The 67,471-nt window shown below is 59.3% G+C and overlaps 3 protein-coding genes across 7 annotated transcripts; all 3 read right to left on the bottom strand.

The window, feature by feature from the left end:
* Positions 1 to 21,865: 21,865 nt before the first annotated feature.
* LOC107075607 (uncharacterized) lies at positions 21,866 to 28,141 on the bottom strand. The gene is made up of 9 exons (XM_069183084.1): positions 28,063 to 28,141; positions 27,318 to 27,769; positions 26,363 to 26,415; positions 25,546 to 25,687; positions 24,793 to 24,926; positions 23,670 to 23,838; positions 23,104 to 23,187; positions 22,885 to 22,995; positions 21,866 to 22,707 (listed from the first exon to the last, which is right to left on the bottom strand). The coding sequence occupies exons 1-9, from the start codon at positions 28,139 to 28,141 to the stop codon at positions 22,486 to 22,488; spliced, it is 1,446 nt and encodes a 481-aa protein (XP_069039185.1). The 3' UTR covers positions 21,866 to 22,485.
* A 108-nt stretch (positions 28,142 to 28,249) lies between these two features.
* Positions 28,250 to 35,345, bottom strand: chek1 (checkpoint kinase 1). Of its 3 annotated transcripts, none has more exons than XM_015337329.2 (13): positions 35,279 to 35,345; positions 34,822 to 34,911; positions 33,817 to 34,040; positions 33,578 to 33,642; positions 33,180 to 33,249; positions 32,800 to 32,988; positions 32,272 to 32,376; positions 31,978 to 32,073; positions 30,864 to 30,972; positions 30,379 to 30,556; positions 30,032 to 30,163; positions 29,490 to 29,591; positions 28,250 to 29,359 (listed from the first exon to the last, which is right to left on the bottom strand). In XM_015337329.2, exons 2-13 carry the CDS (start codon positions 34,884 to 34,886, stop codon positions 29,264 to 29,266), a joined length of 1,431 nt encoding a protein of 476 aa, XP_015192815.1. In that variant the 5' UTR covers positions 34,887 to 34,911; positions 35,279 to 35,345; the 3' UTR covers positions 28,250 to 29,263. The 3 variants fall into 3 exon arrangements, with proteins under 3 accessions (XP_015192815.1, XP_015192813.1, XP_015192816.1); XM_015337327.2 differs by having other exon boundaries at positions 35,033 to 35,342; XM_015337330.2 differs by lacking the exon at positions 28,250 to 29,359 and having other exon boundaries at positions 29,503 to 29,591; positions 29,969 to 30,163; positions 34,822 to 35,342.
* Positions 35,346 to 36,588: 1,243 nt separating this feature from the next.
* Positions 36,589 to 66,303, bottom strand: prdm10 (PR domain containing 10). Of its 3 annotated transcripts, none has more exons than XM_069182489.1 (24): positions 65,877 to 66,303; positions 63,927 to 64,014; positions 62,838 to 63,011; positions 62,569 to 62,730; positions 61,764 to 61,823; positions 61,318 to 61,422; positions 60,790 to 60,991; positions 60,418 to 60,659; positions 58,958 to 59,158; positions 57,624 to 57,696; positions 55,866 to 55,983; positions 55,207 to 55,327; positions 54,633 to 54,896; positions 53,840 to 54,187; positions 42,873 to 43,028; positions 42,566 to 42,745; positions 42,291 to 42,401; positions 41,969 to 42,169; positions 41,162 to 41,305; positions 40,536 to 40,691; positions 39,849 to 39,989; positions 39,107 to 39,290; positions 38,173 to 38,279; positions 36,589 to 37,531 (listed from the first exon to the last, which is right to left on the bottom strand). In XM_069182489.1, exons 3-24 carry the CDS (start codon positions 62,907 to 62,909, stop codon positions 37,334 to 37,336), a joined length of 3,546 nt encoding a protein of 1,181 aa, XP_069038590.1. In that variant the 5' UTR covers positions 62,910 to 63,011; positions 63,927 to 64,014; positions 65,877 to 66,303; the 3' UTR covers positions 36,589 to 37,333. The 3 variants fall into 3 exon arrangements, with proteins under 3 accessions (XP_069038590.1, XP_069038591.1, XP_069038592.1); XM_069182490.1 differs by having other exon boundaries at positions 65,969 to 66,303; XM_069182491.1 differs by lacking the exons at positions 63,927 to 64,014; positions 65,877 to 66,303 and adding an exon at positions 63,567 to 63,677.
* Positions 66,304 to 67,471: the final 1,168 nt, after the last annotated feature.

Here is a 67,471-nt window from a genome sequence, read left to right as displayed (position 1 = left end):
GGAGCCCCACCGCAGGCGCCGAGCTCACCCTCGTCACAGCGCTCCCAGTACCAGTTCATCCAGTCCAGGCTCATGGTGGTCCCGGACCCCAGGGGACACACACAGACACACTCTCACATCCAGAAGACATGTCTTTGGAGTGTGGGAGGACACCCGCGCAGACGTGCAGACTCCACACGGACTGGGCCCCAGCGGTGCTGACCGCTGCTCCTCTGTGCTGGAATCAGATTAACAGAAAACACCAGACACTCTGCTCCTCTACGGTATTTCAGGTCCCACAGAAAGATTTAAGGAATTAGGAGGCATCAAAGCGGGGAAGAAACGGAACAGAAGAGGCAAACGGGAAAGTTAATCCCACAGTAATGTCATAATCTGAGCCAGCAGTCCCTGCAATAACAGCACCAGTCGTTCCCAGAGCTGCCAGGCAAAGAGCAAGACGGAAAGCAGCTCCGCTCAGCAGACCCTCGGGGGCCCCACCCATTAAAAAAACATTTCTGGAGGGAGTGGGCAGCAGTAATTGTGTCTGCATGACCTTTGACCCCACACATCTGGCAGGCAGATCTTGGGGGGCACTGATGATCTGAGGACTATATACATCTGCCCTCCAGATGTGGGGATACCTGTGAGCACTTTGGATGGGGAGGGCAGGCAGAGAGGGAGGGGAGATCATGAGTGTGTCGTTTGGTCTCCAGAAGGGGGCAGAATGCCCTGTCAATCCCCCTCACTGGCCTGTCCATCACCTGAAGAACAGGCTGTCTAGCCAGTTTAAAGTCTGTTGCATCACGTTGATGTTATGAAATGAATTCTGGGGAATGAACTGGTGCTCTTCTGATTGCTTTCGGGTACGATTAAAAGAGTTCCCATTGCCGAAGAGTTACGTTCCTGTGTTTCCAGATCGGTGCCACAGATTTTCCATTGCTGGAGCTGATGGCATCGCTACAAAAGCAAGGGCTCATTTTCTTGTTTTGGAACATGAGACCTTGTTTGCTTTCTTGGGTTATTTTCATTTATGTTGTTCCTAAGGAATAAGTGAAACATGATTCAGGGTACAAGAGTTTCCCACTGTCCTTTTTAACAGAGAACATTGTTACTGGCTTACTGTACCAGGGCAGTCAGTTGAGAGCAGATCCTGAACTTCACTGTGAAAGTAAAACCTCATCTGCACATCGACCACAGTGCGTCCCCCAGGACTGGGGCCATGGCGCTCTGGCCCAGAGCCCACAGCCCTGTCTTCTCCACCCCCAGTCTATCTTAATGGAGACGGATAAGCCACAGCAGGAAGTCCAGGCAAGATCTCCGAATCCTCAAAGGCACTGAGACAGTCAAAGCACTTTGCGAAGGTGCTTTTAAAAGCAAGAATAGGAGGCGTTACACTTCTTTACACAAAGGGTGGCGGGAGTAGGAAACAAGCTGGCCAGCCATGTGGTGGATCCGATTCTCTGGCTTCCTTCAAGAAACAGCTGCATGAGATCCTGGACCCATGAGCCAGCAGGTGCTGAACACGCCTCATGCGTGGATCGGCCTTCTCTCGTTTCTAACCTTTCTCGTGTTCTCCCAGCGCGTTTTCACAGGGGACCATGTCGTACGTGTGGCGCTGTGGGATTGAGATGCTTTATAGAGAGCGATCCGTCATCTGGCATGAGGGCTGGAGTAGCTGGGAGGCAGGAGCTGGGCTTGATCCTGGCCCTGGAGCCCAGCTGATTCCCGCTGGGGACCTCGGAGCACTTCACTGGGAATTCGAAACTCCGTCAGGGCCGCGGAGGAAGAAGACTACACCGACGTTTCCACCTCTCCTTCTCACAGCTCACTTGGTTCTGACAAATCACTCTCTCCTTCGCCCCTCCTCACACAGCTGTTCTTAGTAAAAACTAAATTGAGGAAAAAAGGCCTCTCTCTCGTCTGGCAGTGGCCCAGCCAGCAGCCGCACAAGAAAATATTACATAAATATTGTTTGCTTTATAATGTGTTAAAATAAACTTTTTCCACATGGGAAACGCAGACGAGCTCTTAATGATAATAATCGTTTTAGCGGCTTAGCCTGCTGCCGTGTGGCGTGTTGTGCGGTTTATCACCAGCCTGCCTGGACACAAGGGAGACAAGAGGTGGCCCCCAGGAAATCTGGGAATAAAAAGATCAAGACTCCTGAAAACTGCAGCCCACACTGCCTCTCTCTCTCAGCTCTGACCACTGGCCCACACTGCCTCTCTCTCTCAGCTCTGACCACTTGCCCACACTGCCTCTCTCTCTCAGCTCTGACCACTGGCCCACACTCCCTCTCTCTCTCTCAGCTCTGACCACTGGCCCACACTGCCTCTCTCTCTCAGCTCTGACCACTGGCCCACACTGCCTCTCTCTCTCAGCTCTGACCACTGGCCCACACTGCCTCTCTCCCTCAGCTCTGACCACTGGCCCACACTGCCTCTCTCCCTCAGCTCTGACCACTGGCCCACACTGCCTCTCTCTCTCTCAGCTCTGACCACTGGCCCACACTGCCTCTCTCTCTCTCAGCTCTGACCACTGGCCCACACTGCCTCTCTCTCTCAGCTCTGACCACTGGCCCACACTGCCTCTCTCTCTCAGCTCTGACCACTGGCCCACACTGCCTCTCTCTCTCTCAGCTCTGACCACTTGCCCACACTGCCTCTCTCTCTCAGCTCTGACCACTAGTCCACAGCTCATTCCCTGTCCAATTAGGCGTGCTGCACAGCTTGGCGGGGGTCTGGAAGCAAGCTCTCTGTGCCTGTCGCCCTCAGTGCTGGTTAGTGCTGGCAGTAGGTGCTGAAGCAGCTCTGTGCAGAGATCCGCTCACAGCCTCTTCACGCTCCAGTTCCTTCTATGTCTCTTGTCCTCCCCTCCCTCTGGCCCAGGGACAGAGCGCTGGGAAAGGGGGAATTCTCCTCACGAAGGCGTGGAGTCGGGGGGAGAAAGGGGGCCATTGTAGGGGGCTGGCCCGCGGACAAGCAGGCCTTTCAGGCTCAGCCAGCCGTGCACAATGGCTAAACTAACATCATTGACATTCGGAGCTGCCCAGGGCTTCGGAGAGGGAGAGAGGGGAGGCCCAGGGAGCCTTCGGCCGTGTTCGCTATTGATCACGAATTCATGATGGGGCCGGCCTGCTGGTGACTGCCCCCGCGCGCCTTTGATCCCCAGCAGGCAGGGGGGGGTCAAGAGTCACCGCAGACGCCCTGCCCCCCCACTTCAGAGAGAGAAGGAGACTGTCAGTCAGTCGCCAACCCCTGCCCTGTCCTGCCCCGTCTCGCCCCCAGCACCAGGGGGCGCCACGCCTCGGCAGCAGCGCTGTCCCTCTCGCCCCGATCGCAGGGACTGGCCGCCCACCCCCGCCCACAGCCTCCTCTCTCCCCCGGGCTCACGCCCCGGCTGACCGAGAATAACGCCTCACTCCGAGCAGCTTACAGCAGGGAAACAGGCAGAGAACACGCTACACAGCACGCAGAGAACACGCTACACAACACGCAGAAGACAGTGGATGGGGGCTGCAGTGACCGGGACGGCGTGCAATGCCTAGTGGAAGTGGTCCGGTCCGGAGGGCACGGCCCCGGAGCAGGGGAGGGCAGAGGGGCGAGAAGGGCAGGGAAGACCACACTGCTGAGCTGTCAGGCACCAGGGTGTCGTCCCAGCGCGACCCAGCAGCCGCAGCTGTGCACGAGCGGGAGTGTGCTTCAGAGCATGAACTACACACTGAGCTATCGCGCTGACCGCAGAGGAGCAGGCAGAGCTTGACTCCACACTGAAAGGTGTCTTCAGGTGTTACATTTCTTCCATAACAGTCTTCATCAGCATTGTCAGTGTCATTTGGACTGGAGAGGCCTCCACTTCTGGTCTTTTTTACACACATGGTTTTGCACAATCTTGTTCCTCTTGCGGATAGCAACATTCTCAACAGTAGACACAGAGAAGAACCCCTTTCATGCTGGGATCCCCTGCAACAGCCTTCCCAGAACGCCCTGCTCCCCGACAGCTGTGTGGCCTGTTGACACACAGACACGCAAAGCGATCATGACTCTTTTCAGACAGGAGCCACAGGCCGCCCCCTTGCCAACAAAGAGGGGCCTGTCCGCACCGCCTGGAAGATTCTATTTAATCACAACTGTAAGAAATATCATATTTATCTGGGCAGGGATCCATTTAACCTCCTCCATCCTGCTGAGAGACTGTGAGGCTGAGAGGCTCAGAAGCTGAGAGGCTGAGAGGCTGAGAGGCTGAGAGGCTGGGAGGCTGAGAGGCTCGGAGGCTGGGAGGCTGGGAGGCTGAGAGGCTGGGAGGCTGGGAGGCTGAGAGGCTGAGAGGCTGAGAGGCTCGGAGGCTGGGAGGCTGGGAGGCTGAGAGGCTGGGAGGCTGGGAGGCTGAGAGGCTCGGAGGCTGAGAGGCTGAGAGGCTCGGAGGCTGGGAGGCTGGGAGGCTCAGAGGGCTGTTCACAGTGCAGTCTGGAGCCTGGCACACTACACACTACACACTACACACTACACACTACACACTACACACCCTGGCTGTGCTGGTCGCAGCTGATGGGCTTGTTCTGCCCTGTGCTCCAGCGTACCCACACACCCCCACGCTGCCTTGTAACCACAAACAAAGTGCTCCTTTTTTTTCTGGAAACTTACTTTTTTTAGTTTTACTCAAATCCAAACACAATACCTTCTCTCCTGGTTCTCCAAAGCCACGCAGTGCTTGTTTCCCTCTCTCGTTTTAGTTTGTCAAAATCCTAGTTTCCAGCACAAAACCCTGGTCTTCCAGCTGCCCAGTCGCTGCAGTGCCCTTACTTTCCCCAAGCAAGGGCTTCAGCTGGCAGCAGCTGTGACCAATCATCTCCACACAGTGCTAATGACCTCTGATTGGGGAAAAGGCACAGGGTGTGGAGACAATGCTCTATCTAGGCCCATATCCTCCACGAGGTGTATGTCTACAGGGTACTGATTAATGTCTAGAGAAATCAAGAGCAGAAACTCTTTTTACCCTCTGAACATCTCACAACACTGTTGTTACAGAGAGCCAGGTGTAGAAGGAGGTTTGAACAATTATGCTGACAAGAAGCTAAACAGCTCAACTGTTTTTTGTAACGGGGCTATAAAACCTTATAGAATTACACCTTCACAAGGGACAAGCAAGGGAAAGGATCAGCTTTGTGGCAGTTTCAGTGGGCGCTGGTGTAGCTTCCTAGCACAGAGTCCAAAGGTGCCTCTCTCTCGGGGCTAGAGTACACACCTGCCTGCAATCATGCCTGAGAAAACTGCCCTCTGACCTTTGACCGCTGACCTCAACCTCCACAGCCCCGCCATTTTGACATGTTGGAGAGAGAGCATGACCGGCCAGAGCTCAATTATATAGCTCTGTTGGTAAGCATCACATAAAATAGGAAGGAAAGAGAGACAGGATCAGACAAGAGCCTGGTTGGACAGTTTGTTGTGTTCACAAAGCCTTTCCCCACCCTTTCCACAACAACACAACTGTCTCCTCATTGGCCTTGAAGGCGTCCACTGTGTTGACTTTCCTCTGCCTATGGGGGCTGGGAGTCCTGTGTCCCCACTGGCTTGCTGTAGTCATCAGCCCAGGATGCTGGGATACACCGAGAGGCATGAGCACGAGGAAATCACTGTTTATCGCGTTCTGTATGCTTTTAAAGTGGCATGCCTCCCCTTGTGATCACCGCTGTGTCTCCAGTTGGCACTGCCCCCTCAGCCTGGAGAGCACCTCCAATCCAGCTCCGGAGGGGCGCAGGCCTGGGGTGGGAAATCAGGCTGGGCCAGTTCCTGGGCGGAGGAACAAAGAGGAGAAAGCTCACAAGCTCACAGTGCAACTCTCAAGTCAGATCCCGGATTTCCAACATCCCTGAGATAATACCGGAAGAGCTGACTCAAAGTGCTCAGGAAAAAAGGCACGGAGCCGTTCGGCACGCGAGAGTCCACAGAGGGGAGCCGGGAGCCGGGAGGCCGGACGGGTCAGTCCGCGGGGCAGATGTGGGGGTGCGCAGCTCAGCTGGAACAGTTCAGTGGGAATACTGAGAAACTCCAGAGGCCAAACAGCTGGGCTGCAGGTGGAGAGAGTCAGGGAGCCCAGGAGGAGCAGGGACAGACCCCAGCGGACACGCTGGGAAACAGGCAGGATGGACAGGGCCAGCACACACTGAGCCTGAGACAGGAGAGAGGGGACACTGCTGAGCCCGGCTCTGTCTGACAGACAGACAGGCTGGACAGAGGCACACTCAGGCCATGGTGCTGAGTACAGACTGCAGTGGAGAGCATAGGGACACTTCACTGCCAGCCTGCCAGAGACGGGACACACGCGGACCGGCCTGTACCCATACTCCCAGCCCAGGAGCATCTTGAAGTCAGTCAGCGCTTTCAAATCCTGCCTTACAACTGCCTTCTGTACTCCAACTTTCAATTCTGCGAAACTTTTTGTTTTAATGTGACTCTTGTTTGATCCTCTTAGCACACAGAGCCTTGAGAGGACGCGCTAGGAAAGGCACTAAAATAAAAATAAAGGTTAAGAAGCTGACGCCCTTGTGTGTGAGAGAGAGGCGGGCTGTAGAGGGGGTTTCGGGGGGGCGGTCTGCAGGTCAGTAACCCCTCCACTGCCAGCCCTTCCTCTCTCGGCTAGCCCCCAGAAACCGAGCAGGAGGACGGCGCTGCAGTGACCTCAGCTCTTGGCAGGAGCTCTAATTGAAACCAAACTTGTTTCCCTCCGTGAGCAAGCATGACAAGCGAGGCGAAAGGGACACTTCTTCGCTCTCCTGCCAGAACATTAAGTGAGTGCAGGTGCCTCTGGTATGTCCGGGACGGAGGGGGGAACCTTGTCTTTTAGTCTGGCTTTTCCACGGGAGAGGAGGGGAAAGGGGGGCGCCCAGACATTGTGCTGGAAACTCACATCCCGGCCATTCCAGTCTGAGGCTCCAACACAAAACAACTGAACAAACACTCCCTCAGCCCAGGTGACTCAGGCCCAGAAAGATACACCATCATCATCATCATCAGCCAAGAGGAGGCATGTAGCCGCAGACCAGGGCTCTTCATCTGTGAGCTACAGGAACGAGGACTAGCGCCAGTGTTCAGGTGAGTCCAGAGTGCCTCAGCGCCAGTGCTCAGGTGAGTCTGGAGTGCCTCAGCGCCAGTGCTCAGGGGAGACTGGAGTATCTCAGCGCCAGTGTTCAGGTGAATCCAGAGTGCCTCAGCGCCAGTGTTCAGGGGAGGCTGCAGTGTCAGCATCAGTGTTCAGGGGAGACTGGAGTGTCTCAGAGCCAGTGTTCAGGTGAATCCAGAGTGCCTCAGCGCCAGTGTTCAGGGGAGGCTGCAGTGTCAGCATCAGTGTTCAGGGGAGACTGGAGTATCTCAGCGCCAGTGCTCAGGGGAGTCCGGAGTGCCTCAGCGCCAGTGCTCAGGGGAGTCCGGAGTGCCTCAGCGCCAGTGCTCAGGGGAGTCCGGAGTGCCTCAGCGCCAGTGCTCAGGGTCAGAGGAGTGGGCAGGCTGGACAGGACTGGAGTCGCTGCAGGATGATGGGATGAGGACCCTCTCTGGCAGGACCGCTGGAGGAGTCCAGCTCGCCTGGGTCCGACTGACCCGATGGGCAGCCCCACAGAGCCTGCGACTGCTCTCGCCCTCCTGACAGCCCCGGCGCTGGCACAGGGCACAGGGCACAGCACCGCTGTCTGAAGACACTGACAGTGTCACTGAACGCAGTGCCACAGAAGGGGAGTGAGAGGTCAGTGTGTGCCGGAGCAGGGCTGCCAGCAGACACCACAGGAACGAGGCCAGCGCCGCTCCACTCCAGACGGGGGCTTCCCTGGAAGTCCCACTGGAGCCTCCTTCTTCACTGGGGGGTGCAGCAGCAGACGTCTAGAATCCCAAAGGTCCTGGTAAAGAGGGAAACTTCACATGATTTTTTTTACGTAACAAATTCAGCGCTTAGGACACCCTTTGATTTCTCCCCTCTAGTAATTCTGAAAAAAATTAAATGATCTGAGATTGACAGATGCTGTTTACAAAAGAATTACTCTTCGTTTTTTTGCTTTCTTTTAGCCAGAGGGATTAGCTGGTGCTCTAGGCCTGAGCTCACAAAGCTCCTTTTAAAAGCACCTAATCTGATCTCTGTCTTAACACAGCCCCGCTCCTGGCTCCTCTCGGACACACAGGGCCCTCTAAGCCCCCTCTTGTTATTTAGACAATAGCTAAACAAACAGTCATTAGCGATGGCACTCTTCCAGCGTCGCCATCTCCCAGGAGCCCTGGGTTCAGGAGAGAGGCTCTCGCCCAGAGCCAAGAGAACAACCCTCACCCCCACCCTGCGCCCCACGCCGAGATCACCAATTAGACACAGCCACTGCCACTCCCAGAACAACAGACAGGCAGAAGGGCACTGGCACATACTCTCTGGTGATGTAATACTGACACAGACACAGGGTGAGCACACTGCAGCAAGACACAGGGTGAGCACACTGCAGCAAGACACAGGGTGAGCACACTGCAGCAAGACACACTGAGCACACTGCAGCAAGACACAGGGTGAGCACACTGCAGCATGACACACTGAGCACACTGCAGCATGACACACTGAGCACACTGCAGCAAGACACACTGAGCACACTGCAGCAAGACACAGGGTGAGTACACTGTAGCATGACACACTGAGCACACTGCAGCATGACACACTGAGCACACTGCAGCATGACTCACTGACACCAAGACTCACTGAGCACACTGCAGCATGACACACTGACACCAAGACAAACTTACACCAAGACACACTGAGCACAGCTTTGCAGTCAGACTAAAAGTGTGGAGAATTATTGAAAGGCTTTGTACTGTGGGCTGAGAAACCACAGCAAGGTCAATTCATGGTGTGAGTGCAAAACACTGTAAAACTAAGATTTACCCTGATCTCTGTCACGAAAACTCTAGACTGAAACGAGACGTTTAAGCCCACAAATCTAACAGTAACAGCCTTGCGTCGTAAGAACTGGAGCTGCCCCGTTTTCCAGAACAGCCCGGTGATACGGCACAGCGTCTGCGTCAGGCCCTGCGTGAGTCCCAGGTACAGCTCCAGCAGGAGCTTCAGGGGCTGTGGTGCCGATCGCGGAGCCGGTTGGGAAGCCCAGGGTGCCGCCGGCTGCTCAGGGACTAGGAACACGCTGGAAGGCCTCACCTCGGCAGATCTGAGGACTGGAATCACCGCCGTGTCCGCACAACTGACCACAGCAGCTTTCCTTCTGCGGCCTGGCCTGGGCCAGTTCTCCAGGATTCACACCAGAGGGGTCAGCTGGTCAGCACCTAACGAGCCAGAGCTGCAGCGCATCTTCCCCAGCTGGGCTTTGAAAAGTGCTTTCGCTCCCCGCAGGTGGGAAGAAGAGGAGTAACAGGTCTCCTCCGCCTCTCCACTCAGCACAGTATCTGCTCAGGCCAGCGTGAGCTGTCCTGTAGCTCGGCCTTTATGTGAGAATCTCAGTTTAACAAGCAATCACAGTCTGGAACAGGATGCTCAGCTGAGTGATGTTAAATGTGCAAAAAGAAGCTGTAAGACAGAAATCCATGACCCCAGCACAGTCATTGGACAAGAGTTGGGGAATATCTGCGTCCATAATGAATCGCAGTCTGTTAATTGCTGCCTCAATTGGAAGAGCGAGGCTGTGGCGTGTCTGAAGTGGGTTAACAGTCCTGCTGCACTGCGACGTTGCCGACCGAAGGCCATCGCCTCCGCAGGGACGCTGCAGGCCCTCTGGCCGGCCCAGGCCCCCTGGTGGCAGGGTAATTAAAGAGCCCCAGCAGGGCGGAGCCGGGGCCGCGGAGGAATGCCGAGAGAATGGCTGGAGCGGCGGGTCTCCCTAATCCCATTTGTGGCGATCAAGGGCCGCGTCCGGAAGACAGACAGCGCTGGGGCCGCAGACAAAGACTCAGCCGGAGCAGGAGGGAGCGAGCCGGGCGGGGGGGCGGGGGGGTCCGGCTGTTTTCACTTCCACAAAGGACACCTGCACCTCCCGCGCACACCGGCAGCCTCAGGACAAGCGCTCGCCCCTCGGAGACTTTCTTTTACTAGACCCCACCTCTCTCCTCCTGTCCGTGCCTCCCTTTTCTTCAGGCTCCTTCTGAGTTTCAAGCTCCATTCTTCCTCTGCCCTGCTCGCTCTCTCTAATCGCCTGCAGGAGAGCTCAGACCCCTCTTGTCTTGGGACTGGTAGGGATTCTGGAGAGGCCTGGCCCAGTCCTGCCCCCTGCCTGACCGGCACCGCAATCCAATTAACCGGCTTGGCTTTCACAGCGCTGGCGTCTGGAGCACAGATCAGTCACACGCTCGAGACTGCTGTCCCCTCTGCGGCATCCCATCTGTACCTCCACTGCCAGAGCACTGCACCCTTCAGCCATGGCCTGCACCATTCTGCTGCGTACTGCAATGTGTTTATCTGAACTGATGGACAGAACGCTCCACTGAGCGGTACTGTAATAGAGAATATTCCAAAGTCCCATAAGACACCAGACTTACATTTACAGGAACGAGGGGAATCAATTTTTCAGCATTGCCCTGCATAATGCACACTGCGTGCTGTGATGGTCTACTGGAATGCAGAGCCTGCTGCTGGTCTCCAGAGAGCTGCCAGACTGGTGACAGTGTGGAAGACTCCATCGGCCATTCAGTCCATGCAGCGGACCAGAGACCAGCAGCCGTGCAAACTGCAGGGCTGCACACCTGCACCGGTGCGCCTGTGAGAACACAGAAACCCTGAGCTGACAGGCCGGGGCTCTGGCTGCAGGCACCCCCAGACTGTCAGGCACCTGAAATGAGCTGCACCAGCTCAGGGCCCTCTGTCTCCACCTCCATATTAAACCTGCTCCTGTCCTCCAGCCAGGGGATACATCTTAAAATAAGAACACAAGAGGAGGCTCATTTGGAATTACCTAATCGATCAGAGGATCTCTCCCAGCTGTTTCTTGAAAAAAAAAGCGGCATTAGCTTCAAGCACATGGCAGGGAAATGTGTGCCATGCTCCCACAACCCTTTGTGAAGAGAAACGTCTCATCAGTTTTAAATGCTCTTCCACATATTTCCCACTTGTCTCCAGCACTTTACTCATCACTTATTCCACAGAGGTGACATTGTGGGTGACTTAGAGGGTTTTGAATTTTTGGCCAGGTGCCCTCATAGTCTCGTGTGTTGTAGATTAGAAGGGTTCAGTTTGGAACAGAGAAGACTGTGAGGGGGGCTGGATTTTCCACTGGAGATGAGAGACTCGAGCTCCAGGAGGCAGGAGTGTAGGAGGGGTGTTAAACACTTCTCACAGCACATCGGCCCCTCATGCCCTCAACCTGCCCCGTCAGACAATCCAGGGCAGGGCACAGGACTCTGGGCTAAATGCCCCTGCCCCGCCGTGTGCAGGACTGGGCACTTGTGGAGACGCAGGAGCACCTGAGCTGCAGTGTCACAGACAAGCACCACTGCAGGCACAGACGACTCTGAGCTCAGCGCACTGTGGGCTGCTGACTCTCAAGTGGAGCAGGTCAGAGCTGAGAGAGAGAGGCAGTGTGGGCCAGTGGTCAGATCTGAGAGAGAGAGGCAGTGTGGGCCAGTGGTCAGAGCTGAGGGAGAGAGGCAGTGTGGGCCAGTGGTCAGAGCTGAGAGAGAGAGGCAGTGTGGGCCAGTGGTCAGAGCTGAGAGAGAGAGGCAGTGTGGGCCAGTGGTCAGAGCTGAGAGAGAGAGAGGCAGTGTGGGCCAGTGGTCAGAGCTGAGAGAGAGAGGCAGTGTGGGCCAGTGGTCAGAGCTGAGGGAGAGAGAGGCAGTGTGGGCCAGTGGTCAGAGCTGAGAGAGAGAGAGGCAGTGTGGGCCAGTGGTCAGAGCTGAGAGAGAGAGGCAGTGTGGGCCAGTGGTCAGATCTGAGAGAGAGAGGCAGTGTGGGCCAGTGGTCAGAGCTGAGGGAGAGAGGCAGTGTGGGCCAGTGGTCAGAGCTGAGAGAGAGAGAGGCAGTGTGGGCCAGTGGTCAGAGCTGAGAGAGAGAGAGGCAGTGTGGGCCAGTGGTCAGAGCTGAGAGAGAGAGGCAGTGTGGGCCAGTGGTCAGAGCTGAGAGAGAGAGGCAGTGTGGGCCAGTGGTCAGAGCTGAGAGAGAGAGGCAGTGTGGGCCAGTGGTCAGAGCTGAGAGAGAGAGGCAGTGTGGGCCAGTGGTCAGAGCTGAGAGAGAGAGGCAGTGTGGGCCAGTGGTCAGAGCTGAGAGAGAGAGGCAGTGTGGGCCAGTGGTCAGAGCTGAGAGAGACACACCCCCTGGTCAGTGCATCACTCTCTAGGCAGGGGTGTGCAGGAGTGTGCAGGAGTGAGGGATGTATAAAGGGGGATTCTGGCAGCCCTCTGTCTCACAGCCCCTCACTCCCAGGATTAATGCTCATAGTTTGGGAATGTCTCTCAGTCCAGGCCAGGACCACCCAGAGAGGGGCCGATCGCCTGGACAGAGCCGGGTGAGCTCGGTTTTCTCTCGGACCTGCACAGCAACGATCGAGTCCCCCGTGCCCTGCGCAGCACAGATCCTGCCTCTCCTGTCCAAGGTCGAGATGAAATCGCTATTCCTTTCATTTCTTGGCATGAAAACAACCTCCGGCCCAACAGCCCCGCTGTGCACACGAGTTTGTGTGAGGTCTTTGCATCAGGGGGAAGAGGGGAGCCCGCAGTCAAGGTAACAGGAAGACGGACCCTCGAGCACAAACCCCAGACGTCATCTTCAACAACAGGAATGCAGCAGGGACTCAAGCCCTGCATTACAGGACAGTCACAGGCATGGATAAGAATGAGACAACTTCAGAATGAAGACTACGGTGAAGATGAGAAAGAAGAAGGAAATCATGATTACAGTGCTCTGGGGACACTACAGGAGACACCACTGTCTGGCTGTACCAAAGAACAGGAGACACCGCTGTCTGGCTGTACCAAAGAACAGGAGACACCACTGTCTGGCTGTACCTAGGACCAGGAGACACCGCTGTCTGGCTGTACCAAAGAACAGGAGACACCGCTGTCTGGCTGTACCAAAGAACAGGAGACACCACTGTCTGGCTGTACCGAGGACCAGGAGACACCGCTGTCTGGCTGTACCAAAGAACAGGAGACACCACTGTCTGGCTGTACCGAGGACCAGGAGACACCACTGTCTGACTGTACAGAGGACCAGGAGACACAGCTGTCTGGCTGTACCGAGGACCAGGAGACACCACTGTCTGACTGTACCAAAGAACAGGAGACACCGCTGTCTGACTGTACCAAAGAACAGGAGACACCGCTGTCTGACTGTACCGAGGAACAGGAGACACCGCTGTCTGACTGTACCGAGGAACAGGAGACACCGCTGTCTGACTGTACCGAGGAACAGGAGACACCGCTGTCTGGCTGTACCGAGGAACAGGAGACACCACTGTCTGACTGTACCGAGGAACAGGAGACACAGCTGTCTGACTGTACCAAAGAACAGGAGACACCGCTGTCTGACTGTACCGAGGACCAGGAGACACCGCTGTCTGGCTGTACCGAGGACCAGGAGACACCGCTGTCTGGCTGTACCGAGGACCAGGAGACACCGCTGTCTGACTGTACCAAAGAACAGGAGACACCGCTGTCTGACTGTACCGAGGACCAGGAGACACCGCTGTCTGACTGTACCAAAGAACAGGAGACACCGCTGTCTGGCTGTACCGAGGAACAGGAGACACCGCTGTCTGACTGTACCGAGGACCAGGAGACACCGCTGTCTGACTGTACCGAGGAACAGGAGACACCGCTGTCTGACTGTACCGAGGAACAGGAGACACCGCTGTCTGACTGTACCGAGGAACAGGAGACACCGCTGTCTGACTGTACCGAGGAACAGGAGACACTGCTGTCTGGGTTCTCCACAGACCTTCAGTAATTTGTTGTTTTATGCTTCGTTTAGACTAAGGGTCTGGATGTATTTAATACATTGTTAAATGCCTTAATTACCTTGAAAGAATACACCATTTCCATCTCCTTAACGTGTAGAAAATTCAGCTGACACTGGCTCTTTACAAACACGAGCAGTGCTAAAAGGCAACAAAAACAAGGGAAAGTTTCCTTTGAAACATTTAATATAACAAGCGATGAACTTTTCACAGCAGCTTCACATGCTCCATGTGTAAATGAGAACAGTGCAGTAGCCAGCAATGACACGAAACCTGAGGCCTACAGCTGTGTTTGTGAGCCAGAGCTGGGAAGCGTGTTGCTCGAATTCATCCTAAAGCGAGATTCCCTTTATTTCCCTGAGTTTCCCAGATGGCTCCTGGAGGGAGAGGGAGGAGGGAACAGGCTTGGGAAAAGCCCTCCGAGATCAGAGTCAGACGGAGCTCAGCCACGGAGAGGCTCGGAGAGGAAAGCGCTCGGAGCTCCGCGGATCTGGCAGCTCCCCCTGCGCCTGGCATCTCTCTGGCTGTCAGGGCCACAGGGCGCAGGAGGAAAGATTTTGTGGTTGAGGGGGGATGCAGGGGGGAGGGGAGAGGGACAAAGTTACCTTCAGTTCCCAAACCTAATTAAAATAAAATCTCTGCTCACAGAAGCCAAACAAGTTAATTGTGGATTCCTGCTGTAATCATGGCTCTGGCAGAGAAGCTCCTCTCACATTGGCAGCTCTGTTTAACTCCCACCCGCGCGCAGCCTGCCGAGCGACTGGCACTGCGGCTGATGGCACACTGACCGCCGGGCGCGGTGACCGGCAGACAGACACACTGGCACACTGACGGGCGGCACGGACAGGTGTGCCCACGCCAGCTCACTCAGCCAGTGGCACGTTCACCCGACAGACCGAGGAACCGGGATCTCGGCGGAGCGGCACATTCACCTGCTCATTTGCGGCCCCCCGAACGGAGCCCAGGCGCTTTCCGAGCGGCACGCCCCCGCCGCGGAGCTCACAGACTGACAGGCTGGCGGGATCACAACACAAACAGGCGCTAACCGCTGCTCTCAATGGCCGTTTTTCTTCAAGTCCTGGCCGCCAAGGCAGCCATGACTCTCCAAACACGCCGGCCAACACAGTCTCCTTCTCTCTTCCCTCCAGGGTCCCTCTCGCCTGCCCCCCAGAACACACGCCCCCCGCGCTGGTCACTGAGCACACAGACAGCGTTTCCACAGCTGCTGCCAAGAATCAGACAGACGTGGGCCCAGGCCCCAGGAGAGCGGCCTGCCTGAGGTAAGAGTGAAGCCCTTCTCTCTGGGCCCAGCACTTACCCGCCTCAGCTCAGCCACTTGGCTGTGTTTATTTAATATTCAGTCAGCTGTGGGGAGTAGGGTTAGCCACAGCTTATAAAACTCAGTCAGCATGACCAACAACCCCCCCCCTCCACACACACACACACCCCAAATGTGAGCTGACACACACACGTGCGTCCCTGACTCTCTCTCCACTTCCCACAATCTGGGCCTCTGCTGTGCGTCTCCATGGCAACCACGGGAGTGGATTTCTGAGGCCTGCTCTGCGTTTCCAGACCGCGGGAGTCGCAGGCCCCACTCCCGCAGCTCCTCCTGCTGATCCACAGAGGCAAACAGAAGAGCACAGGAACCCGCGGTAGAGCTTAGCGAGGGTGACGCAACCCGGTCTCTTTCGCTGGGCTGTGGTGCAGTGAGGCCGTAAACAGAGCGAAAAACGCGATTCGTTCGCCGGTTTCCGCTTTGTTTCGGTTGATTGCCGAAGCTGCCTGTCTACCGGGCCATGTAACACATTCGTGCGAGCTCTTCGAAACGAATAACCAGGGGCTGACTTCACCTCCCGCGTCTCAGCAGCTGAGCAGACACACAGGTCTGTGTTTCTCTCGCCTTCCTGCCAGCTGCGAGTCGTTAGCTGCAATGCGACCTGCTCGCCTGTTCTCACACCCTGCTCAAAGAGCCACTGCAGTCTTTCCCTGTGTACAAATATCCACCCCTGTGTGATACAAGAGCCACACCCGGACTGTCCCACGTCCTCGGGCTGTCCTGTACCGACATGTGGCCTCTCGCTCAGGGCAGGAGCAGCACTGGCCCAGGGTTCACTGCTACTCTGCTGACACAGGAGACACACAGGCGTCGTATCGCAGGACCACGATTCAACAGAACCTTCCTTTGCCATGTGACACTCCCCAGTTACACATCAGATTCACAAAGCTGGTACTTCAGTGCTGAGGTTCTTGGGAGTTAAAAAGCTTGGTGCTACCTTTAGCCCAGAGCTGTCACCTGAAGCTCACGTTTGGACATCAGGGTATCCTTTCTCCTGCTTGGCACTGCCTAGTCAAGAGCCTTGCTTTGCTGAAGACACTGAGTTGAACTTTCTTGTGCTGGTCTGAGTCCTTGTAATTAGAGCTTCATTAATTGGAATGAGATCTTCAGTTTTCATAAAGATGAAGATAATCTTACTAAATGTGCAGTGCCTTGCAAAGGTATCCAGGGAATTCTAAAAGAGGAAATTCTGTTCCAGTTTTAGCTCCGGAGCAGGTTTTCTCCAGTACTTTGCTCTGTCTGTGTTCCCATCAGTCTTGACAAGTTTCCCAGCCCCTGCTGATGAGAAACAGCTCTGACACAGCACGGCCATCAGCATGTTTGTCCTGAGTGAAGGTCTCAGATGCTCAGCTCCAGCGCACGCCGCTGAGCTGACTTGCTCTCAGCTCAGTGTGTTGAACTCTGGATCAGAGTTTTGGGGATTTCGGGGGCTCTGAGCAGCAACGCCCCAACAGTGAGGCTGCCAGTTCCCTGAGCCAGGCGAGCTACGCCTAATCCACTCTGAATAGCCTCTCTCTCACACACTTATCATGCACATATTAGCAGCATGACTCAGGTGCTGTGTTGCAAGCCCCACTGGGTGTTTTTCAGTTCCACACCAACCGTCTTGGTGGAGTGGCAGTGATATTGTCACTTCCTGGACATTTTCTCCCATCTCAGCCATTGAACTCTGCAACGTTTCCATGAGGCCTGGGTCCAGACCTAGACGAGACCAGCCCAGCAGTAAGGATGTGGGACAGCTCTAGACCACTGTGTCTGCAGGTGTCCAGTTCAACTCACCTCCTAACGACCTCAATCATCGCATTTCTGGCGCAATGGGACCTTCAGGCCAAGAGCCTGCAGACACACTGGCCCTCACTGACTTCGGGGCTTTAAAATCAATAGAACTGAGGATACAGACGATGAAAAGGAGTGGTGAGAGTGAGCAATGAAACATGTTTTGTCTCCGTGTTGTCCTGGTCTGTCGTGTGCCTTGGGGGTGACACTTAGCTCCCTGGGACAGTGTCTGTATCCTGCCACCCTGTAGCACAAGAGAGTTCGAATCGTGGGGTGCTATCACAGCTGTGTTCGTATGTTCCTCCAGTTTCCTCCCACAGTCCAAAGACACGCTGGCTTCTGGAAAAGCTCTCCCTGGTGTGCCTGTGTCCGCCTGTCCAGGTTGTAGCCTGCCAGGATAGGCTCCGGCTCCACCGCGCCCCTGAATCGGAAGAGGTGGAGGAAATGGATGGAGGGAATATTACTCATCTTTTCCATTTTAACAAACACAAAGTCTCCGTGGCCGTGCGTAATGGGCGAGCGAGGCGAGGTTATTAAACCTCCCAGAAGGCCCGGCGCATTCCGCCCCACCGAGCCATCCTCCCAGCATGCTCCAGGCCCATCCCGGACTGGCTGACTCCATAGCAACCTCTGGGTCAGGGGTCAAAGGAAAGGTCCCTTTTATCTACTAATGAGGTCGCTACCTGGAGTTCTGCCCCCCCCACACTCAGGCAGACTGGGGGAGAGGGGGAGCTGTCATCAGGGTAAGAGGAACTGACAGCCGTTCACTCTCTGCTGGGCTACAATGGACCACTGAGCTAGCGTTTTCACTGCTTTATAGCTCAGTAAACTAAATTCATCGCATGATGCTTTGAATACTTTGTGCAGTGATTCAGCACTGGATTTCCGGATGCTACATGAAGACAATGATCTATCACCATTCCTTAAATTTTCAAGGGACGCTCTGTGTATGTTTTGTTAATTTGAAATTATTTTATTGTCCGTCTGGGACTGAGGGCGAATGAACACAGGAAACACACTCTCCCTCGACAGTGAGGGACGCGACATTAAGATTGTACAGGGCACTGGCAGGCGCTCGCTCCGAGATATTCTCCTGTTGCACAAGATGTACTGCAGCTTTGGGAATCAGCCCTAAGAAGAGCAATGAGACACACTCCCGGGCTCGAAGATGTGACAGAACTAGATCTCTTGAGCTCCTGAGGCACGCCGAGTCCAGCTGCCGTTGCGAGTTTGGTACTGACAGAGCCCAGAGCTCTCCGCTCTCCGCCCCAGACGTGCTTGTGTGCCAGTCCATAGCCTTAACAATTAGGAGCAAGATTTCAAACTTCACTCTCAACTGCACTTGGAGCCAGTGCAGGAAAGCCGAGACTGGAGTGATGTTAGCCAGTTAGAAGATGTGTTAAAGAGTGAAAAAGAAGAATAAACTTATTAAGTCAGTAACACTTCAGTAACACCTAACATGTTCTTATCATGGACTTGCCTGATCCTCAGCTCCATCAATAACCAGCAGCAACTTTCACATTTCTAACAGCATATTGTCTGAAGTGACCACTGCCGTAACAGACCCCTGTTACGCCGCTGACCCCGAGCCTGACCATGACGTGATACCGCTGGCACACCTGTGTGGCGAAAGAGTGCCCAGATTCACACGAGCGCTGACACACCCCCGGCTGGCGGCAGGGGCACTTGTACACACGCACGCACGCACGCACGCACGCACGCACGCACACACACACCCCTCTCCCCACGGCGCCAGGCAGGGGCGCCCCCAGCACACAGACGGGGTCACGATGCGAGGGTCTGAGCCAGGAGGCCAGCCGAGGGGGAGATGGTCTTTCTCAGCACAGTGCGCGAACTGACCGGCAGGAAGACGTTTCAAGCTGGACTGCAGCTGCTTCAGCCACGAGCAGGTACGAGGGGAGCACCGTCCGAGCACAGCGGCAGGAGAGAGGGGCAGATCGAGCAGCAGGCTCCCACCACACACAAACAGGGAGCGCGGCCTTTCCCAACCATCAGAACCAAAGGCAAGGCCCACCCCAGGACACCCACGGCGGAGCCCTGCGAGTCGGAGGAGGTGGGCTGGACCGGGGAGGGGGGAGGACTTCGACTCGAGAGTGAAGCTGAGCAGACAGGTCATTCACCAGAGCTCCTCCCCTGCATGTCTGTCCAAACAGGGCACGAGACCAGGATCCAGCCCGATTCACGCGATTGGCCCTTACAGAGGAGCCCAGAACACCAAGCCTAACAAGGAGCAGACACAAACACTGCAGCAGCGCAGCCATGTGCGCGACGCAGGGCCTGAGGCAGACGTTCACGTCCCGAGGAAAGTGAGGGTTTTTAAAGCCCGGCCCTGCTCAGGGCGATGTCCTGGCCCAGCCCTGTGGCATGGGGTCCCTGCTCCCACTCTCAAAGGGCATGATGGGCCAGTCCCAGCGGCCCCGGCGACGAGGCTCGTCCACATCACCAACCTTGTCACTCCCACTGGGGTTTTTAAGATACCCTCCTAGTTTAGTTTCTGGAAAAACCCAGTGCTTTCAGTTACTGACAGAACAAGTCTGCCTCCATCTGAGCTCCGAAACCCAAACTAGTGAAGCAGGCAGGCCCTGTGGGGAGACGGACAGAGAGGAAGTTTATCGGGGAGGAGAGAGAGAAGGGCAGGCCGAGCGACGTTTCATACTGTCGGCAGATGCCAATGCCTTAAAGCGGGAGGCACGTCTTTATACTAAGAGTTGTGGGAGAATGGAACAGGTAACCCAGCCACATTGTCTAAGCAGATGCCCTGGCAACCAGTGGCTGGATGAGAGCCTCACGTCTGAGGAGAGCTGCAGGCGACCGGCAGCTGACACAAGGACCTGGGACAGAGGGTCCCCCTGGGCAGCACCTGGACACTAGCTGGAGCATATTTTTGTAAGAGGTGCATCTCCTGGCACTACAGAGCTCATGAACGGGGTGCAGTTGAGCTCTTCACCCGGTGAGGAGTTGGTAAGCCATATGTAGGCCCACAGCTCCCCCTGGTGGCGCAGGTGCAGAACTGCAGCAGTCCTGTGGCTGAGAGGGAGGGGTGGGCCAGCGCGGCTCTCCCTCTGCCCTGGGCCCAGCCGACCGCAGCTGAGCAGCCTGGAGCGACACCAGACAGCACCTGGCACAGCACCACAAGGACCTGAGCTGTCCTGCTGCCCGTGTTTCCCTGTTCCTGAGGGGGGGACAGAAGGACACGTCGTGGGGCTCCGCAGTCTTCCTCCTCCTGCGACTCTGAGCGCACCGAGACCTGACTGGTCAGGAATCCAGGCCGAGCCGGCTAGCCAGTCAGAGGAGACACAGGAGGAAAAAGAGAAACACTGGTCCAGCAGAGACTCTGACACACAGTCACTGTCCAGCAGCACTGTGTCCAGCAGAGACTCCGAGACTCTGACACACAGTCACTGTCCAGCAGCACTGTGTCCAGCAGAGACTCCGAGACTTTGACACAGTCACTGTCCAGCAGCACTGTGTCCAGCAGAGACTGACACACAGTCACTGTCCAGCAGCACTGTGTCCAGCAGAGACTCCGAGACTCTGACACAGTCACTGTCCAGCAGCACTGTGTCCAGCAGAGACTGACACACAGTCACTGTCCAGCAGCACTGTGTCCAGCAGGGACTCTGACACACAGTCACTGTCCAGCAGCACTGTGTCCAGCAGAGACTCTGACACACAGTCACTGTCCAGCAGCACTGTGTCCAGCAGGGACTCTGACACACAGTCACTGTCCAGCAGCACTGTGTCCCCACTGTGCCTGTGATGTAACAGGCCCCTTCAGAGACGCACACCTGCCTGGTGTCTGAGCTCTGGAAAGGCTGACTTGAAAGTTCAAGCAAAGGGCTCTGTTTCAGAGGATTGTGTTGCACTGTGGTTTGCAGCAGTAACTTGGGAACAGGGAGAAACACCCCTCTGGTTTAGCTTCTGCTGAGAGGGCAGGTCTGTCCTGAGCAGGGTCCATCCCTGTGGAAGAATGGCTTCACCTTTCCTTAGGAAGGTGCTGCAATCTGTCACCGTTGAGTGGCTGTTCTGTAAAAGCCCAGGCCCAGGTACTAATGCGCATTGGAAATATCTTATACAGTCCCTGTGTTTCGTCCATTACTTCTGTAAATAAACAGATGTTTGTGTCTTCTTACTAGGAAACAGGGCTGTGGCAGGAACGAAGGAGCTACATGGTTGGACACAAGTGGAATTAAGTAAAATACAAAACAGGAGGCACTTTTTACACAAAAAGTGGTGGGAGTGTGGAACAATGTTTCTGTTTGTAATATTTCTTTTTTATTAGCCCTATACAATTTCTTGCATTAGGAATTCGTCTTTTTTCGCATACCCCAGCTTTTCTCCATGGAGACACAGACACACAGACAGGGAGAGAAGCTGGGGGTCAGAGCGCAGGGTCAGCCATCGTACGGCGCCCCTGGAGCAGTTGGGGTTAAGGGCCTTGCTCAGGGGCCCAACGGAGTAGGATTCCTCTGTCGGCTGCGGGATATGAACCGGCAACCTTCCAGCCACAGGCGCAGATCCTGAGCCACAGAGCCACCGCTCCGCCCCATTTAAACTGCCCAGCCATCCTGAAACTCTGGCTTCTTTCAAGAAACAGCTGGATGAGATCCTGGGTTCAATGAGCTACAGACTACCGCAAGGCCCAGATGGACGACACCAGTTTGTAACCTTAAGTTCCTAAGATACTCCTCGATTTACAGGGGTGTTTTATTATCAAAATGAGAGAGCTCTCAATACAATAAATTAATACAATAAATACTAGGTTTATTTACTAATGGACAGGCTTTTTTTTTGACAATACTGCCACATAAAATTCTAATCTCACATGCTGCAAATTCATTTCACAGTCAAATTTTATTGGCATGCGGGACACACTGACATGTTGTAGCTAATACTGACACATGAACTGACATACCGAGAAACCAGCGCAACTGTGATACACCCCTAGCTCCACTCACAGCACATTATGAGTACATTTAGCGCAGGGCCAGTATACTCAGCTCAGGGCCAGTACACACAGCGCAGGGTTAGTACACACAGCGCAGGGCCAGTACACTATGCTCAGGGTTAGTACAGACAGCGCTCTGCCAGTAGACACAGCAGAGGGTTAGTACACACAATGCAGGGCCAGTACACTCAGCTCAAGGTTAGTACACACAGCTCAGGGTTAGTACACACAGCACAGGGCCAGTACACACAGCGCAGGGTTAGTACACTCAGCTCAGGGTTAGTACACACAGCTCAGGGCCAGTACACTCAGCTCAGGGTTAGTACACACAGCTCAGGGTTAGTACACACAGCTCAGGGCCAGTACACTCAGCTCAGGGTTAGTACACACAGCTCAGGGTTAGTACACACAGCGCAGGGTTAGTACACACAGCGCAGGGTTAGTACACACAGCACACTTTCACAAGCTTTTGTTCTGCAATCCAGTGGCTCGTTCGTGATATCCAGCTCAGGATGAGGAGACGGAGCGTCTCTTTCCGCACAGGGTGGACTGGAAGAACTGGGAGGCCCTCTCTCGCTGGGACAGAGGGGGCTGGGGCCGGGGAGGGGGCGGCTCAGCCCTGACGGAGACCGCCACCCCGCAGCCCCACTTGCACAGGAACTCCAGGTGCGTGTGGAAGTGGGAGGCCAGCCGCACCAGGGACAGGAAGTCAGCCGAGGCCTCCTCAAACTGCAGGGGCAGGAGACAGAAGGGGAGACGCCCGTCAGCCGGGCTGACGCAGCACCTGTCCCGGGAGGCAGAACCTCAGAGAGACGGGCCTCCCAGGGAATATTCAGGACAGCTCTCTGGCTTTGTAACCCTATCACATGGCGCAGTGGCGGGTGTGCTGCTCCGAGAGCTCAGTACCTGCTTGGTGTTGGCCCCGCGCAGGCGCTCTGTCCAGACAGCCCCACACTCCAGGCCCTGGCTCTGCAGGCCCACCGAGGCCCTGAACTTCGCCGAGGAGGAGTCCAGCTTCTGCCAAGACCAGCACAACACAGAATCAGTTACCAACGATGAGGACACACTTGAAGAGGCACTCACAGGGTCACAGGCGTCCCAGTGTGGGCCTGCTGCATGGCTCACCTGCAGCAGCCTCGTGGCTGTGGAGTGCAGGGTGTGGCAGAGCTCCAGCTTGTTCCTGTACTGCCCCAGCTCTGAGGAGAAACTCTGGCAAACACACACAGCTCAGGGTTAGTACACACAGCGCAGGGCCAGTACACACAGCTCAGGGCTAATACACACAGCGCAGAGATAACACACACAGATCAGCACCAGTGCACCCAGCTTAGGACTAATACACACAGCGCAGGGCCAGTGCACACAGCTCAGGGCAGGTACAAACAGCACAGGACTAATACACACAGCTCAGGGTTAGTACACACGGTGCAGGGCCAGCAGACACAGCAGGGGGTTAGTACACACAGCTCAGGGCAGGTACAAACAGCACAGGGCCTGTATAAGACTGCATGAGGTTCATACACACATTACAGGATTAGCACACACAATATGTAGTTGGCAAAGATTCTACAGGGTTAACGAGCAGCACAGTAGTACAGGGTTAGTACACTTTAGAAAGGATTAGATCACAGAGTTAAAACAGGAACACTGTACACAGAGCACACATCAGTCTGCGTGAGAGCGTGCCGCACCTCCAGCTGCTTCAGAATGGACACCATGGCCTCCCTCCCTCGGCTCTCTGCAGTCCGGCAGTGCAGCCGGTCCAGCTGGGCACAGCCCCTCCGCTCCCACTGCAGGACGTCCTGCACAGAGTCCGAGAACTTCGACTGGGCCTGGAGCAGCTTCCTCAACAGCTCCAGCCTGAGAGTGGGCACAGAGGCAGATGGAGAGAAAGCCCTCAGACTCCAGGCCCTCAGCACTAAGACAGTGAGACACAGCAGCAAGCCCAGCTCAAACTCCTCATCCTGAGAGCCGGCTGTTTCCCCTCAATCAAGGACTGATCACGCCCGTCTGTAAGAATGGAGACAGACTCGACCCCAACAGGTACCGGGGCTTCAGTGTGAACAGTAACCTGGGGAAGGAACTCTGGCGTATCTTGAATATCTGATAACCGGCCCTCCTTACTGAGCACAATGTCCTGCATTAGAGTCAGACTGGCTTCCTACCAAACTGCCACACATTCCAAAACATTTACACCTCGGCTCTGATGGCCCATCTGGACCCAGAACAGCACAGCCTGGCACTGCTGGAGCAGGACTGTCAGACTTGGGCACTGCCAGCCCATCTGGACCCAGAACAGCAGAGCCTGGCACTGCTGGAGCAGGACTGTCACACCTGGGCACTGCCACCCCATCTGGACCCAGAACAGCAGAGCCTGGCACTGCTGGAGCAGGACTGTCACACCTGGGCACTGCCAGCCCATCTGGACCAGAACAGCAGAGCCTGGCACTGCTGGAGCAGGACTGTTGGACAAGAACTATACTAAATGGGACAAACACCCCGTTGAAGACTGGTGTACAGAGTTTGTAAAAACATACTTCAAAGTTCAGAGAAAAACACCAAACCGTACGTTCAGAGTGGAACTGTGCCTGTACCCAGTACAGAAAACGCTGTATAATTAAAATACACAGAGGAGAGCACTACAACATTGGCTTCACATAAAAAGCAGTGACCGGAACTCCAACCCCCCACAAGGCCCTGCTGAGCTGGAGCCGAATCTGATCTCCTGGCTTCTTCAGGAAAGACCAGGGCGAGCTCCTCCGATCACTGAGCTAGCACCTGCGAACCCCTCTGCTGTGCTCCTGGACTGGGTACCTTCTCTTCAGGTACAAGGAGAGGCGCTGGAGCCTGTCGGTCAGCTTCTGAGGGTCGGAGAGACCAGCCGCCGGCGGGCGGGAGGCCACAGAGCTCAGGACCCCGCCAGCGCTGAGGAGTGACCTGCGCACTGCCTGCACAGAGAGCGAGAGAGGAAGGAGACAGCAATGGGCAAGGCTACTGTTGTGCTGGCACACAGAGCCTGTTTGTGTTTCCGATGCTGCTGTGCTTATGTTTCGGCTACTGCGTTCCGACACTTAGATGACTTGGCGGGTTTTTCTGTCAGTTCTACGAGATGCACAATAAAGAGCAGACGTGTGCGAGATCTCTCTGCCTCAGGCCCCGGTTCCCCGCAGCATAAGAGCTACACAGCAGCTGCCACTTCACTGTTCAGCAGGAGCGACGAAACCCTTTCAGCACAAAGACTTTGAACGAGAACCGAGCAGTGTGTGAAACAGAGTATCCAGTGCGGGTCTCTCTGACACTCTCCTGAGAGTTCTCCGATCCCAGGAGGACTCTGAACCTTGAATGACAGGATTGTCAGCATGATATCCACCCATTTTCTAACTGCTCTATGTAGGACAGGATCAAGGGGGAGCTGGAGCCTATCCCAGCAAGCAACAGGCACAGGGCAGGGGACACCCTGGACAGGACACCACACCTGGACAAGCTTCCCAGAAGCTGATTAAAACCTGTCCTAAACCGTGAGGCAGACCCTGCTGAGCCAGGTGCAGCCTGCGCTGGCCTCCTCACCTCCAGCCTGTGAGTGAGGCCCTGCACGTGGGGCAGGCTGGTCTCCTCCAGGGGCTCCGAGCCCAGGCAGAGCTGCAGGGCGTCGATCAGCGCCTGGGCAGCGGTCAGCGCCGCACAGCCGTCCCGCGCGCCGGCCGAGCTGCTGGACACAGGAAGTGGCACAGAGGACAGGAAACCATGAGGCGCAGCACCAGGCCGGCGCAGACACTCCCCCAGAGGTGGACAGTGGACTCTGAGCACCCAGTGAAGCCAGGCTGGACGAGGTCCTCTGGACAACAAGGGACGCGGACCGAATGACCACAACAGGATAAACGCTCTTCAGAGGTTCAGAGAACGTGAATCAAGGCTCAGCTTTGCCCACTTTGGACGGTGGAGAAGGACTTTAGCCTCTGAATCGATAAGCATCCCGACGCGGAGCCAGAGGACACTGTGCTGCTGTCGGCGATGGTTCGGCTGGCTGTGCCAGAGGTGACACTGACCCACCACCCCCCGGGTTCCCTTACAGCCAGGGTGCAACCGGCCAGGCAGGGAGTTCATCTCGAGCCGCTGTGCTGCAGTGCCCCCTGGTGCCCTGCTGGGCGTCTGCACGTGTGCAGTCAGTGTCCTCCTGACTCTGTGGGCTCAGAGGAAGGAGATGGCATGACAGCGCACTGACGCGAGGGCTGTGGAGACTGCAGGATCACGTTAACGAGCTGTATAATAATGAGTTTATCAAAAACGTGCCAGTCTCAACCTGGAGATGAAACAGAAATAAGTGGAGTTCACCCAGCCTGTGGAGCTGTGCGACAGGCGCTGTGTCCAGTGAGGTGGCACTCACCAGGCCAGGACGCCCCGTGAGGACTCCGTCACCACTGCCTCCCAGGACAGCGCCTGCCAGCAAACAGAACACGGATAAGAGAGCACACTCCATCCGGGCCCAGCGCAGGCCTGCTCCCACCTGCCCCCCCGGGGACTGGGCCGGTCCACTTCCTCCTCTCCCCCCGGGGACTGGGCCGGTCCACTCCCACCTCCCCCCCCCCCGGGGACTGGGCCAGTCCACTCCCACCTCCCCCCCCCCCCCCCGGGGACTGGGCCGGTCCACTCCCACCTCCCCCCCCCCCCCCGGGGACTGGGCCGGTCCACTCCCACCTCCCCCCCCCCCCCGGGGACTGGGCCGGTCCACTCCCACCTCCCCCCCCCCCGGGGACTGGGCCGGTCCACTTCCTCCTCTCCCCCCCGGGGACTGGGCCGGTCCACTTCCTCCTCCCCCCCCCCCGGGGACTGGGCCGGTCCACTCCCACCTCCCCCCCCCCCCCCGGGGACTGGGCCGGTCCACTCCCACCTCCCCCCCCCGGGACTGGGCCGGTCCACTCCCACCTACCCCCACAGCGAGACTGGGCCGGTCCACTTCCTCCTCCCCCCCCCCCCCGGGGACTGGGCCGGTCCACCTCCTCCTCCTCCCCCCCCCCCGGGACTGGGCCAGTCCATTCCCACCTCCCCCCCCCCCCCCGGGACTGGGCCAGTCCACTTCCTCCTCCCCCCCCAGCGAGACTGGGCCAGAGAGCCTCCCTGGTCTCAGTCCTGCCTGCTGTCATTTTCCCCACACAGCAGCGCTGCAGGTCAGAATGTTGTCCTGAACACGTTACAGGGCTCTGGACTTCACTACCAACCCCAGGCAGGGAACTAAGGACATTAGTTCAATTAAGCAATTAACCAGATGAGTATCTAAGCACTGGGAGGGTACTGGGGGACCCGTCCTGTCCTCCACGATCCCCACACCACTCCAGACCCACCTTCCTCAGCAGTCTGGCCTGGCGCAGTTTCCACAGCAGCGCCAGGAGACAGGGGCTCAGCAGCGCCGCCCACAGGCCTGGCAGCGGTGCCTCAGGCCTGTCCCCAGGGAGCAGGAGCACACGCGAGCTCAGCGGCGCCCCCTGCAGGGCCCGAGCCCACGCCGCGGCTGCCAGCGCCAGGCAGCACGAGGCTCCCAGCAGCCCCCACCGAAGGCCGCGCGCGCTGGGAGGCAGAGAGACGACAGGAACAGCGTGAGGAGGAGCAGAGACGAGAAAGACACACAGGAGGACGTGGAGGAGCGGGAGATGCAGCTCATTACTAGGGCCCTTCCCCGCCGTACTCACCCCAGCCCCCCGCCCCGCCGCGCGGCCCCCACGACCCGGCTCCCGGCCGTGCTCATGTCTCTCCCAGGACAGGTAATGGAGGCGCCGGGGAAGCCGGGTCTGCCTTCCTCTTCAGAGCTGCAGGAATGCGGTCGGACCAGCGGGATGAGCAGCCCTGCCTTCCCGAGGCAGCGCTGGAATGCCGTGGAGGCCACGGAGCCCGTGGTGTCATTCTCGGGACAGCTGAACAGCGCCGCCCCCGCGGCGGGTCCAGGGGCTGCCGGGCAGTGAGGTGCTGCCCCAGGGCAACCAACCCCTTGGGCATTTTTGCCATTCAAGATTGTTCCTGCTGATCCTGCTCTGTACTTGAACTCCCTCTTTGTAGCCAGACATGTCAAAGCAGAAAAGCCACCCTTCTTACCTCTCACTGCTGCGCCCTGCCTGCCAGTCAAGACAGCTGTCTGCTCCAGGCCTCCCTCTACAGAGCTGGGTGTGTTCATGGCAACCCCCCGACACGGACACACACGGACACACACGGACACACACGGACACACACGGACACACACGGACACACACGAGCTCCAAGCACAAACCATGTCCAAGTCCAGTTTAACTCTTCAAGTTTTATTTTCACACAAATACAATCTACCACCTGTTAAAAGGAACAACATTCAGCAAACTGAATCTGGGACTAGTACAAGACTGTGAGAGTCCCTAGTGCTGTGAGCTCAAAGAGTGGAACGCAGCCGGAGACACGTTCCTGGAGACGAGGGGGATCACGCGGCCTATGGCAGCTCAGGGAGAGGAGCCGCCCTGCAGCATGCTGGGAAAGGCAGCTGTGCTGAGAGCCGTCATGGCGGAACTTTCCTGCGGACAATGATGGAGGACCAGAGGGCCCCCCAGACCGCGTGCATCGGGCTGCTCAGATACGGCGCCCCCCGGCACGCGCTTCCCACAGTGCCGCTGCTCCGCGGCTGGGACACCACACCCGACCCCGTCGGCCAGCAGGCACACGGGCAGGCTAAACCAGCCCGGCTGACGTGGAGCGCCAACAAGCAGAGGGCATCCGCACGCGCCCCAGCCCGCCGACCCGCGGTAGCGCACGCTGTCAGAGGCAGGCCTGCCGAAACCACGGCCCTGAGTGGCTCTGCCCCCCAGGAGCCCCGTCCCCGCGCCATACCGCGGCCAGCGGCCCAGCGGGCGAGACTAAACAGCCAACAAACTCCGGCACTGTCCTTCTCCTCCGACGAGACGCACTAATAAAACCTCACAGCTGGCCCTCGAGCACACCGCGCACGATACGTCCCCCTGGCCTGGACCCCAAACTTGACGTTACCCCTCCTGCACTGACACTGCCCTCCCCTCGACCCCGAGCAAGGATCGGCCAAGGCTGGAACGGCTCCTCCGCACTCCTGCAGAGCTCTTAGTTACTTACTGTTCTTTTCTTACATTTAATTGATCAAAAGTTCTTCTGAAGCTGGAGACTTCGAGCACTCAGCTTCAGAAGTCAGGAGCAAGGAGCTGTAAAACGATGATGACTGCTGTTAAAGGAAACGGGCGAGTCCGGGGGGGGCAGGGCGAGTCGGGGGGTGCCGGTCGCGGACGTGTCCCCCTCCGCCTCCTCACGCGACAGGGAGCAGCACCTTCTGGCTGCTGACGATGTCACTGAGCTGCCGCTTGATGTTCAGGAAGTGGCGCTTGAACTCCAGGCCGTCGCCCTGAACATGGGGAGAGGGAAACGTAGTGCCGCATTTGTGAGACTGTCAGAACCGAGGAGCGAAGAGATCCTCAACCCGCGAGCAGTCAACAGAGGCCCCTTTGAGCCACACGGCCCGGGTCCGAGCTCACCTTGGACAGCCTGAAGTCCATCAGGATCTTCTCTTCCATTTCCAGCAGATGCACCTTGAAGATCAGCTTGTTGTTACGGCGATCCATTGTGGAGACGGTTACCTAGGAGACAGAGTGATGCGACACGGGACGCAAGGTCATGTGACCATGCTTCAACACTCATGACATGTTTAGATAACACCAGCCTTAACCAGCCCTGACAGCATCCAGGCAAGGATAAATGGTGTTGACACTTTGTGTTTGCCAATCACAGTGATAAGTGATGACATTATACTGAAGATCATTTGTAGCACCAGCATCAGAATCACATACACCATTTCTACCAGTGTGTTATTTACCTGAAGGTGTGACTGCATTAAAAAACAGTCTTTTAGGAAAAATCATCACTATTTTAAGATTAAGATGTACAGCAAAATTCTGATTTCATATTTTTATCAAATGAATGCACTGTGCAGCTAGAGTCCCTCCCCCCTCGGTACCTGATTGGTGCAGGTCTGTTTCCTGAATGCACCGTGCAGCTACAGCCCCGCCCCCCTCGGTACCTGATTGGTGCAGGTCTGTTTCCAGGTGTAGCCCATGCGCAGGCAGACCTTGCGCAGTGTAGCGCAGGATTGTTCTGCCTCCAGCGTGGTGAAGAAGCGCGTCATCCTCTTGACCAGCCGCTGCCAGGGGGTCTGACAGAGAGAGACATCATGCCTACAGTGTGCTGTGACCCGGGTGTCCCCTGCGCGAGCGCCCGTCCCCTGGGCGGCGTGTGCTGTGACCCGGGTGTCCCCTGCGAGAGCGCCCGTCCCCGCGCGGCGTGTGGTGTGACCCGGGTGTCCCCTGCGAGAGCGCCCGTCCCCTGGGCGGCGTGTGCTGTGACCCGGGTGTCCCCTGAAGACCTCACCTGGCTGGACCCTGGCGTTCCCAGCAGCTGGCTGCCCAGCAGCATGTGCTCCGGGCAGGCCGGCTGGGAGAAGCTGATCTGCTGCACCATGGCCTGCATGCTCCCGGGACTGGACTCCCAGGACGACGCGCCTGTGACCGGCTCGGGCTGGGAGCTCGAAAACTGCACCCTGTCCTCACTGAGGAGGACACCGGAGGGACAGGGAAGGAAAGGAGAGAGAAACGTCTCCTGAATGAAGTGTCCGGAAAAGCGCTATACTAGTGAAAGGGATTATTATTATGCTGTAAAAACAAATAAGTAGCTTTTTCTTGGCCACAGTCACAATGATTGCAAAGCAAGGGCTTCTGATAAGTGAGAATTAGAGACCATCTTCACATGCTGTATGTGGGGAAACACACAGCTCAGCTGCAGTGGCCCATCAGGACCCGGGGGGGAGAATGGCCCTCCCCACCACGCGCCGCGCCTCGCCACGCCACCACACTGACCTGCCGGCCCGGCCCACCGGGACCCTCTCGGAGTCCGAGCGCAACAGCTTGTGCCCCAGGCCCGGGGAGTCGCCCTGCCCCCCGGAGGAGAGAGGAGGCCGCTGCGCCCCTGAAAAAAACAACAGCGCGTCACCGCCCCGTCGCGGTCGGAGCACAGCCGGTCCGGAGCAGCAGAGCCACAGCAGAGGACGGGAACACAACCGGATCGCTTGGAGAGAGCGGGTCAGCGTGCCCCTCCTGGCTCCTGGGAGCAGAGGTCAGCAGCTCTATCTCTGGCCGCCCACTGGAGCCCAGCAGTGAGAGCCTGGCCAGTACCTGGAGGGGAGGAGTCCGTGGGGCCAGCAGGGGGCGCTCACCCTGGGGTCTGTGTGGGTCCTAATGCCCCAGTACAGTGACGGATGAGATGTAAAATCGAGGTCCTGACTCTCTGTGGTCATTAACAATCCCGGGGTGTTTCTCAAGAAGATTTGTATGTGTTTCTTTGCTATAAAATACTATACTATAAAATGCTATAAAATGTCAACAGCCTTGAGTTAAATTTTTCTTCTCCTAAAAGTGTCTGCTCTGCTACTTTGGACATTAATATGTTGATATATCTTGCTAGCACCTATATCACCCTGCAGCTCCCGGCTGGCAGCCCCACTGGAGCTCAGCAGTGTGAGCCTGGTCAGTACCTGGAGGGGAGACTCCTGGGAGAGCTGAGGCTGCTGCTGGGAGAGGTGTCAGTGGGGCCAGTAGGGGGCGCTCACCCTGGGGTCTGTGTGGGTCCTAATGCCCCTGTATAGTCATGGGGACACTACACTGTAAAAGGCCTCCTAATAACCCCCGTCTCTGAACTGGCCTCATCACTCTGCTCTCCTCCCCGCTGAGAGCTGGTGTGTGGGGAGCGGACTGGAGCATCATCCAGGTGGGGGTACACACTGGTGGGGGTGGAGGGGATCCCCCCGACCTGTAAAGAGCTCTGAGTGGAGGGTCCAGAGAAGCGCTATAGCAGTGTAGGGAGTTACAATTAACACCATTACTAGCACTGGGCAACTTCTCCCCACAAAGTGCCTCATAAAAACTTTCAAAGGAGGTTGTTTTCTTGAAGTCACCCTCTCGATCGGAACCGCACCTGACTTGCAGCCCCTGGTGAACCAGTGGTCCTTCTTGATGTCCGGGATGGCGATGCGGCTGGCAGGGTCGTGCAGCAGGATCCGGGTCAGCAGGCCTGCGGTCAAGCAGAGACAGGGGGCACACCCCCCAGGATTGAGGGCCGGGGTTCACTGGAGGCTCCACCCCGTAACGCAACTGCGCAGTAGTCCGAGGACTTTGACAGAAAAGTATTAAGACACAATAAACTTTGAGAACGATGAAACTCCTCCACCACCTCGACAGCTCTCAGGGCGGGCAGACAGAAGAGCCTTACTGAGCGGGGCCGCGTCCATCTTCTTCCAGGGCGAGAGGAAGGTCTTCCCCTGCAGCCAGTCGGAGTACTCCTGGCAGGTCTCGCTGGGCTGGTCCCACGGGAGCTCTGCGGCGGCACAGCGACGGGGCGCGTCAGACTGAGAGGGCAGCACTGCAGTGCCACCGGGGGAGACGAGCCTCCGCCGTCCCACTGACCCCCCGGGACACACACACACCGGACCCCCCCTGGGACACACATAGTCACCCCTGACACACACTGACCCCCCCTGGACACACACACCGGACCCCCCCTGGGACACACATAGTCACCCCTGACACACACTGACCCCCCCGGGACACACATAGTCACCCCTGACACACACTGACCCCTGACTCCACTGTCCCACTGACCCCCCCAGGACACACACACTGGACCCCCAGGACACACACACACACACACACTGGACCCCCCCCGGGACACACACACACTGGACCCCCCGACTCCACTGTCCCCCTGACGGCAGCACCTGACACAGGCCCGCGCTCTCACCCCCGGCCAGCATGGCGGTCAGGACGATGCCGCAGGCCCAGACGTCCCCGGGCTGCGCGTGGAAGTCCGCCCGCGAGAGCAGCTCGGGAGCCACGTAGGGCAGCGTCCCGCACAGCCGGGACAGAAGCCGCTCCCGCCCGCGGTGCCGGAACATGGTGGCCAGGCCGAGGTCGGAGATCTTCAGCTGGTCTGGGGCCAAGAGGACGGAGGAAACCATCTCAGTGTCACCAAAACGCCCCGCGTCCACTCACAGCCTTCAAATCAGGCTGTACACTGCCCAGCAGGAGCCACACCAGAGGCTGGACGCCTCTCGGGGACAGGCCGGGGACAGGGGGGGATTAGGGGGTCGGTACACTGTCAGGACCCAGCCCAGCTCTCACCTCTGTCGTCCAGCAGCAGGTTCTCCGGCTTGATGTCCCGGTGAGTGATTCCTATTCCATGGAGGTACTCCTGTGGAGCGCACACACACACACACACACAGTTATCCCAGCGCACTGGAGTCCACGAGCCACAGTGACGCCTCCCTCTCCGCCCCGCGGCCCCCGAGACGCACCTCCCTCTTCAACCTGCGGCCCCCGAGACACTCAAGCACGGCCCCCATCGCTGCAAGGACTGCTGGGATCGCTGTGATCGCTCAGCACGCCTCTCACGCTGGCTCGGCACACAAGAGCCGCTGACCCCCCCACCCAAACGAAGGCAAAAGGAAGAAGGGGGACCCCCGGACCAGACAGCCCAGCCGGGGACACCCCACCAGCGCGGCGCTGAAGGACAGACTCACCACGCCGGCAACCAGCTGCTGGAAGAACCTGTGCGCATCTCTCTCCGGCATCCCCACGTCCGGCTCTGAGGGAGGGAGGGAGAGGAGGGTGAGGAGAGTGAGGAGGGAGAGGAGAGTGAGGAGAGTGAGGAGGGAGAGGAGAGTGAGGAGAGTGAGGAGAGTGAGGAGAGTGAGGAGAGTGAGGAGGGAGAGGAGGGAGAGGAGGGTGAGGAGGGTGAGGAGCAGGAGGGGCGCCTCACCGATGCGGTCGAAGAGCTCGCCGCCGCTGCAGTACTCCAGGAAGATGTAGTGCGTGTCCCCCTCACGCCGGTGGCCGTAGAAGCGCACGATGTTGCGGTGGCTGAGCATCTTGTGGATGCAGATCTCCTTCTTGACGTTGTCCGCACAGTCGGCCGCCCGCGAGGTGTCCACCACCTTCACCGCCACCGCCTCCTCCGTCTGCCTGTTCACCAGCAGACGCACCCTGGCGGCCAGAGAGCACACGGGTGACCAGTCGCCCCGCTGAGCCCGAGACGAGCCCCCCTCCCCCCGCCAGCTGCTCCTGCAGCCCAGGCCAGTCGGAGATCAGGAGAAGCACGCACAACACACACTGGACAGCACACACTGGACAGCACTGCCTCCGGCACGCACGCACAACACACACTGGACAGCACACACTGGACAGCACTGCCTCCGGCACGCACGCACAACACACACTGGACAGCACTGCCTCCGGCACGCACGCACAACACACACTGGACAGCACAGCCTCCGGCACGCACGCACAACACACACTGGACAGCACAGCCTCCGGCACGCACGCACAACACACACTGGACAGCACTGCCTCCGGCACGCACGCACAACACACACTGGACAGCACTGCCTCCGGCACGCACACACAACACACACTGGACAGCACTGCCTCCCGCACGCACACACAACACACACTGGACAACAGTGCTTCACCCAGCCACAGAAACTGGGCACAGGCAGACCCGACCATGCAGAGAACACAGGCTCACTGACCACAGGCTGGACACAGGCAGACCTGGCTGTACAGAGAACACAGGCTCACTGACCACAGGCTGGACACAGAAACATTTCAAATCCCAATGTGGGCTGAAAACAAGTCCCCCAGTCCTGCAGTGTCAGTGAGTCCGCAGGTCCGACAGCCTGCAGGACCATCGATGGACACCGGCCTGAGGCGTTCACAGTTACTGCTGGCACATCAGGCCCCCGGCGAGCCAGGGCGCGGTACTTACTCTCCATAAGCCCCCTCTCCCAGCGTCTGCACCACGTCCCAGTCCTGCACGAAGGGCACGGCCATGTCCAGGGCTCAGGGACACACACACCTGCTCGCCCGGCCAGACGAGAGCAGAGACAGTCAGAGCACCTACAGGCGCCAGCGGTATCACACACAGCTGCACCCCTGACACACCGGCCACTGCGGCTCCGGCAAGACAGCACCCTCACCAGAACCGACACCCGCCCCGGGCTCCGGTCCTCTCGGAACCAGAACCGACACAGGGACACCTGGAACACGCTGAAGAGCCCGTCCGGGCCGCGGCGCACAGCAGGGAGCTTTTAGAAACGCCTTTGACTCGGATCGAAAAGGCGCTGCGCTTCGCACCCAACTTCTCGACAGACTGCAGCAGTCCGCATCACGGCAGACCAAGGCGATCGTTGCCCGTATTTCGGATTTTTTTAAAATCAGTTTACCCCTCCGAAATAACTGCACGGCCGCGCTTTGGCGCGCTCCGGTCTCAAATCTCCTCCACGCTCCTTCCGCTCTGGGCTCACGCACTTCCTGTTGACGTCGGCAGCAGGGGAGATGGGCGACATGCGAATGACGTCAGCGGGACGACTCTAATCCGCCATCTTGCTGTTGGGTGACAGCGCAGCGTTTTCAAAAGCGAATGAAATAGCGCTTTGTTCACTAGTACACGTTTCCGAGATGTGTTTTTTCGGGGTCGTGACGTCAATCAGCCCCCCTATAATGTCGTAGGGAAACCGGGCCGGTCTCATTCGTTAGTGCTGCGTTTGTGCTGCTTCCATTCCCGAGATATAGCGCCTTGTTTTTCCTGTGATCAAGTGACCATGCACGGTGCCTTTGACCTCCAGTGACCCCGTCTGCGGACCATGGCAATATTGGAAACATGTTTTTTATTTTCACATAACAGAAGCGAACTTATATCTGCATTTTTTAATAAACTCATTAGCCGTGTGTTTGTATTTACAGGAGTCTTATGCGCAAATATGAAGCGATGAGCTCACAGTCCTTGTATCTTCGTGTTTCCGGCCAGTCTTGGTGTAGAATACAGCGTGAGGGCACACCTGCCCCCTGAAGACACAGGTGTGGGCGCCTGTGTTAGATCCTCAGGTGAAGTCGAGTCTTATGCAGTCTGCGATGTACTGACCCAGACATGTTTGCTTGTCCTGCTCCATGAAGGTTCCCACCCGCCCGTCGAACAGCACAAACGACGGTTTGTGTTGCTGTAATTAGCGTTTGTGCTGCTTTCGTTTCCGAGATATAGCGCCTTGATTTCGGGTAATCACGTGACCATCTACAAGGAAGTTTACAGGTACCAACAAACTCGGTGCTTGAACTCCTGATTGTGATGAAAACAATGGGGGCAATGGGGGCCAGGCAGGCAGGACTGTTTGACGGCTCTCTGAACGATGGCGCCGGCCGCAGCAGTGTCCCCGACCCTCTCTGGGGGATCTGTTGGGAAGTCCTCTCCAGCCACGGCCTGCCTCCGCTCACAGAGGACTCCCAGCTGAGGACTGGCAGGAACAGGACCGCAGCGGGTCCCGTCGGTTCCCACATGGCAAGCACCATGTCAGCCTGTAGACTTACTACATCGCGTCTGCGGGGAACTGAACACAAAGCTGAAATGCCTGTATCCCAGGCAACGAACCACCAGCAAGCAGCAGGAAGCTGAAGGCTGAAGGATGGTGCTGCACAGCAGGACAGCTGCTGTAGGGTCACCCGCTGTGCCCCAGGGCAGAGAACAGGCCAGACACCAGGGTTCAGTTAAAAAAGCCTTCTCTCTTTAATCATCCCCTCCCCCGATCACAACAGGACGACTATTACCAGAGCCACAATGGAATTCACTGTACACAAGTCCCGGGTTTGTCCCATAATAATACAACTTCTTTTTTTACATTATACAAGTCCCTTCAGGTTAGGAGGTCTTCAAGAAGAAAAAAAAAACAAACAAAATCATGTTATCCTCTTTTTGCGGCCTGCAGGGCGTCCCGTCTCCGAGATGAGAATCCATCGCTAGGCAACGGCGCCCAGCGCGACCACAGAGCCGAACGAGCCGCGCCGCGGGAAGACCACCATGGAGAAGAGGGTCGCTCCGTCTGCAAGCGAGAGCCCCCCGGTGGTCGCCGGCCGCAGGCGGGGCTCCGGGCAGCTCAAGGGCGCTCGCTCTCTGCGCCCCAGAGGCTCGGACAGGACACGCGCTCCTCCTCTCCATACCCTGCACGGGGAGCCCCTCAGAAACAGGGCAAAACGCACCCCCTCTGCTCCTGGGGGTGTCTGCAGGCGAGAGGCATCTCGGGGCGCAGGAGGAGGGAGGGGGGAGTCTACCGCAGCGACATCTTCACTCCGGCTCTCCGCAGCCCTCGGACACAGAAAACGTCCAACCTTGACCTTCTAAGAAAATAAAAGCTCTAATATATTACACCGAACCTCCAACAGAAAAAGCCGCACGGATGCGTTTTATCCCTGGAACCCAGCGTCCCGTTCTTCCTGCCCTGCGCCCTGGGTCAGGGCTTGGCGATGTGGACCTCGCTGGCGCCGCTGCCGTTGGTGGTGGTGGTGATGATGTACTGCGCCGCGGGCTGCTGGGCGGCGGCCTGCTGCTGCGGCTCCAGCTGGTCGGGGTGCACGGGGGCGCTGCTCTGGGGAACGGCCGCCTGCTTGGGGTCCAGCTCCGCCTGCCCCTCCGAAATCACGTAGTGCGTCTGCAGGAAGAGGGGTGGGGGGGTCAGACAGCCGTCTCAAGCAAAAGCCTGAGCCGCACAGTCCAGACACCTGGCGCCTGTGACCGGGACTCCCAGCGCCCTGCTGCCGGCGCCCCGGACCGAGGCCTGCTGCCGTACCCTGCTGTCGCCGAGAGCTGCACACACTGCAGAGGGAGTGCCTGCGATACAGGCGTCAGCGAGGAGCGGGAGGCGAGGCCCACAGCAGGAAGCTCAGGGCTGAAGGATGTTGCTGCACAGCAGGACAGCCCGTTTAGGGGTCACTCGCTGTGCCCCAGGCCAGACAGAAGGCTTTTTTTAACCAAGCCCCGGTTCTTTAGTCATCCCCTCCCCTGGAGATGGGGACAGGATGACAGGGCTCCTCCACTGGGTGCCAACCCTCCTTCAGGCGCTGCGGGGCTCTCCGCAGGCCAGCGTGTCGGAGAAGGGCAAGGAGGAGGCCTCCGATTTTAACAGCCGTCTCGGGGGGACACAACCCAAATACCTGACAAACCCTCCGGAGCCACCGACTTGTAAGAAACCTGCTGCACGTTCGAGTGACATCGCTGTGACAGGGACACCTTCCACAGAAGACCACCCCCCCCCCGACTCGCTCGGATGTCAACAGGCCGAAACCTCCTGACCTGGGACATGGTTTTGACCTGACCGCTGTTCACCGCGCTCACTGGGGCCCCGGTCTCGGCGATCACGTACTGGGCGTGGGGGAGAGTCATCATCTGGATCTCCGAGGCTGGACAGAAGAACGAGAGAGGAATGTAAAAAGCCTGGAACAGGGCTTTGAATGACACCGACCTTCTCTTCACCCCCTCGACCAACAGCACAATGTGTATCGAGTACGGTCAGCACCGGTCAAAGATGACAAGATGTACATCAGCACTGGGGAAAACCAACAGGGCGGCCCAAGATCTTTTCCGGTTTCTCAGTCCAGTTACATTCTTCAAATTACAGGGAAGGTTTGGGAGCGACACCGAGCCCGAGGACAATCCTGTTGGCTCGTCTTCACTGCGAGAAGATCTCTAGCTGGGGTACAGAGGGACTCATGCTAGAAAGTGTGCTTCAGCAGGTGGGGAGGACATCCCCAGCTACAAGTCACGATCTCGAAGATGCCATACAGCTTTCGAAAAAGACACAGACTGCCACTACACTTAGGAAACAGAGGCAGGGTATTTCAGCACTTTTTCATAAAACGGAGCCAGCTGTCCATTCTGGAACACAGAGATATTTTCTAATCCCAGGGGCCGATCAGTGAAAAAGGGCTCATTCGGGTCGTGAAAACTATGACCAGCGTGTTGCTCTCCCCATTCTCTCTCTACACGGTATTCCGGACTCTGGAGCACTGCCGCACACAAACACGGAGTGCATGGTATGAGCACATGACATGCGTGTGCTTATAGCAGGGTCTCCAGTCCTGGTCCTGCAGGGTTTCTGGGTCCCGACAGCAGCGGAGGGGATGGGAGTGATCACCCACAGGCAAATACCGGCAACCACACCCACCCTCCAGGGCCAGGGCTGGGGGCCTCTGTATGAAACACGAATATGTCCAGCCCAGTCACTCACAGTAGCCCCTGTAGTTCCAGTTGCTGGGCAGGTAGGCGTGCTGCACTGCCCCCTGCTGCTGAGACGAGGGTGTCTGCAGGGTGTGGCTCTGCGCCAGGGTTACCGGGGTGACGGTCTGTAACTGGGAGGGGCTCAGCTCCTGCGTCGCCTGCTGGGAGGAGGGGCTAAGTGGCTGCCCAGCTACCTGGGAATAAAAGGGAGAAGAGTCTTTAGACGAGCTGGCCAATCCTGAAGAGAACAGGACCTGGCTCCCTTGAACACCCTTAACCACAGCTTTTCTAATCATGCACACAAACATCTTTACATTTCTTTGTATCAAGGGTTTCTTGTCCCAATTTCTGCCCCAGTTGACACGGTACTCATCTGATAAAAGAGCAGCACAAACTGAAGATGCTTTAAAGCCATAAGTGAATCTTCAGCAAAGAAACTTCGATGACAACGGTTCCCAGCACATGACCTGCCCTGCTCTGGCTTCAGATTACAAAACGCTGCTCTCTCCACTTGCTGCGAGGCCACACTGGTCTCTCCCGGCTGGGTTCACTGCCGACGTTCGGCACCCAAGCCCCGGCACTCCCAGACCACACGAGCTGCATCGCGGACGAACGACATCGGAAAGACCAGCCAACCTCCCGCCCTGAAAAGACACAGAAGGGGCACACCCACGAGGCACCCCTCTCGCAAGAGGACCCGAATCCCAGCGGGAAGGTGCGAGTTTCCCCCTGGCCCCGCCCGGGCCGGTTACCTGCGCGGAGCCCTGCGCGGAGCCGGCCGGCTCGGCCAGCTGGATGTGCTGCACCTGGATGGAGTGCTGCGTGTAGCCGTGGGGCTCGTGCAGCTGGCTGACGTCCACCGTGGAATGCTGGGAGGTGTGCGGAGAGGACGCCTGGGGGGGGGAAGACAGGGTGCAAACCTTCAGAGGAAAACTACCAACAGGCTGCGCGGCATGTTAACTCCTTATACATCTATAGCGCTTCTCTGGACCTCCACTCAAAGCCCTTTACAGGTCATGGGGATCCCCTCCACCCCCACCAGTGTGCAGCCCCAGCTGGATGATGCTCCAGCCCTCTCCCAGCTCTCAGTGGGGAGGAGAGCAGAGCGATGAGGCCAGTTCAGAGACAGGGCTTATTAGGAGGCCATGATGGGTAAAGGCCAGGAGGAGATTTGACCAGGACACTGGGGTAACACCCCTACTCTTCTCGAGAAACACCCCGGGATTGTTAATGACCTCAGAGAGTCAGGACCTCGGTTTTATGTCTCATCTGAAGGACGGGGACACTATACTGCAAAAAGGTGCCATCACAACAATGGCCCATCAGGAGCGCCCCCTGCTGGCCCCACTGACACCTCTCCCAGCTGCAGCCTCAGCTCCGTGGGCTGGAGGGGCCCAGAACAGTGTCCCCCGCAGCGGGTCACGGCGAGCGCCCCTCACCGGCGCCACCTGCACGACCTGCAGCTGGATGTGCTGCGGCTGGGCCTGGGAAACGGGGATGTACTGGATCCGCTGGTAGTCCCCCTGGGGCGTCCGGTAGTCCGAGGTCAGGGTCTGGGAGAGCTCCGTCATCGCCTGCGTCAGCAGGTCTGTGGTCTGGGACGGAGACAGAGGCACAGTCAGAGGCGAGAGACGCAGAGCTGCAGCCCTCCACTCTTCCTCACTTCAGTTTCGTGCACGCGGTTCCCATCTGGGAGAGTACCGACACGGTCTGTCTGAAACGGACTGTAAGGAACCGGGAAATACTCGAGATCTTGAGTCGCGGACACTATTGAATACTGTACTGACGATATACAATACAGTCATTCACGCTACTTGGAAATCAAACGACTCTATATCTTCTTAGATATTGATCTCTGCTCTAAAATCGTCTGATAAGGTGCTCAGTCTTTTGGAAAACGAAAACGAGTTGTTTTTTAAAATTCTTTGAAGTAACTTACTCCAGCGGCTGATCATTTTAACTCCCTGAATTGACATTTCTTAATTAACATCCCTTTGTTTAGGAAGCGGATGAGCTGACAGCCAGCAGTGTGTGTGTGTGTGTGTGTGACCCCCCCCCTCCTCACCACCACAGCCTCTGTGGTGGAGCTGTCGCTGGTGATGACGGCCGGCGTGCTGCTGATGATGGCCGTGCCCAGAGGCGTCTGGATGGTGTTGGCCAGCTGTGCAAACTCGGGGTGCTTCTTCCGGATGTGCTGGACCATCTTGGTCTGCGGGAGAGGAGGACACGGAGAGAGACAGGCATGGTCAGAGGGAACGTCTCCAGCTCCAGCCATTCAGGACGCAGATTCCCAGGATGAGCTTCTCGGGTTGATGACATATTTCATGACGGCCCGCCGAGACTGCGTGGAGACCCGGGTGGACTGATCCCGACTCCTCCACACAGCGGAGCGCAATCAACTCAACCACCTCCCGCTGGCAAAGGGCACAAGGGTGCGAGCCGAGAGCAGGGCAGTGGCTGCGAGCTGCAGCCTTCAGCAAAGCACAGACAGGTCAGCTCGCAGGCCCAAGGGGCACATTCGGTACCTTAAAATCTGTGCTGCCTGCACACCCTGCGAGCCACGCCATCCGTGGGCAAGTACTTAAACCTGAAACAAGGCGCTCCTGCGCTCGAACGGGGGTGGGTGTGGAGAACAAGGCCTGGGTGGGCCGGCAGCGCCGCTCACGGTCAGGAGACGGGAACGAGGACTCGTGGTCTCGCCATGTCTGGGCGACAGGGCGCACTGCCGGACTGGCGGTGTAGCCATCTCGGCAGGACGCTGACCGTGTCAGCACTGGGACTGGAGCACGAGCCTCCTGGCCTCCCGACACCGTCCAGCCGGGAGCAGGGAGGCCGGAGGGGGATGCCTCCCGAGCCGGCTGCAGGCCCTCACCTTGCTGCTGTACTGCTTGGAGCAGTGTGGGCAGCAGACTGGCGCGGTGGCGATGGTGCCGGTCAGCTGCGTGTGGGTGCTGAGCATGGGGTCGGGCTCCCCGGGGCCGGCCGGCCGCAGCTTGCGGATGCTGGGGGGCAGCTCGGCGCCGGGGTGGTTCTTCAGGATGTGGGCCTTCCGCTTGCTGGCACTCTTGTACACCTGCCGGAGAGGCCACAGTCAGACGAGCAGGGAGAACTGCTTCCGGAGCCACTCCGGACTCCGGGATCTTCGGCGCAACACGGGCAGAGAGAGAGAGAGGGACAGAGCCGCGAGAGAGCACCTTGTCGCAGTACTGGCAGAAGTAGTCTCTGTTGGGCTTGATGATGGGCAGGGTGAGCTCGGGCACCTCGTCGATCCTCATGTCGGGGTGGCGCTTGGACAGGTGGTTCACCTGGAGGGGCGACACCAGGAGTTTCAGGGACCCTCTCGGACACATACCTCCCCTCCCCTCGTGACACAGCAGATGTGGGGTGTTGATGGATTTTAAACAACCTGCTTCTCCCCGACAGGCCCTCTTGCCCCCTCAGACACGCACACACGCCCGCGGGGCCTCACCAGCATGCCCCGGCGCCGGAAGCCCATCATGCAGAGCCGGCACTTGAACATGAAGCTCTCGAAGTCCGTGGACGGCACCTTCTGCTTCAGCGTCTTGGAGCGGTGGATGCGGTCGGCCTTCTTGGCCTCGCGCTCCGGGTTGTGCATGCGCTGCATGTGCTCCCGCAGCTTGTCCTTCCTCTGGGGGCACGGGAAACAGGAGGGGTCACGCTGCCAGCTGGCCCACTTCCTGTCCTCTTATCCACCCCAAGCCCCCCCCTCCTCATCTCTCCCCAGGCCTCCCTGCCCCCCCACTGCCGCTCCCCACCTTGAACTGCTTCCCGCAGGTGGAGCACAGGAAGTCCTTGCGGTCCGAGTGCCGGAGCATGTGCAGCCTCAGCTTGTCGGGCCGGCAGAAGGCCTTGTCGCACTCGGTGCACTGGTAGACCTTCTCCGAGTGGAAGCTGCGCACGTGCTTCTTCACCTGCAGGGGGCAAAGGCGAGACACGAGAGAGTCACCCAGGGCAGAGGCCGAGGCAGCCTGGGGCACCGTGCGCTGGCACAGGTCACAAGCAGCGCATCAGTCAAGCGCATCTGAGCCACACCAGTTTATCTGCGTGATCTGCTAGCAGAGCAGGTGTATACACAACACAACAGAGCAGTCTGTCCATCAGCAGAGCAGTCTGTCTGTCTGTCCACCAGCTGCAGTCTGTCTGTCTGTCTGTCTGTCCGTCAGCTGGGCGGTGTATCGGTGCAGCAGAGCAGTCTGTCTGTCTGTCAGCTGGGATTGCGTTTCGGTGCAGCAGACCAGTCTGTCTGTCTGTCTGTATGTCTGTCAGCTGGGCGGCGTATCGGTGCAGCAGAGCAGTCTGTCTGTCTGTCTGTCAGCTGGGATGGCGTTTCGGTGCAGCAGACCAGTCTGTCTGTCTGTCTGTCTGTATGTCTGTCAGCTGGGCGGCGTATCGGTGCAGCAGAGCAGTCTGTCTGTCTGGCCGTCAGCTGGGCGGCGTTTCGGTGCAGCAGACCAGTCTGTCTGTCTGTCCGTCAGCTGGGCAGCATATTGGTGCAGCAGAGCAGTCTGTCTGTCAGCTGGGATGGCGTTTCGGTGCAGCAGAGCAGTCTGTCTGTCTGTCAGTCTGTCTGTCAGCTGGGATGGCGTATCGGTGCAGCAGAGCAGTCTATCTGTCTGTCTGTCCGCCAGCTGGGCGGTGTATCGGTGCAGCAGAGCAGTCTGTCTGTCAGCAGAGCAGTCTGTCTGTCCGCCAGCTGGGCGGTGTATCGGTGCAGCAGAGCAGTCTGTCTGTCTGTCTGTCTGTCTGTCTGTCTGTCTGTCTGTCAGTCAGCTGGGCGGCATATTGGTGCAGCAGAGCAGTCTGTCTGTCTGTCTGTCAGTCTGTCAGTCAGTCAGCTGGGCGGCATATTGGTGCAGCAGAGCAGTCTGTCTGTCTGTCTGTCCGCCAGCTGGGCGGCGTATCGGTGCAGCAGAGCAGTCTGTCTGTCAGCAGAGCAGTCTGTCTGTCCATCTGTCAGCTGGGCGGCGTATCGGTGCAGCAGAGCAGTCTGTCTGTCTGTCTGTCCGTCAGCTGGGATGGCGTATCGGTGCAGCAGAGCAGTCTGTCTGTCTGTCCGCCAGCTGGGCGGCGTATCGGTGCAGCAGAGCAGTCTGTCTGTCAGCAGAGCAGTCTGTCTGTCTGTCTGTCCGTCAGCTGGGCGGCGTATCGGTGCAGCAGAGCAGTCTGTCTGTCTGTCCGTCAGCTGGGATGGCGTTTCGGTGCAGCAGAGCAGTCTGTCTGTCTGTCTGTCAGCTGGGATGGCGTTTCGGTGCAGCAGAGCAGTCTGTCTGTCTGTCAGCTGGGATGGCGTTTCGGTGCAGCAGAGCAGTCTGTCTGTCTGTCCGTCTGTCTGTATGTCTGTCAGCTGGGATGGCGTTTCGGTGCAGCAGACCAGTCTGTCCGTCTGTCCGTCTGTCTGTATGTCTGTCAGCTGGGATGGCGTTTCGGTGCAGCAGACCAGTCTGTCCGTCTGTCTGTCAGCTGGGATGGCGTTTCGGTGCAGCAGACCAGTCTGTCCATCTGTCTGTCAGCTGGGATGGCGTTTCGGTGCAGCAGACCAGTCTGTCTGTCTGTCTGGCCGTCAGCTGGGCGGCGTATCGGTGCAGCAGAGCAGTCTGTCTGTCTGTCTGTCCGTCAGCTGGGCAGCATATTGGTGCAGCAGAGCAGTCTGTCAGCAGAGCAGTCTGTCTGTCTGTCTGTCTGTCTGTCCGCCAGCTGGGCGGCGTATCGGTGCAGCAGAGCAGTCTGTCTGTCTGTCTGTCTGTCTGTCCGCCAGCTGGGCGGTGTATCGGTGCAGCAGAGCAGTCTGTCTGTCCGCCAGCTGGGCGGTGTATCGGTGCAGCAGAGCAGTCTGTCTGTCTGTCTGTCAGTCAGTCAGCTGGGCGGCATATTGGTGCAGCAGAGCAGTCCGTCTGTCTGTCTGTCCGCCAGCTGGGCGGCGTATCGGTGCAGCAGAGCAGTCTGTCTGTCAGCAGAGCAGTCTGTCTGTCCATCTGTCAGCTGGGCGGCGTATCGGTGCAGCAGAGCAGTCTGTCCGTCTGTCTGTCTGTCCGCCAGCTGGGCGGCGTATCGGTGCAGCAGAGCAGTCTGTCTGTCAGCAGAGCAGTCTGTCTGTCCATCTGTCAGCTGGGCGGCGTATCGGTGCAGCAGAGCAGTCTGTCTGTCTGTCTGTCTGTCCGTCCGTCAGCTGGGATGGCGTATCGGTGCAGCAGAGCAGTCTGTCTGTCCGTCCGTCAGCTGGGATGGCGTATCGGTGCAGCAGAGCAGTCTGTCTGTCTGTCCGCCAGCTGGGCGGCGTATCGGTGCAGCAGAGCAGTCTGTCTGTCAGCAGAGCAGTCTGTCTGTCTGTCTGTCCGTCAGCTGGGCGGCGTATCGGTGCAGCAGAGCAGTCTGTCTGTCTGTCAGCTGGGATGGCGTTTCGGTGCAGCAGACCAGTCTGTCTGTCTGTCAGCTGGGATGGCGTTTCGGTGCAGCAGACCAGTCTGTCTGTCTGTCTGTCTGTATGTCTGTCAGCTGGGCGGCGTATCGGTGCAGCAGAGCAGTCTGTCCGTCTGTCTGTCAGCTGGGATGGCGTTTCGGTGCAGCAGACCAGTCTGTCTGTCTGGCCGTCAGCTGGGCGGCGTATCGGTGCAGCAGAGCAGTCTGTCTGTCTGTCTGTCCGTCAGCTGGGCAGCATATTGGTGCAGCAGAGCAGTCTGTCTGTCCGCCAGCTGGGCGGCGTATCGGTGCAGCAGAGCAGTCTGTCTGTCTGTCTGTCTGTCAGCTGGGCAGCATATTGGTGCAGCAGAGCAGTCTGTCTGTCAGCTGGGCGGCATATCGGTGCAGCAGAGCAGTCTGTCTGTCTGTCAGCTGGGATGGCGTATCGGTGCAGCAGAGCAGTCTGTCTGTCTGTCTGTCTGTCAGCTGGGATGGCGTTTCGGTGCAGCAGAGCAGTCTGTCTGTCCATCAGCTGGGCGGCATATTGGTGCAGCAGAGCAGTCTGTCTGTCAGCAGAGCAGTCTGTCTGTCCGCCAGCTGGGCGGTGTATCGGTGCAGCAGAGCAGTCTGTCCGTCCGTCCGTCCGTCCGTCAGCTGGGATGGCGTATCGGTGCAGCAGAGCAGTCTGTCTGTCTGTCCGCCAGCTGGGCGGCGTATCGGTGCAGCAGAGCAGTCTGTCTGTCAGCAGAGCAGTCTGTCTGTCTGTCTGTCAGCTGGGATGGCGTTTCGGTGCAGCAGACCAGTCTGTCTGTCTGTCTGTCTGTCTGTCAGCTGGGCGGCATATTGGTGCAGCAGAGCAGTCTGTCCGTCTGTCCGCCAGCTGGGCGGCGTATCGGTGCAGCAGAGCAGTCTGTCCGTCTGTCCGCCAGCTGGGCGGCGTATCGGTGCAGCAGAGCAGTCTGTCCGTCTGTCCGCCAGCTGGGCGGCGTATCGGTGCAGCAGAGCAGTCTGTCCATCAGCAGAGCAGTCTGTCTGTCTGTCTGTCAGCTGGGCGGCATATTGGTGCAGCAGAGCAGTCTGTCTGTCAGCAGGGCAGTCTGTCTGTCTGTCTGTCAGCAGGGCAGTCTGTCTGTCTGTCTGTCAGCAGGGCAGTCTGTCTGTCTGTCTGTCAGCAGGGCAGTCTGTCTGTCTGTCTGTCTGTCAGCTGGGATGGCGTATCGGTGCAGCAGAGCAGTCTGTCTGTCTGTCTGTCTGTCTGTCAGCTGGGCGGCGTATCGGTGCAGCAGAGCAGTCCGTCTGTCTCTCCGCCAGCTGGGCGGCGTATCGATGCAGCAGAGCAGTCTGTCTGTCAGCAGAGCAGTCTGTCTGTCCGCCAGCTGGGCGGCATATTGGTGCAGCAGAGCAGTCTGTCCGTCTGTCTGTCTGTCAGCTGGGATGGCGTTTCGGTGCAGCAGACCAGTCTGTCTGTCTGTCCGTCTGTCAGCTGGGCGGCGTATCGGTGCAGCAGAGCAGTCTGTCTGTCAGCAGACCAGTCTGTCTGTCTGTCCGCCAGCTGGGCGGCGTATCGGTGCAGCAGAGCAGTCTGTCCATCAGCAGAGCAGTCTGTCTGTCTGTCTGTCTGTCAGCTGGGCGGCGTATCGGTGCAGCAGAGCAGTCTGTCCATCAGCAGACCAGTCTGTCTGTCTGTCCGTCTGTCAGCTGGGCGGCGTATCGGTGCAGCAGAGCAGTCTGTCTGTCAGCAGAGCAGTCTGTCTGTCTGTCCGTCTGTCAGCTGGGCGGCGTATGGTGCAGCAGAGCAGTCTGTCCATCAGCAGAGCAGTCTGTCTGTCTGTCTGTCTGTCAGCTGGGCGGCATATTGGTGCAGCAGAGCAGTCTGTCTGTCAGCAGAGCAGTCTGTCTGTCTGTCCGCCAGCTGGGCGGCGTATCGGTGCAGCAGAGCAGTCTGTCTGTCAGCAGAGCAGTCTGTCTGTCCGCCAGCTGGGCGGCGTATCGGTGCAGCAGAGCAGTCTGTCTGTCAGCAGAGCAGTCTGTCTGTCTGTCCGCCAGCTGGGCGGCGTATCGGTGCAGCAGAGCAGTCTGTCTGTCCGTCCGTCAGCTGGGATGGCGTTTCGGTGCAGCAGAGCAGTCTGTCTGTCTGTCTGTCCGTCCGTCAGCTGGGATGGCGTTTCGGTGCAGCAGAGCAGTCTGTCTGTCTGTCTGTCTGTCTGTCCGTCCGTCAGCTGGGATGGCGTATCGGTGCAGCAGAGCAGTCTGGCCGTCTGTCTGTCAGCAGAGCAGTGGACCCTAACCTTCTGCTTTTAATATTACAACCATTGCTGCTTGTACAGAAACTCTCAGAGAACTTCAAGCTAATCAAAAACTTGATGACAAGATGGGTCCTAAACATTTTAACAAAAAGGTATCAGGTAAGAAAGAGAAATGGGTTATCTGACATTCACTACACCTCCACCCTTATTGTGCATTTTGTACACTATTTAAAAGCACACGCTAAGATTCGTGAAAAAGTTCGTGGATGACACAGCTCTGGTCAGCTTCAGAGACGCTGAAAACCATCGTGGACCATCGTTTGACTCTATGGCAGGGGTGCCTAACCAGTCCGTCAGTTGATCGAGCGCAATAAATAAATTAAAAAATAAATGGGCTATTTGACTACTTACTTTTTTCGATAGCCCAAAAATTGATTCAGATCTGTGCATGTCATGTCAAACATTTTACTGCCCTCGTGTGTGTCTGACCCTTGGCGAATGGGTTGTAAATGTCTCTTCCCCGAGTGCTGGCCGACACTGGGGGAAAAGGCTACAGGAGCTCTGTAAATAACGAGTGTTGTGTGTGTGCTCTCAAGACCGGTCTCTAGGTCATTACCAAGCTGCAGGGACACAAGAGTGTCATCGACACGATCAGCAGTGCCAACACGTTCAAAAGAACTACAGGTGTTCTCCAGTAAGCTTCTCAGTGCCCATGCTCACATTAAGGTAGGATATTCTGTTTTCTAAAATGGGGAACATGACTTGTTCACTGTAATATGAGTCACTTGCTTTTATTTGCTGTCATTTTAGTGATGGCTATTGTTAATGTACTAATGTGACCACAGTCTGTTTTTCCTATATCAGAGCTTCAAATTCACACTGGTAGATCGCGCTGGACTGGCAAATGAAAAAGTAGATCTTACATTTAAAAAGGTTGGGCACCCCTGCTATACAGTGTGATCAGTTCTTTTTGCAAGTATTGGCCTTAAAAACAAAGGAGCTGGTCATTGATTTAAGAGAAAGTGCACCCCCCCCAGCCTACTGTAATTAAAGGTCAGAGAGTCAGAATGGTCAATGACGTCAAGTACTGGAGCTGCTCACAGACAGACAGACAGTTGGGACAAATGTTGCGAAACTAAGCTATTCCAAGGTAGATAGAACCATCCTAACACTTTTCTACAAGTTTTTTTATTGAAAGCGTATTAAAAACACCGTCTCACCTGCTGGTTTGGTAACATCAGTACCATTGATTGTAATAGGCTGGGAAAAGTTAGTCAAAATAAGAAGCAGATCCACTGGGGCAAATCAGATCGCTTTCAATATCCTCTTCACTGCTGAACCGCTGGTCCGTCCGTCTGTGGGGGCGTCAGTCCGTCGGGGCGTCCGCTGGTCCGTCAGTCTGTCGGGGCGTCCGCTGGTCCGTCAGTCTGTGGGGGCGTCAGTCCGTCGGGGCGTCCGCTGGTGCGTCAGTCTGTGGGGGCGTCCGCTGGTGCGTCAGTCTGTGGGGGCGTCAGTCTGTGGGGGCGTCAGTCTGTGGGGGCGTCAGTCCGTGGGGGCGTCAGTCCGTGGGGGCGTCAGTCCGTCGGGGCGTCCGCTGGTGCGTCAGTCCGTCGGGGCGTCACTCTGTCGGGGCGTCCGCTGGTGCGTCAGTCCGTCGGGGCGTCACTCTGTCGGGGCGTCCGCTGGTGCGTCAGTCCGTCGGGGCGTCACTCTGTCGGGGCGTCCGCTGGTGCGTCAGTCCGTCGGGGCGTCGGTCCGTCGGGGCGTCCGCTGGTGCGTCAGTCCGTCGGGGCGTCACTCTGTCGGGGCGTCCGCTGCTCCGTCAGTCCGTCGGGGCGTCCGCTGGTCCGTCAGTCTGTGGGGGCGTCAGTCCGTCGGGGCGTCCGCTGGTGCGTCAGTCTGTGGGGGCGTCCGCTGGTGCGTCAGTCCGTCGGGGCGTCGGTCCGTCGGGGCGTCCGCTGGTGCGTCAGTCCGTCGGGGCGTCACTCTGTCGGGGCGTCCGCTGGTGCGTCAGTCCGTCGGGGCGTCGGTCCGTCGGGGCGTCCGCTGGTGCGTCAGTCCGTCGGGGCGTCACTCTGTCGGGGCGTCCGCTGGTCCGTCAGTCTGTCGGGGTGTCAGTCTGTGGGGGCGTCCGCTGGTGCGTCAGTCTGTGGGGGCGTCCGCTGGGGCGTCAGTCTGTGGGGGCGTCCGCTGGGGCGTCAGTCTGTGGGGGCGTCAGTCTGTGGGGGCGCCCGTCTGTGGGGGCGCCCGTCTGTGGGGGCGCCCGTCTGTGGGGGCGTCCGCTGGTCCGTCAGTCTGTGGGGGCGCCCGTCTGTGGGGGCGCCCGTCTGTGGGGGCGTCCGCTGGTCCGTCAGTCTGTGGGGGCGCCAGTCTGTGGGGGCGCCAGTCTGTGGGGGCGCCAGTCTGTGGGGGCGTCCGCTGGTGCGTCAGTCTGTCGGGGCGTCAGTCTGTCGGGGCGTCCGCTGGTGCGTCAGTCTGTGGGGGCGTCAGTCTGTGGGGGCGTCAGTCTGTGGGGGCGTCCGCTGGTCCGTCAGTCTGTGGGGGCGTCAGTCTGTCGGGGCGTCAGTCTGTCGGGGCGTCCGCTGGTGCGTCAGTCTGTCGGGGCGTCAGTCCGTCGGGGCGTCCGCTGGTGCGTCAGTCTGTGGGGGCGTCACTCTGTCGGGGCGTCCGCTGGTCCGTCAGTCTGTGGGGGCGTCCGCTGGTCCGTCAGTCTGTGGGGGCGTCCGCTGGTCCGTCAGTCTGTGGGGGCGTCCGCTGGTCCGTCAGTCTGTGGGGGCGCCAGTCTGTCGGGGCGTCAGTCTGTCGGGGCGTCAGTCTGTCGGGGCGTCCGCTGGTCCGTCAGTCTGTGGGGGCGCCAGTCTGTGGGGGCGTCCGCTGGTCCGTCAGTCTGTGGGGGCGCCAGTCTGTCGGGGCGTCAGTCTGTCGGGGCGTCAGTCTGTCGGGGCGTCCGCTGGTGCGTCAGTCTGTGGGGGCGTCAGTCTGTGGGGGCGTCAGTCTGTGGGGGCGTCCGCTGGTCCGTCAGTCTGTGGGGGCGTCAGTCTGTGGGGGCGTCAGTCTGTGGGGGCGCCAGTCTGTGGGGGCGCCAGTCTGTGGGGGCGTCAGTCTGTCGGGGCATCCGCTGGTCCGTCAGTCTGTCGGGGCGCCAGTCTGTGGGGGCGTCCGCTGGTCCGTCAGTCTGTCGGGGCGTCCGCTGGTGCGTCAGTCTGTCGGGGCGTCAGTCTGTCGGGGCGTCAGTCTGTCGGGGCGTCAGTCTGTCGGGGCGTCCGCTGGGGCGTCAGTCTGTGGGGGCGTCAGTCTGTGGGGGCGTCCGCTGGGGCGTCAGTCTGTGGGGGCGTCCGCTGGGGCGTCAGTCTGTGGGGGCGTCCGCTGGTCCGTCAGTCTGTGGGGGCGCCAGTCTGTGGGGGCGCCAGTCTGTGGGGGCGTCCGCTGGTCCGTCAGTCTGTCGGGGCGCCAGTCTGTCGGGGCGCCAGTCTGTCGGGGCGTCCGCTGGTGCGTCAGTCTGTGGGGGCGTCAGTCTGTCGGGGCGTCAGTCTGTCGGGGCGTCAGTCTGTCGGGGCGTCCGCTGGTCCGTCACTCTGTGGGGGCGTCAGTCTGTCGGGGTGTCCGCTGGTCCGTCACTCTGTGGGGGCGTCACTCTGTGGGGGCGTCACTCTGTGGGGGCGTCCGCGGGGGCGTCAGTCTGTGGGGGCGTCAGTCCGCTGGTGCGTCAGTCTGTGTGGGCGTCAGTTTGTGGGGGCGTCCGCTGGTCCGTCAGTCTGTGGGGGCGTCAGTCTGTGGGGGCATCCGCTGGTCCGTCAGTCCGCGGGGGCGTCAGTCTGTGGGGGCGTCAGTCCGCTGGGGCGTCAGTCTGTGGGGGCGTCAGTCCGCTGGGGCGTCAGTCTGTGGGGGCGTCAGTCTGTGGGGGCGTCCGCTGGTCCGTCAGTCTGTGGGGGCGTCAGTCTGTGGGGGCATCCGCTGGTGCGTCACTCTGTCGGGGCGTCAGTCCGCTGGTGCGTCAGTCCGTGGGGGCGTCAGTCCGCGGGGGCGTCAGTCCGTGGGGGCGTCCGCTGGTCCGTCAGTCTGTCGGGGTGTCAGTCTGTGGGGGCGCCAGTCTGTGGGGGCGTCCGCTGGTCCGTCAGTCTGTGGGGGCGCCAGTCTGTCGGGGCGTCCGCTGGTGCGTCAGTCTGTGGGAGCTCCAGTCTGTGGGGGCGCCAGTCTGTGGGGGCGTCCGCTGGTCCGTCAGTCTGTGGGGGTGTCAGTCTGTGGGGGCGTCCGCTGGTGCGTCAGTCTGTCGGGGTGTCAGTCTGTGGGGGCGTCCGCTGGTGCGTCAGTCTGTGGGGGCGTCCGCTGGTGCGTCAGTCTGTGGGGGCGTCCGCTGGTCCGTCAGTCTGTGGGGGCGTCAGTCTGTCGGGGCGTCCGCTGGTCCGTCAGTCTGTGGGGGCGCCAGTCTGTGGGGGCGTCCGCTGGTCCGTCAGTCTGTGGGGGCGTCAGTCTGTTGGGGTGTCAGTCTGTCGGGGTGTCAGTCTGTCGGGGTGTCCGCTGGTGCGTCAGTCTGTCGGGGTGTCCGCTGGTGCGCCAGTCTGTGGGGGCGCCAGTCTGTGGGGACGCCAGTCTGTGGGGGCGCCCGCTGGTCCGTCAGTCTGTCGGGGTGTCAGTCTGTGGGGGCGCCAGTCTGTGGGGGCGTCCGCTGGTCCGTCAGTCTGTGGGGGCGCCAGTCTGTGGGGGCGTCCGCTGGTCCGTCAGTCTGTCGAGGTGTCAGTCTGTGGGGGCGCCAGTCTGTGGGGGCGTCCGCTGGGGCGTCAGTCTGTGGGGGCGCCAGTCTGTGGGGGCGTCCGCTGGTCCGTCAGTCTGTCGGGGTGTCAGTCTGTCGGGGCGTCCGCTGGTGCGTCAGTCTGTGGGGGCGTCCGCTGGTGCGTCAGTCTGTCGGGGCGTCAGTCTGTCGGGGCGTCCGCTGGGGCGTCAGTCTGTGGGGGCGCCAGTCTGTGGGGGCGTCCGCTGGTCCGTCAGTCTGTGGGGGCGTCAGTCTGTCGGGGTGTCAGTCTGTCGGGGTGTCAGTCTGTCGGGGTGTCCGCTGGTGCGTCAGTCTGTCGGGGTGTCCGCTGGTGCGTCAGTCTGTGGGGGCGTCCGCTGGTGCGCCAGTCTGTGGGGGCGCCAGTCTGTGGGGGCGCCAGTCTGTGGGGGCGCCAGTCTGTGGGGGCGCCAGTCTGTGGGGGCGCCAGTCTGTGGGGGCGCCCGCTGGTCCGTCAGTCTGTCGGGGTGTCAGTCTGTGGGGGCGCCAGTCTGTGGGGGCGTCCGCTGGTCCGTCAGTCTGTGGGGGCGCCAGTCTGTGGGGGCGTCCGCTGGTCCGTCAGTCTGTCGAGGTGTCAGTCTGTGGGGGCGCCAGTCTGTGGGGGCGTCCGCTGGGGCGTCAGTCTGTGGGGGCGCCAGTCTGTGGGGGCGTCCGCTGGTCCGTCAGTCTGTCGGGGTGTCAGTCTGTGGGGGCGTCCGCTGGTGCGTCAGTCTGTGGGGGCGTCCGCTGGTGCGTCAGTCTGTCGGGGCGTCAGTCTGTCGGGGCGTCCGCTGGGGCGTCAGTCTGTGGGGGCGTCCGCTGGTGCGTCAGTCTGTCGGGGCGTCAGTCTGTCGGGGCGTCCGCTGGGGCGTCAGTCTGTGGGGGCGTCCGCTGGTCCGTCAGTCTGTCGGGGCGTCCGCTGGTCCGTCAGTCTGTCGGGGCGTCAGTCTGTCGGGGCGTCCGCTGGTCCGTCAGTCTGTGGGGGCGTCCGCTGGTCCGTCAGTCTGTCGGGGCGCCAGTCCGTGGGGGCGCCTGTCCGTGGGGGCGTCTGTCCGTGGGGGCGTCTGTCCGTGGGGGCGTCTGTCCGTGGGGGCGTCAGCTGGTCCGTCAGTCTGTCGGGGCGTCGGTCCGTCGGGGCGTCAGCTGGTCCGTCTGTATTGCAGTCGGTCAGGGTCCCAGTCCCTCAGCGTGTCAGTCCCTCAGCGCGTCAGTCCCTCAGCGGGGGGGCTCTCAGCGGGGGGGCTCTCAGCGCGTCAGTCCCTCAGCGGGGGGCGGTCGGGGCGTCAGTGAGCAGCGCAGTGCGTCGCTCAGGCACACCTGCACACTCTCTCACCTGGATGAAGTCGCTGAAGCGCTTCTTGCAGGAGGGGCAGGTGAAGCAACCGTCGCTCAGGTGGACGCCCACGTGCTCCTTGAGCAGGTCCAGGCGGTCGAAGGACTCGGGGCAGAAGAGGCAGGAGTAGGTCTTCTGGTCGGAGTGCAGGCGCATGTGGCCCTCCAGGGCGGCGCTGCTGAGGAAGCCCTTGTTGCAGACGTGGCAGGTGAGCGGGCAGCTGCCGTCCCGCCCGTGGAAACGCAGGTGCTGGTCCAGCTTGTCCTTCTCCCGGAAGGCCTTCCCGCACTGAGAGCACTTGAAGGGCCGGAAGGTCTTCCGGATGAAGAGGTGCTGCAGAGCGGCGTTCTGCAGGAGAGAGAGAGAGGAGAATAAGACAACTCGAGATGCCAAATGATTTCATGGAGATCGCTCCTCTCACTGATTCCCTTTCAAGTTTTTTTTTTAAAATCATTTCTATGCCTTTAAAATTCGAGACTTAAAAGGCGGTAATCAGATGGAGCCTACCTGTAAATCCATCTTCAGGAGGCAGAGAGAGAGAAAGAGACAGACACAGGGGTCAAAGCAGCAAAGAGCACTGGGTGCCGGAGACACGGGCACACAACACAGACCCACACCACAGTAAGCCCTCGCTCAGGCAAGATCTGGTTTACATTGCTCTTCAATTTCACAGTTTCTCTCGGACGCATCCGGACAGAGAATCGTCTGCTCCCACAGCCAGAACAGCTGCTGGGGAAGGCCTGGCTCGGCGCTATGGGCCCTGTGCCTGCCTGGCCAGCAGGGGGCAGCGTACCCGTATCCTCTTAGCGCGGCGCATGTCTTCGGGGGTCAGGTGGGGGTCAGCGGGACTGCCCTGGTCCCCGTCGTCCTTCAGGGGCTCGGGGGGGTCGGCGCCGGGTGGCTCGGGGGTGGGCTCGTTGGGGACGGTCTGGGGCTCGGCCTGGGCGGAGGGCTCGGCGTCTGCTCCTGGGCCTCCGGGCTCCGCGGCCTTCAGCCCGTTCAGAGTCCCCTCGGACCCCTCCCCAAACTGCACCTTGCCGGGGAAGCCCAGCAGCTCCTGCAAGCAGAGAACACAAAGCCCTTCACCACCGAGACACAGGGGCTCCAGCAGGCTCAGCCAGGGTTCGAAACGAAGCTACAGGCAGTCTGGTGGTTTAATTGACTTAGAGCAGCTGTAGAAAACAAGCCGACGGTTTTGCTTCATCTCCTTTCCAAGATCTCCTGCATGTCTGACTTCTACAAAGTGGGTCCCAAATCTTAAGCTTCCCAGCTGCCCCTTTTCAGCAGCAGCCCAGGACGTTTCTGAGCAGCAGGGGCTGGAATTGGTCATTGTCAGAGGCGGGACCCCAGGCAGCGGGGGCGCTCACCTGCGCGCGGTCCTCGCTGCTCTCCGCGGGGGTGTCCAGGCGCATGAACTTGGGGGGCCGCCCCGGCCTCCGGCCCGGCCCGAAGCGCCTCCTGCCACGGCCCCGGTTGCGCCCCTTCGCCCTGGACAGGAGGGAGAAGGAGAGCGTTCGGTCAGAGAGCCGGCTGCGCGCGGGCGCTCGGGGTCTGTGCTGCGCAAGAGCGCGCACACACACACACACACCCCCCAGCGGGCCAGAGCGCGCGCACACACACACACACTCCCCCCCCAGCGGGCCAGAGCGGGCCAGGGCACACACACACACACTCCCCCCCCAGCGGGCCAGGGCACACACACACACACTCCCCCCCCAGCGGGCCAGGGCACACACACACACACACACACACACACACACACTCCCCCCCCAGCGGGCCAGAGCGGGCCAGGGCACACACACACACACTCCCCCCCCAGCGGGCCAGGGCACACACACACACACTCCCCCCCCAGCGGGCCAGGGCACACACACACACACTCCCCCCCCAGCGGGCCAGGGCACACACACACACACTCCCCCCCCAGCGGGCCAGAGCGGGCCAGGGCACACACACACACACTCCCCCCCCAGCGGGCCAGGGCACACACACACACACACCCCCCCAGCGGGCCTCTGGCGGTCACCTGCTGAGGAAGTCCAGCTTGTCGTCGTGCATGTTGAGATGCTGCTGCAGCTGCTCCGAGCTCATGAACCGCCGGTTGCACTCGTAGCAGGGCCAGTTCTTCTCCTGCTCCCGCAGCACTGCACACAAACACACAGGCCATCGGTTCGCCGAGGGCGCCGAGCGGACGACAACCACAACGGGTCTGATGCGGACGAGACCCCGCCCCCTCGCTGGGGGGCAGAGCTCTCGTCGCCGGTCCGCACCTCGAGAGAGGAGACCAGCCCCATCACAGAAACCGCGGAACGGCTGCCCCGCGCTGGCCGAGCATCAGAGAACCCTAAAGAGCCGTCTCCTTGAACCTGCTGAAGAGCTCGGAGCGGGAGCCGAGAGTCCAGGCCCCCAGGAGAGCCCAGCGGACAGGACCGCCGCTGCTCGGCCCCTATGGACACCGCTCGACCCGCTGGGCTGAGGAGCCGGCCTGAGCTACAGGCTCCGCGAGAGGCTTGCAGACCCGCCCACAGGGCCAGAGTCTCTCACAGCAAAGAGCAGAGAAAAAGGATTCACTGGGGAAAACAAACCAATACAGTCCCAAAAGTCACCGCTAAGTCAGGAGGAGTAAGACACGCATCCTGCGTCGAGTCTCCCAAGAACCCGAGGGCAATGCTCATCGAACACTTCACAGTGTCAAGACTCTCAGACTGAGTTTAAACATGTTTGAGATTGCGCTATTTTAAACTCCCAAGTCTTATTCCGACCACCTCTTTAAGTTAAAAAGGCCAGTGAAGGAACATCGAGTCCAGCTATTAACACCCTGAGAAATACCCAAACTGCTTACAAAACAGATTGTTAATCAGTAAGCCATCACCTACCACACAACGTGCAACAAAAGCACTATTTTGTAACTAATGTATTTAGGATTTTGCTGGTTTTTGATATATTTTAATTAAAATACAGTTAAGGCTTCCATAACTGACAAAACATTTCAGTAGCCTACTCTATTACAGTCCCACAACAGAATGGGCTGAGACGAGACGCCGGTGCTGCGTTGATATTTAACACGGCGATTCCAAGACCACCTCAAGTTAATGACACCAACACGGCAAGCCGAGAGCCGGTCAGGTCCGGGAAACGATCAGAACTATAAATCTGAACTGTGGATAGGAGTGGCCTCCTAGTTGATGCAAGAGGAACAGGCAAGCTATGATCAAGGGTTCGAGCCCAGCTGGTGTGTGACCAGGATTATCCAGAGACACACGGTGGGCTAATGGCAAGGGCTCTCTCAGCAACATGGCGCCCCCCTGTGGCCTCCCAGGTACCTGCAGGCTCACAGTCTCACAGTGCTGTCAGCAAGGGACACACCTGTGGGGGAGGGACACCTCTCCCCCAATCAGCACAGCTCCTCCGGTCCGGGGCTGTGGGGGAGGGACACCTCTCCCCCAATCAGCACAGCTCCTCCGGTCCGGGGCTGTGGGGGAGGGACACCTCTCCCCCAATCAGCACAGCTCCTCCGGTCCGGGGCTGTGGGGGAGGGACATACGAACTCCACGCAGACAGCACCCCGGGAATTGAACCCAGTGTCCAATCGCCACAAGGCAGCAGTGCTAATCACTGCACCCGACACCCTGTGCAAGACTGATACAGGGGGGGAAAAAAAAAACTGGCTACTCCATCTTAAACAGGTAGGTCAAAAAAAGCTGCCAAAGCTGAACTAAAAACTAAAAAACTAAAAAAACTGAAGACAGACGTTCAAACTGCTTGATAAAGAATGAAGATCCACCTTTCCTCTCCTCCTCCGTGACATCATGAATCTTCTGGTTCACGAACTCGGCGTACGAGGCAGCGTACCACACCTAGAGGCCGAGGGCAAGACAAGACAAACAGGGCTTCACAAGGCTGCCCAGCACTCGGGAAGACACTAGAAAGCACACCATCATAACTGGTTCACAAGCATCACACAACACAAGAGAACAGTACACCTGCACGCTACGTAGAGCAAAATAGAACTGCCCATCAACATCTACATTTGGTGGTGTACAGGACACACTAGCCTGACACGACATCTGTGAAAGGTTTGAAATGTCATCTGACACAGACAAGAGGCTCTTGTTTCCTCAAGCTGCGGCTCCAGAGCTTGACACCCTTGATAAACAGAGCTTCACCTCTGCTCTGCTTGCCTTGCCTGTCTCTGCAGGAGTGCGAGTCTGACACTGTGGCAGCCCCAGCTGAGGCTTGGTTAAAGCCCACAGTAACTGGACACACCTGCCGGCCTGCTTGACGAGACGCCTGTGGAATTCCACAGGCAGAGAGGGGATCGTCCGATTGGCCCCATGCTGAACTGGGACACTCCTCAGGTGCAGTGGGCGGGGCACTGCGTGCCGGTTGTGCGTCAGCTGGATCCGAATCCTAGACTCTCCAGACTGCTCTAACATCAACAGGCCCAGCTCCAGTCCGGGCTTGAGGGCTCGGAAAGAGACAGCGATGACCTGCGAGGATTTCCGTTGTGGATTGGGCTCATTAAAGAAAGATGGATCCACAGCAGTCTTTCTAGTGTGTACTGTGCTCCTGGGGTAGTCTGGATTCTCCGTGTCTCTTCCTTGCCAATATAATCTCAATCCTTTTGGGCCTAGCTCCTGGTGTGTCCCCCAAGGACCCCCGGCAGGGAAAGCGCCTGCGCTTTAGTAGGCCCCAGACATGCCTGTGGAGCTGGCGGTGGGAATCTGGGAGTACGGATGTGACACATTTGTGTGCATTATGTTTCTGTTATGCTGTGTTTAGTCTAGATTGCTAATGTATGCTTGATGCTGCTACACTGACAATGGTGTGTGGCCCAAACCTGTGGCAAGGGGCGCTGGGAAATGTTTAGGCAGCCAGTAGCAGTGACTCAGGGAGGAGAGCTCGAGGAATATTGAGCGAATTGCCCAACGGGCACGGCCTCAGATTACTGCTGTCTTTTTGTGGTTATTGCACATCTTCGATTTGTTTTGTTTTTGTTTCCTGTGGGTGTGGCTGTGGTCCCCGGCTGGGACGCACCCCTGCAAACGAATCCTCCCTGCCACAGCAAAACTCCCGCACGCACGCGCGGGACCGAGCCGCGCCACGCTGGGGACCCACCTTGAGCTCCTGCTTAGGCTCGATGTTCTTGATGGTGGTGTAGTAGATGTCTTTGCCATACTGGTAGGCCACCAGGTTCTGCTCCAGGTGGTTCTGGGCGGGACGGACAAACATCATCCAGTTGCAGCGCTCCTCGTCGGACAGGTCCAGCCACAGGTCCTCCCCAGCCTCGCCCTCCTTGCCGGCCTCCAGCCTGCAGACCTGCGGAGCAGACAGGCTCAGGGCCCTGCCGCGCGGCTCCCGCTCATCTTTGACGAAGCGTTTAAGGAGCCGGTTGTGGCCAAACTGTGCAGCGGAGCAGATCGAAGGACGAGCAGCCCTGGGTCTGACGGACTACGAGAGTCAGCGCAACGCGGGGCAGTGCGTTATTACGGCAGGCAGTCGCATGCACCTTCTGCCCAGCCTGTTTTACCCCTGGCGTTCTGTGGTCAATCACACCTGGAAATCGGGATGCCCAAGCTCCGTCTGAGAGGTACTGTGTGTCGTGAGGCGTGTGGCGCTGTTAGACAGGCTGAGCTCAGGCCACCCACAGCCTGCACCGAGAACCGTGCTCCGCAGGGGAGCAGGAAAGATTTATCTTCTCTCTGTGGGACTATGGACTGAAGGAGTGCTGCCGCCAGTGGCAGCTCACAGCATTAGCAAACAACAAAACCCCCTCCCAGACGTGGTGTTGAATGACCTCCAGCAACGTCCTCAATCTCTGTGGGCATCTCTGTACTTCAGTTCACTATTCTCTGTGTGGGACTGCATCTGCAAGCGTGTCTGTGCACCGGGAGAGAGAGCGTGCGAGCGTGTCTGTGCACCGGGAGAGAGAGCGTGCGAGCGTGTCTGTGCACCGGGAGAGAGAGCGTGCGAGCGTGTCTGTGCACCGGGAGAGAGAGCGTGCGAGCGTGTCTGTGCACCGGGAGAGAGAGCGTGCGAGCGTGTCTGTGCACCGGGAGAGAGAGCGTGCGAGCGTGTCTGTGCACCGGGAGAGAGAGCGTGCGAGCGTGTCTGTGCACCGGGAGAGAGAGCGTGCGAGCGTGTCTGTGCACCGGGGACGAGAGCGTGCGAGCGTGTCTGTGCACTGGGGGCGAGAGCGTGCGAGCGAGTCTGTGCACTGGGAGAGAGAGCGTGCGAGCGTGTCTGTGCACCGGGGACGAGAGCGTGCGAGTGTGTCTGTGCACTGGGGACGCGAGTGTGCGAGCGTGTCTGTGCACCGGGGACGAGAGCGTGTGAGCGAGTCTGTGCACTGGGGACGAGAGTGTGCGAGCGTGTCTGAGGGCGGGAGTGTGCGAGCGAGTCTGTGCACCGGGAGCGGGAGCGTGCGAGCGTGTCTGAGGGCGGGAGTGTGCGAGCGAGTCTGTGCACCGGGGGAGAGAGTGCGAGCGTGTCTGTGCACTGGGGGCGAGAGCGTGCGAGCGTGTCTGAGAGCGGGAGTGTGCGAGCGAGTCTGTGCGCGCGGCCTTGCTGCCTCTTGCCTTGAGGTGGATGTAGCTGTCGGCCAGCTCGCTCTGCCGCACCAGGGGCCCCTCCACCGGCCCGAACTGCGTGCGCTTGGGGATGCGGCGCTTGGAGTAGACGCCCCCCAGGTAGCGGTCGACGTACAGGACCAGGGGCAGGCTGGCCCGGGCCTTGGACAGGACGGGCCGGTTGGGGATGGGGTGCAGGGGGCCGTGCTTCAGACACACCGAGGGGTGGGCGTTGTTGCACTCTTCACACCCTGCAGGGCGCAGGAGAGAGAGAGGGAAGAGAGAGATCAGAGAGTGGGAGAGCTCTCCATCAGGCTCACATTCTCCTGTGTGCTCTGTACTGGTCACTGCTCTCTATCCTACTGCCCCCGACACACTCACAGAGGTCGTGCGGGGTGAAAGGTCGCGGGGGGCCAGGCTCCCAGTCGTCCAGGTCCGAGTCGTCCCCTTCCTCCTCGTCCTCTTCCTCCTCTCCCTCCGAGTCCAGGGCCGAGTCTGTGGCCCCCAGAGGCCCCAGGGGGCTTGAGGAGGAGCCCCCGACTCCGGCCATGGAGGGCAAGGCGTTGGACACGGACAGCGCACCCTGTGGGACAAACACAGAATAAACGCTCTGTCGAAAACACTTGTTACAAGGAAAGACACCTAGCAACACGCAGTACAATAGGCGTAATACAACACACACGTCCAGCGCAATTGGCCGTTCGCTGAAGTACAATCAGTGCAACACAGAAAAAAGCCGCGCAGTCCCAGAGGACGCTGACCGGACTCCGCCTCAGCCAGCAGCGGGGTGCCCCCAGGGGACAGGCCCCTGCTGTCCAGCCATCGCCTCAGCGTCTCGGAGGAGCGGGAGAAGATACTGTGAAAAGAAGACCCTTGTTGAAAGTAAAAAAGGCCCACAAACGCACTCACCTGAGGCACGGGCTCCAGGATGGCCTGGGGCGTCTCGGCCACGTTGCTGAGCACGTGCAGATTGGCTGCGTTCATGTTCTGGCCGCTGGGCAGCAGCACTGTCACCTGCAGGGGAACGAGGACCGAGGGGTGAGAGGAGGTCAGGACTCCCTGGCCTGGCCCCAGCTCTGACCCTCTGCTAACTCGGGCACGCAGCCAGTGTCCCACAAGCTCAGCCACAAACCCTGGTGCCCCCCCACGCTGTGCAGAACACACCAGGTCACCCACCTGCTGGCCCCTGACCCCTCCCGGCCTCACCTGCTGGCCCCTGACCCCTCCCGGCCTCACCTGCTGGCCCCTGACCCCTCACGGCCTCACCTGCTGCCCCCTGACCCCTCCCGGCCTCACCTGCTGCCCCCTGACCCCTCCCGGCCTCACCTGCTGCCCCTGACCCCTCCCAGCCTCACCTGCTGCGTAGTGCCATCCTGCTGTATGTAGGCCACCTGCGGCTGATCGGCGAACACGGTCTGCAGGCAGGAAGAGAGAGAGCTGGAGACACCAGGGAGAAACGGCACCTGTCTCTGGCCAACGTTACCTCTCCTTCCTGACTCAAACCAGTACTGCACCATCTCTAACAGTCAGGGTCACTCTCAGCTAAGATCCCTGCCCCGGCTCTGCTCCGAGTCTCCCCTGTCTCTCCTGTCTCTGCTCCGAATCTCACCTGTCCCTCCCCTGTCTCTGCTCAGAGTCTCCCCCGTCTCTCCTGTCTCTGCTCCGAGTCTCACCTGTCCCTCCCCTGTCTCTGCTCAGAGTCTCCCCCGTCTCTCCTGTCTCTGCTCCGAGTCTCACCTGTCCCTCCCCTGTCTCTGCTCAGTGTCTCCCCCATCTCTGCTCAGAGTCTCCCCTGTCCCTCCTGTCTCTGCTCCGAGCCTCCCATGTCTCTGCTCAGAGTCTCCCCTGTCTCTGCTCAGTGTCTCCCCCATCTCTGCTCAGAGTCTCCCCCATCTCTGCTCAGAGTCTCCCCTGTCCCTCCTGTCTCTGCTCCGAGCCTCCCATGTCTCTGCTCAGAGTCTCCCCTGTCCCTCCCCTGTCTCTGCTCCGAGTCTCCCCTGTCCCTCCCCTGTCTCTGCTCCGAGTCTCCCCTGTCCCTCCCCTGTCTCTGCTCAGAGTCTCCCCTGTCCCTCCCCTGTCTCTGCTCCGAGTCTCACCTGTCTCTCCTGTCTCTGCTCAGAGTCTCCCCTGTCCCTCCCCTGTTTCTGCTCCGAGTCTCACCTGTGTGCCGTCGGCGGGGTGTATGTAGACCAGCGTGTGCTCAGCCGGCTCCACAGAGGTGTAGGAGCTGCCGTCGGCGGTGTAGACCACCTGCTGCTGCGGCCGGTCCTGCTGCTCGCCGCTGTACACGATCTGAGCCACGGCCGCGCCCTCGAAGTGCACCTGCGCGGCACAGGGAGAGCGTCACGCGCACCGCCGGGCCGCGGGCGGAAACACGGCAGGGGGCGCTCCTGAGCCGGAGGACCGGCGGCGCCCGCGCGCACACGCACCTGAGTGCCGTTGCCAGGCTCGCCGTCGGGGGCCTGGCTCCACACGTGGGGGGGCTCCTGCTTGGTCTCCATGGCGACTCCCCCGCGGGCTGTCACAGCGGTACTGCTCCCTCTGCCGGCTCACACCGCCGCCGGGGGGTCATGGGAGGGTCCTGGGGGCGGGGGCGGGGCACCCTGACAACACAGGAGAGGGGGGCAGTCAGTGCGGGGGTGCGGGCTGGCCTGGACACCCCGACACCCCGCGTTTCATCACGCCTCCCTGGCTCTGGGAGCGCCGCGCTGCAGCCGGGTCAGGACTGGGGAGCCCTCCAGCCGATGTCGGCTGCGGGTCCGAGCCTCTTGCCAGTGCAGAAAGGAGCACCCCTGCAGGGGGTCTGCACTCTCCCACAGACACGTGGGCTTCAGTGGAGAAAATTAATAATAAAACATCATCATCATCATCATCATCCCTTACACTTCTGTAGCGCTTCTCTGGACCTCCACTCAGAGCTCTTTTCAGGTCATGGGGATCCCCTCCACCCCCACCAGTGTGTACCCCCACCTGGATGATGCTCCAGCCCTCTCCCCACACACCAGCTCTCAGTGGGGAGGAGAGCAGAGTGATGAGGCCAGTTCAGAGACGGGGGTTATTAGGAGGCCATGATGGGTAAAGACCAGGGGGACATTTGGCCAGGACGCTGGGGTAACACCCCTACTCTTCTCGAGAGACACCCCGGGATTGTTAATGACCTCAGAGAGTCAGGACCTCGATTTTACATCTCATCCGTCACTGTACTGGGGCATTAGGACCCACACAGACCCCAGGGTGAGCGCCCCCTGCTGGCCCCACTGACACCTCCCCTCCAGGTACTGGCCAGGCTCTCACTGCTGGGCTCCAGTGAGCGGCCAGCTGGGAGCTGCAGGGAGGTAGAGCTGCTGGCAGAAAGGGAAAAGGGACACAAACACGAACAAGCAGACGCTTGTGAGAAACTGTCCGAGAGGACGCCTCGGTTTCAGAGCGCTGCGAGAAAGGCTCCGTGCCTCCTCCTCCTCCTCCTCCTCCTCCCTGTCCCCAGTGGACAGAGGTCTGAATTACGCCGCCGGTCTCACCTGTCACATGAGCGAGCCGCGCAGACCGCAGGAGACGGGCCGGGCCGGGCTGGAGCCAGCAGCGCAGAGCACAGACACTCCGGGTCACCTGCGCGGGAGCCAGGAAGACACTCAGCTGCCGGTTCCGACGTGGCAGAGCTGTGGCACACTTCAGGGTACGGGGTTTGACACAGAGCGTCCCAGGAAGAATCTGTCCACCCCTTCCAGAGGGTGCATACAGTGATGATGCCCGACCCACCGCCCCCTGGAGCTAGCAGCGCTGTGGAAACTCCACGTCAACACCGATACAGCAGGGCCCGGTGATTCGGAGGACTTGCCCAGTCAGTACTGGTCAGTACTGGTCAGTACCAGGGCTCGCCTGCCACACACCCGCGCCCACTGCCCGTCTCTTGGAGCAGAGCGGGGACCTGGCGGCTGGCTCTCAGGAGCCCTGCCCAGCACAGGGGGGCTCAGGTGAGTGACACGGGGCCGCAGGGGGGTACAGGGGGGCTCAGGTGAGTGACACGGGGCCGCAGGGGGGCACAGGTGGGCTCAGGTGAGTGACACGGGGCCGCAGGTGGGCTCAGGCGAGTGACACAGGGCCGCAGGTGGGCACAGGGGGGCTCAGGTGTGTGACACAGGGCCACAGGTGGGCACAGGGGGGTTCAGGTGAGTGACACGGGGCCGCAGGGGGGCACAGGTGGGCTCAGGTGAGTGACACAGGGCCGCAGGGGGGCTCAGGCGAGTGACACAGGGCCGCAGGGGGCCGCAGGGGGGCTCAGGTGAGTGACACGGGGCCGCAGGGGGGCACAGGTGGGCTCAGGCGAGTGACACAGGGCCGCAGGTGGGCACAGGGGGGCTCAGGTGAGTGACACGGGGCCGCAGGGGGGCTCAGGCGAGTGACACAGGGCCGCAGGTGGGCACAGGGGGGCTCAGGCGAGTGACACAGGGCCGCAGGGGGGCACAGGTGAGTGACACAGGGCCGCAGGGGGGCACAGGGGGGCTCAGGTGTGTGACACAGGGCCACAGGTGGGCACAGGGGGGCTCAGGCGAGTGACACGGGGCCGCAGGGGGGCACAGGGGGGCTCAGGTGAGTGACACGGGGCCGCAGGGGGGCACAGGGGGGCTCAGGTGAGTGACACGCGGCCGCAGGTGGGAGGCCACTGTGGGGAGAGGCCGTGGTTCAGACTGGACCAGGAGTGTAACACCCGCTCCTGACAGCACCGTCCTCCTGCAGCGCACCTGCATCTAGAGCACGTCAAGAAAAGCGCCGGTCCTGGTGTCGCTTTGTGTGTGAGCCGCAGGGTAAACACGCGGGCCCGGGCTCCGAGGGGGAGGCAGGAGGCGGGCACATCCCGGCCGGGCCGAACCCGAACCCGCCGGCGGGCCGGGCCGTCTCACAGCGCCGCGGGGAGGGGGGGGAGCGGGGAGGCAGACGGGCGGCCCGGCCGCGGAGGAAGCGCCGTCAGAAACACGAAACACGGCGGACGGCGCTACCGCCGCAGCCGGCCGGGAAACCCCCTGCGCTTTTTCGGGAGGCCAAACCAAAACCGGGGGTCCCCTCCGCCCCCCGCTCTCCCCCCGCCGTGACCCTGCAGGTTCCGCGTCCCGGCCGGACCGTACCACACGGCTGGCTCGCGCTCCAGCTCGCGCGCTCCGTCTCGCTCTCGCTCTCGAGCTCGAGGAGCGGCGCGAGCCGGCCTCGCGGCAGGCGGTACCGGGCCGGTACCGGTACCGGGCCCCCCCGCTCGGGCCGCCTCCACCCGGGCCCGGAGCCGGCGGCGGGACCCTCCCGCCCGCCGCCCTGGTTGCGCCCAGCGCCGCTGCCGCCGCCGAGCGGGGAAGGGGCCTCTCCATGTTGGGTGGGACTAAACAACAACAGCCGCCTTCCGAAGAGACCCAACAAAATACTCTTTTCCTCCCCGGGTTAAAAAACCGCCGGCCGGTCGCGAAGCCCCAACACATACTTACAATTAGGTCACCTGGCGGCGGAACCTCGTCCTGGGCTCGAAGATGTTCTGTAATTTTTTAGATTTTACTGAAAATGGTCAAGTCGTTCTTACCTCAGAATGGTAGCTGCAGAGATGGCCGCATTGCATATATTAACATAATCTGCCTAGCAACACGGCCAGGCCCGGGCCGCGATTGGTGGAGCCCGCGTCTGCCCAATTGTTCACCTCTCGCCGTCGTGGCGTACAGCACCTGTCGCCAGGTTCAACACGGGCGGCATTTTATTTTTCGGAGAAACCACACTTCCATCTTTTTACACGTGTTACACTGCTGTTCATGCTTTTTAACTGTAGACATTCTGTAACAAAGGAAAAGTGTTTCAAAATGTCTGCGTAGCGAGTCGACCAATCGCTGTCCCCCGGCGTTTCCACGCCGACCAATGGAAAAATAGAGCCAGTCGCAGGCGAGCCAATCAGAATTCGGCGGCGGCTCGCCGAGCGACCTGCGTGCGTGTGCGTGCGTGTGGCGCCTGGTGGCCGGCCGCGGTATTGCAGCCCCGGCTGTGCGGCCCGAGTCCAGCATCTGCAGACTAGTGCGTTCGCGCTCCACGTTTGAGGCATTAATGAGCGCTAATGCTTGCTAATGCATCTTGTTTAAATAAAATACATTCCTCATTTTCTATCCACGTGGTCTCAGTGGTGTTTCTCCCCGCCAGGACGCAGGTGAATTGGCGGTGTCCCTATTTATCGACCAGCTCTCAGTCCTTCTGCATGAGTCACTGCTCGACAGCCCTCTGCAAGACAATCGTTCACATGGGCAGTTTAATAAATTGCATGACCGTCGCTCGAAATGAAAGACGGATTACTCTTACCGAGAGAGAAATGCTGATCTTACATATCTCTCAGATGTGAAGAGGTTTTCATATCTGTGCCTGTCCTCTCTGGACGGCCAGGTCTGCCTGTGTCCAGTCTCTGTGTCCACACTGTCACTGAGACTGTCCACTCATGACAGCCAGGTTTATCTGTGTCCAGTCTCTGTGTCCAGGCTGTGGTCACTGAGCCGGTCCTCTCTGGTCAGCCAGGTCAGCCTGTGTCCAGGCTGTGGTCACTAAGCCTCTCCTCTCTGGTCAGCCAGGTCAGCCTGTGTCCAGTCTCTGTGTCCACACTGTCACTGAGACTGTCCACTCATGACAGCCAGGTTTATCTGTGTCCAGTCTCTGTGTCCAGGCTGTGGTCACTGAGCCGGTCCTCTCTGGTCAGCCAGGTCAGCCTGTGTCCAGGCTGTGGTCACTGAGCCTCTCCTCTCTGGTCAGCCAGGTCAGCCTGTGTCCAGTCTCTGTGTCCACACTGTCACTGAGACTGTCCACTCATGACAGCCAGGTTTATCTGTGTCCAGTCTATGTGTCCAGGCTGTGGTCACTGAGCCAGTCCTCTCTGGTCAGCCAGGTCAGCCTGTGTCCAGTGTCTGTGGGCAGGCTCGGTATCAGTGTGCTGTGCTCCTCTGTCTGTATGCTCTTCTAAAGCCAGCAGATCCAGCAGGCTGGAGGCCTGAGCTCCTTCCTCCTGGGGAAAGGGGAGGCAGCACAAAGCAGAGGGAGCCTCTCTCGGAGCTGCTCC

The sequence above is a fragment of the Lepisosteus oculatus genome, chromosome 23, assembly GCF_040954835.1.
Source record: "Lepisosteus oculatus isolate fLepOcu1 chromosome 23, fLepOcu1.hap2, whole genome shotgun sequence".
In the NCBI taxonomy this organism is placed as follows: Eukaryota; Metazoa; Chordata; class Actinopteri; order Semionotiformes; family Lepisosteidae; genus Lepisosteus; species Lepisosteus oculatus.
The sequence above is the reverse complement of the archived record's forward strand: the minus strand, read 5'-3'. Positions and strand labels throughout refer to the sequence as shown.

Bases quoted from the DNA above. Each gene is read 5' to 3' on its own strand.
- chek1 (XM_015337329.2), bottom strand. From the start codon at position 34,886: ATGGCCGTGCCCTTCGTGCAGGACTGGGACGTGGTGCAGACGCTGGGA. The intron at 34,041-34,821 runs GTAAGTACCGCG...TCTGGCCGCCAG, and splicing joins GGAGAGGGGGCTTATGGAGA to GGTGCGTCTGCTGGTGAACA. The intron at 29,592-30,031 runs GTACCGAGGGGG...TCTGTCTCCTAG, and splicing joins AACAGACCTGCACCAATCAG to GTAACCGTCTCCACAATGGA.
- prdm10 (XM_069182489.1), bottom strand. From the start codon at position 62,909: ATGGAGACCAAGCAGGAGCCCCCCCACGTGTGGAGCCAGGCCCCCGAC. The intron at 61,824-62,568 runs GTGAGACTCGGA...TCCTGCCTGCAG, and splicing joins ACCCCGCCGACGGCACACAG to ACCGTGTTCGCCGATCAGCC. The intron at 60,992-61,317 runs GTGAGTGCGTTT...TTTGTCCCACAG, and splicing joins TCCTGGAGCCCGTGCCTCAG to GGTGCGCTGTCCGTGTCCAA.
- LOC107075607 (XM_069183084.1), bottom strand. From the start codon at position 28,141: ATGAACACACCCAGCTCTGTAGAGGGAGGCCTGGAGCAGACAGCTGTC. The intron at 24,927-25,545 runs GTGAGGAGGCCA...CTCTCTGTGCAG, and splicing joins GCCTCACTCACAGGCTGGAG to GCAGTGCGCAGGTCACTCCT. The intron at 22,996-23,103 runs GTGAGCCATGCA...TGGTCTTGGCAG, and splicing joins CAGCCACGAGGCTGCTGCAG to AAGCTGGACTCCTCCTCGGC.